This window comes from Chiloscyllium punctatum, chromosome 44 (assembly GCF_047496795.1).
Source record: "Chiloscyllium punctatum isolate Juve2018m chromosome 44, sChiPun1.3, whole genome shotgun sequence".
Taxonomy (NCBI): Eukaryota; Metazoa; Chordata; class Chondrichthyes; order Orectolobiformes; family Hemiscylliidae; genus Chiloscyllium; species Chiloscyllium punctatum.
In genome coordinates, this window is record NC_092782.1 from 42,089,929 (window position 1) to 42,162,017 (window position 72,089).

The following is a 72,089-nucleotide window of genomic DNA, read 5'->3' on the forward strand; positions in this document are numbered from 1 at the left end:
CCTATAATGTGGTGGCCAGAACTGAATGCAATACTCCAAGTGCAGCTGAACCAGAGTTTTGTACAGCTGCAGCATGACCTCATGGCTCCAAAACTCAAACCTCCTACCAATAAAAGCTAACAGGCCGTACATCTTCTTAACAATCCTATCAACCTGGGTGGCAACCTTTACGGATCTATGCACATGGACACCGAGATCTCTCCACTCATCCGCACTATCAAGAGTCTTACCATTAGCTCAGTATCCCTGTATTCCTGTTACTCTTTCCAAAGTGAATCAAACATAGAACATAGAACATAGAAAAGTACAACACAGAACAGGCCCTTCGGCCTACAATGTTGTGCCGAGGATTAATCCTAATGTAAAATAAAATAACCTTACCTACGCACCCCTCAATTCACTGCTGTCCTTGTGCATATCCAGCAGGCACTTAAGTGTCCCTAATGAATCTGCTTCCACCACCACTGCTGGCAGTGCATTTCATGTATTTATAGCTCTCTGTGTAGAGAACCTACCTCTGATGTCGCCTCTGTACCTTCCTCCTAATATTTTACAACTATGACCCGTTGTTTCAGTCAATCCTGCCCTGGGGAAACGTCTCTGGCCATTGACTCTATCCATGCCTCTCATTACCTTGTATACCTGATCAGGTCACCTCTCTTCCTCCTTCTCTCCAGAGAGAAAAGTCCAAGCTTAGTCAACCTCTATTTATAAGACAAACCCTCCAGTCCAGGCAGCATCCTTGAAAACTTTCTTTGCACCCTCTCAAAGAGCTCTGTATCTTTCCTATAGTAGGGCAACCAGAAGTGGACACAAAATTCCACATGTGGTCTCACCAGGGACTTGTAGAGCTGTAGCAAAACCTCACAGCTCTTAAACTCAATCCCCCTGTTAATGAAAGCCAAAACACCATCTGCTTTCTTAACAACCCTATCCACTTGGATGGCAACTTTGAGGGATCTATGTACTTGAACACCAAGATCCCTCTGTTCCTCCACACTGCCAAGAATCCTATCTTTAATCCTATATTCAGCATTCAAGTTCGACCTTCGAAAATGCATCTCTTCACATTTATCCAGGTTGCACTCCATCTGCCATTTCTCAGCCCAGCTCTGCATCCTGTCTTTGTCAAGCTGCAGCCTGCAATAGCCCTCTATATTATCAACGGCACCTTCAACCTTTGTGTCGTCTGCAAACTTACTAACCCACCCCTCAATCTCCTCATCCAAGTCACTTATAAAAACTACAAAGAGCAGAGGCCCAAGAACAGAGCCCTGTGGGACTCCACTCAACACTGACCTCCAGCCAGAATACTTTCCATCTACAACCACTCTCTGCCTTCTGTCAGCCAACCAATTCTGAAACCAGATAGCTAAATCTCCCTGTATCTCATACAGTCTGACTTTATGAATGAGCCTACCATGGGGAACCATATCAACTGCCTTGCTGAAGTCCATATACACCACATCTACTGTTCCACCTTCATCGACCTGTCTTGTCACTTCCTCAAAGAACTCAATAAGATTAGTTAGGCATGACCTACCCCTCACAAAGCCATGCTGACTGCCTTTAATCATACTATGCTTTTCCAAATAGTCATAAATCCTATCCCTCAGAATTCTTTCCAAAACCTTGCTGACCACAGATGGAAGACTGATGGTCTGTAATTGCCAGGGATTTCATTATTACCTTTCTTCCCTACTCACCTCCTTCCAATCCTCCGGTATGACTCCTGTGGAGAGTGAGGAAGCAAAGATCTTCATCAGCGGCTTCGTAACCTCCTTTCTCTCTTCTCGGAGCAACCTAGGATAAATCTGGTCTGGCCTTGGGGACTTATCAAATTTAATGCTTGCCAAAATTTCCAACACATCAACTTCATTAATCTTGATCTGTTCAAGCCCTTTTCCCAGCTCCTTAAAGTCCTCATTCACAACAAAGTTCTCATTTCCTTAGTGAAAATTGAGGCAAAAAAACTCATTTAGGGATTCCCCTATCTGCTCAGACTCCACGCACAAATTCCCTACGCTATCCCTGATTGGCCCTACTTTCTCTCTGATTCTCTTATTCTTCAAGTATGAGTAAAATCCCTAATCCTTCCTGCCAAGCCTTTCTCGTGCCCCTTCCTGGCTCTCCTCAGTCCATTTCCGAGCTCCTTTCTAGCAAGCCTGTAATCCTGTAAAGCTGTGCTAGATCCTTGCTTCCTCCACCTTACATATGCTGCCTTCTTCTTTTTGACAAGAATCTGCTCTGTTCTTGTCATACAAGGCTCCTCAATCTTACCCCTTCTTACCTGTTTCAGAGAAACAAATTTGTGCATCACTCGCAACAACTGCTCCTTAAACAGTCTCCACACATCTGCTATGCCCCTTCTGTGGAACAATTGCTCCCAGTCTGTACTTCCCAACTTCTGTTTGATAGCATCATAACTTCCTTTTCCACAATTAAATATCTTCCCTTGGTGACTGCTCCTTTCCTCTCTAAGGTTATGGTAAATGTGAGACAGTTGTGGTCACTGTCCCCAAAGTGTTCTCCCACCAGGTGATCTGACACCTGTCCTGGCTCATTGCCGAGCACCAAATCCAAAATGGCCTCTCCCCTCATCGGCCTGTATACATACTGAGTGTGGAAACCCTCCTGAACACACCGAACAAAAACAGTTCCCTCCAAACCATCTGCACTAAGGAGGTTCCAGTCGATATTGGGAAGTCACCCATAACAACAACCCTGCTACATCTGCATTTTCCCAAAATCTGCCAGCTTATCAGTTCTTCGATCTCTCTACTGCTATTAGGGGTCTGTAGAAAACCCCCAGTGAGGTTTGACTATCCCAAATCAAATTATTCCTTTCTAGATGATTATAAATCCTATCTCTTATAATCCTTTCTCACACTTTGCCCACAACCAAAGGAAGGCTCACTGGTCTATAATCACCAGGGATGTCTTTACTCCCCTTCTTGAACAAGGGAACAATATTTGCTATCCTCCAGTCCTCTGTTATTATTCCTGTAGACAATTATGGCATAAAGATTATAGGCAAAGGTTCTGCAATCTCCTCCCTAGCTTCCCAGAGAATCCTCGTATAAATCCCATCCAGCCCAGGGGACTTATTTAGTGGCATACTTTCCAGAATTGCTCACACCTCCTCCTTAGGAAACTCTATCCCATCTAGTTCACCAGCCTGTTTCTCAGTATTCTCCTTGACAACATTATCTTCTTCCAATGTGAATACTGATGAAAAATATTCATTTAGAGCCTACCCTATCTCCTCGGACTCCAAGCCCAACGTCCCACTACTGTCCTGGACTGGACCTAACCTTACTCTAGTCATTCTTTTATTCCTGACATTCCTACAGAAAGCTTTAGGGTTTTCCTTCATCCTTTCTGCCAAAGACCTCTCATGTCATCTCATCGCTCTTCTTAGCTCTCTCTTTAGGTCCTTCCTGGCTAACGTGTAATTCTGTAGCACCTTTACTAAGCCTTCACATCTCATCTGTACATAATGCTTCTTCTTTTTCATGACAAAAGATTCAACTTCTTTATTAAATGATGACTCCCTCGCTCGACCATTTCCTCCCTGCCTGACAGGTACTGTTCCGTGAACAAGCTCCATATTTCAGTTATGCCCATCCCCTGCAGTTTCTTTCCCCAACCTATGCATCCTCATTCTTGCCTGATCACATCACAATTGCTTTTCCCCCAGCTCTTTATCTTGCCCTGTGATATATACCGATCTCTTTCCATCGCTAAAGTAAACTTAACTGAATTGTGATCACTATCATCAAAGTGCTCACCTACCTCCAAATCTAACACCCGGCCTGGTTCATGAGCCAATACCAAATCCAATGTGGCCTTGCCTCTTCTTGGCCTAACTACATACAGCATCAGGAAACCCTCCTGCACACATTGGGCAAAAACTGCCGCATCTAAACTACTTGAACAATCATGTTTCCAGTCAATATTTGGAAAGTTAAAGACCCCCACAACAAGTACCCTGCTACTTTCGCTCCTATCCAGAATCACATTTGCAATCCTTTCCTTTGCATCTCTGGAACATTTTGAAAGCCTATAGAAAACTCCCAACATTGTGACTTTTCCTCTCCTGTTTCTAACCTCAGCCCTTACTACCTCAGAAGATGAGTCCTCATCAAACATTCTTTCTGCCACCAAAATACAGTCCATGACTAACAATGCCACACCTCCCCCTCTTTTGGCACCTTCCCTTTTCTTACTGTATTATAAAAACCCCGGAACATGCCACAACCATTCCTGTCCCTGACCTATCCATATCTCCGAAATGGCCACAACATCGAAATGGACGAAAGTGAGAACTGCAGATGCTGGAGATCAGGGTCAAGATTAGAGTTGTGTGGGAAAAGCACAGCAGGTCAGGCAGCATCCGAAGAGCAGGAAAATCGACATTTCAGGCAAAATATCTTCATCAGGGGTGAGGCAGAGACCCTCCAGGGTGGAGAGATAAATGGGTGGGGTTGGGGCAAGGAATTTACCAGCCGAAGGCATGACCTGGGCTCCTGGAGACAAGTGGGAGCTGGGGCACCTTTGATCACCCACACTTTATGTTCCAATGGGTGTAACCCAGTCTTGTCAACTCTGTACCTCAAGTTGGTCACTTGCTGGGCCTGAAACTCACATTTTTCCCTTCTTAGCAATATGCCTGCCCTGGCAAAACACCTTTGGACTACATCCAAGTTCTCCAGGTGTTCCTTATTCATTTTCCCTGTTATGGGATGTCATCTATGGAAATGATGACCCAAGGTAGACCCTGCAAAATGTTCTCCCATGTCCACTGGAAACTTAAACATGCTGACGATAGCCCAAAAGACAGCCCTGTCTGTTTGTACAAGCCCTTGTGGGTGTTAAATGTAGCACATCTCTGGGAATCGTGGTCTAAACATTTAAACGCAAACATGGCTCATATCCAGCTTCGTGAAGACAGTATCCCCCACCAGCTACACATATAAATCCTTATCTAAGGGATTGAGTATTTATCCAGCTGTGAAAACCAGTTTACCATTTGTTGATAATCCTCACAAAGGTGAACTGACTCACCGGCCTTCAAACTCAGGACGATCGGTGCTGCCCATTCCTTCACTTTCCAACCTTCTGATGTCTGCTTTTCTTTTTGCCCGTAAGGTAAATGTCACTGAGTGGGCCTTGCCCAATCACTGAGTTGTTTCTTGATTAACCCGCAAGGTGGTCTTGGCTCCTCTGATAGTCCCTGGAGTTTCCTGGAAGATTTCCGGGTGTTGAATTCGGACTTCACTCAGGCAGCCATTTTCTCAGTGAAAAACCTTGAGCCAGTCTTGGTGAATCTCTCGTAACCAATCCCGTCCAATCAAGCTTCAGCCTGAGCCTTTTACTACAGTCAGTGATAATTGAACAAGCTGCCTTTCAGAAGAGACGGACACAGAGGTTGTCCCCTTATTCAGTAAAGGTCTCCCAGTATCATCTCTCAGTCTTGCTGATGTCTTCTACAAAGTTAAGGGCTGGAGTCCAGATCAAATGTTATGAAGACCTGGCTCTGTGATCACTGAGGTAGCCACGCTGTTATCGACTTCCTTTAGAAGTGGGTGACCATTTAACTGGACATTTATCTTCAAACCTGGCAACCTCCTTGTAAATCTTTTCTGAACCAGTTCAAGATTCACAGCATCTTTCCTATAACAGGGAGACAAGAGCTGAATATAGTATTCCAAAAGTGGCCTAACCAATGTCCTATACAGCTGCAACATGACCTCCATATTCTGATACTCAATGTACTGACCAATAAGGACAAGTTTACCAAACACCTTCATTGCCCTGTTAATCTGCAATTCCACTTTCAAAGAACTATGACCCTGCACCCCAAGGTCTCTCTTTGTTCAGCAACACTCTTCAGGACCTGAACATTAAGTGTATAAGTCATGCCCTGATTTGCCTTTCCAAATTACAACACGTCACATTTATCTAAATGAAACTCCACCTAAAACTCCTCAGCCCATTGCCCATCAGATCAAGGACCCATTGTCCTCTGAGGTAACTTTTATCACTGTCCACTACACTACCAATTTTGTTATCGGCAACGTTATTAATCATGCCTCCTATGTTCACTTTCAAATCATTTATATAAATGGCAAAAGCATTGCACCCCGCACCAATCATTGCTGCACGCTCGTAGTCACCAGAGTTGAAAAATGTGATGCTGGAAAAACACAGCAGGGCAGGCAGCATCCGAGGAGCAGGAGACGTTTCGGGCATAAGCCCTTCTTCAGGAATGAGGCTGGTGTGCCAGGCAGACTGAGATAAAAAGGTAGGGGGGAGGGAATTTGGGGGAGGGGCGATGGGAATACGATAGGTGGAAGGAGGTGAGGGTGAGGGTGATAGGCCGGAGAGGGGGTGGGGGCGGAGAAGTCAGGAAGAAGATTACAGGTCAAGAGGGCGGTGCTGAATCCGGGGGTTGGGACTGAGATAAGGTGGGGGAAGGGGAAATGTGGAAGGTGGAGAAATCTAGCTTCATCCCGTGTGGTTGGAAGGTTCCTAGGTGGAAGATGAGGCACTTTTCCTCCAGGTGTCATGTGGTCAGGGTCTGGCGATAGAGGAGGCCAAGGACCTGCATGTCATTGGCGGAGTGGGAGGGGGAGTTAAAGTGTTCAGCCATGGGACGGTTGGGTTGGTTGGTGCGGGTGTCCCAGAGGTGTTCTCTGAAACATTCCGCAAGTAGGCGGCCTGTCTCCCCAATATAGAGGAGACCACATCAGGTGCAACGGATACAGTAAATGATGTGTGTGGATGTGCAGGTTAATTTGTGATGTATATAGAAGGATCCATTGGGGCCTTGGAGGGAGGTGAGGGGGGAGGTGTGGGCGCAAGTTTTGCACTTCTTGCGGTTGCAGGGGAAGGTGCTGGGAGCGGAGGTTGGGTTGGTGGGGGGTGTGAACCTGACAAGGGAGTCATGGAGGGAGTGGTCTCTCAGGAACGCCGATAGGGGTGGGGAGGGAAATATATCTCTGATGGTGGGGTCTGTCTGGAGGTAGCGGAAATGACGGAGGATGATACAATGTATCCGGATGTTGGTTGGGTGGAAGGTGAGGACCAGTGGGGTTCTGTCCTGGTGGCGATTGGAGGGGCGGGGTTCAAGGGCGGAGGCGCAGGAAGTGGAGGAGATGCAGTGGACAGCATCGTTGACCACGTCGGAGGGGAAATTGCGGTCTTTGAAGAAGGAGGCCATTTGAGTTGTTCAGTAGTGGAATTGATAGACCCCTAATAGTCAGAGGGAAATTGAGAAACAGATTTGTAAGGAGTTCGCAGTTATCTGTAAGAATAATACGGTGGTTATGGTCGGGGATTTTAACTTTCCAAACATAGACTGGGACTGCCATAGTGTTAAGGGTTTAGATGGAGAAGAATTTGTTAAGTGTGTAAAGGAAACTTTTCTAATTTAATTTGTGGATGTACCTACGAGAGAAGGTGCAAAACTTGACTTACTCTTGGGAAATAAGGCAGAGCAGGTGACTGAGGTGTCAGTGGGGGAGCACTTTGGGGCCAGGGACCATAATTCTATTTGTTTTAAAATTGTGATGGAAAAGGATAGACCAGATCTAAAACCTGAAGTTCTAAATTGAAGGAAGGCTAATTTAGACGATATTTGGCAAGAACTTTCATTAGCTGATTGGGCGCAGATGTTCTCAGATGGCTGGAAAATGGGAAGCCTTCAGAAATGTGATGACGCGAGTACAGAGAAAGTACATTCCTGTTAGGGTGAAAGGGAAGGCTGGTAGGTATAGGGAATGTTGGATGATGAAAGAAGTTGAGGGTTTGGTTAAGAAAAAGAAGGAAGCATATGTCAGGTATAGACAAGATAGATCAAATGAATCCTTATAAGTGTCTAAGACATTAGGAGTTAACTAAAGAGGGAAATCAAAAACCAGGAAGGCAGACTTTGTGTGGAACTGCAGGAGATGGGGGAGATACTAAACAAGTATTTTGCATCAGTGTTTACTGTGGAAAACGACATGAAAGGTATAGAATGTAGGGAAATCGGTGGTGATATCTTGAAAAATGTCCATATTACAGAGGAGGTAGTGCTGGATGTCTTGAAACACATAAAAGTGGATAAATCCCAAGGACCTGATCAAGTGTACCCTAGAACTCTATGGGAAGCTAGGGAGGTGATTGCTGGGCCCTTTGCTGAGATAGTTGTATCATCAATAGACACAGGTGAGGTGCTGGAAGACTGGAGGTTGGCTAACATGGTGCCACTGTTTAAGAAAGGTAGTAAGGACAATCCAGGGAACTATAGACCAGTGAGCCTGGCGGCGGTGGTGGGCAAGTTGATGAGGGCAGAGCAGTGGACGTGATCTTTATGGACTTCAATAAGGCGTTCAACAAGGTTCCCATGTAAGACTGGTTAGCAAGGTTAGATCTCATGGAATACAGGGACTATCCATTTGGATACAGAACTGGCTCAAAGGTGGTGGTGGGTTGCTTTTCAATCTGGAGCCCTGTGACCAGTGGAGTACCACAAGGATTGGTGCTGGGTCCACTACTACTTCTACAAAGAATGATAAATTCCCCTTGGTCCTCACTTACCAGCAGCCTGTGAATGGACCCTGTTCTTTATAAATAGATTCAATCTCTCTGCTGTTATTGCATGAAGGAAACCTCCCAACCGGGAGAGAAATGGGGGACAGATGGAGTTCCGATCCGGTGTAACAATCTTGCTTATCGGATCAAATGGCAAAATATCTCACACATTCATGTGAATATTATTCACTTACAGTGTCTGCACTGTAAATATGCTCTCCTGGGGAGGTGATGGTATTATCACTTAACTATTAATCCAGAAACCCAAAATAATGCTCTGGGGACCTGGGTTCAAATCCTGCCATGGCAAATGGTGGAATTTGAATTCAACTTTTAAAAATCTGGGAATAAAGAGTTGACAGATGACCATGAAACCATTGTCAATTATTGGAAAAACCCAGCTGGTTCGTTAATGTCCTTCAGGGAAGAAAATCTGCCATCCTTACCTGGTCTGGCCTACATGTGACTCCAGAGTCACAGCAATGTGGTTGGCTTTCAGTTGCTCTCTGAAATGGCCTCTCAAGACACTGAGTTGTAACAATCACTAGAAAGTCAAGTGGACTGCAGTGATTCAAGAAGGCAGCTCACCACCACCTTCTCAAGGGCAAATAGGAATGGACTATCAATGCTGGCCAGCCAGTGATGCCTAGAGAAATTGAGGTTTTAATTCAGATAAAGAAGGAAACATAAGTCAGATAGAGACAAGAGATATCAAGTGAATCCTTAGAAGAGTATAAAGGCAATAGGAATACATTTAAGAAGGAAATCAAGAAGGCAAAAAGGGGACATGTGATAGCCTTGGCAAATAGGGTTAGGACAGAGTGTTTATAAATCCATTAAGGTCAAAAGAATAATGAGGGAGAGAATAGGGTCCTCAAAGATCAGGAGACAATGAGGATCTGCAGATGCTGGAGATCAGAGTTGAGAATGTGTTGCTGGAAAAGCACAGCAGGACAGGCAGCATCCAAGGAGCAGGAACATCGATATTTTGAGTTGGAGCCCTTCATCAGGAAATAAATTTTAAAATTCTCATTGTGAGCATTCATTAATTCCTGATCTGAGCAAAGCATTCACTTCCACCTAATTATGGAGACCAGGAACGATGAGTACAGTTCCCTTTCTCACTGAGTTGTTCCAGTGCCACGTTGTACAATTTAATCTGTAACTCCTGGAACATTCCCCATGGTTTCCAATCCCTTCTGCGCTGAGCTGCCAGTCTCTGATTGGTCAGCAGGAATTTGGATATCATTGACACTCGAGTCAATTGGATCTGATTTCAACAGTCCCATCCTTCTTCACGGTCTGCTATAATTACTTACAATAAAATGTGACACCTCATCACTTCAGACGACGGGGAGAGAGACAGAGAGACTGAGAGGGAGAGGTAAGGAGAGGAGCAGGAGAGCCCCATCTTAACTGTGAAACCTGGACACTGATGTTGAATCATTTTTGTTGTGTTTCAGGTGAGGGCAAAGGAACTTCACTGCAGACATGATGCTGCTGATGGGATTGGTGCTGAGTACATTGATGGTCAGTGATATTGCAGGTAGGGTCAACCTAACATTGTGTGTGAGGACAGGTTAATGCTGTGAGCTGAGGGGTTAATGGATGTCCTGTTGTGTGAATGAGAGAGAACAGACAGAGACGGTACCTTGAGGAATCTCTGAAAGTGAGCAATGACCTAACCATTGACACGTGTTTCATATTCTACACATTCCACATTCACTGTCTGCCCACTCCCCATATGGGCACAGCATGCTTCACCATCCCACCTGATTTTACTGCCCCTCCCTCTCCTGCCTGTCTGTGCCCAGGGCACATAGCAATGCCCAGCCCAGCTATCTCTCATAGTCTGATCCCACATTCCTGCTCATTCCCACTTTCCTCCCACTCTCCTACTCCCTCTCCATGAATTCATTTTCCGCTCAGTCCAAACCTACCCTCCTGCTCACTGCTCAAATGCTTTAATAGATTCCCACAGACTAATCCCTTTCTATTCTCACCCACAGAGACCCATTACTGACCCACTCAATCTGATCCTATTCTCACATTTCCTCCTCAAACGTATCTCACTCAGTTATCTCCTGCTGTGCTGACTCCCCGAGTCATTTAATATCCAAATCAATCGAATCCTACTATCCTGCTCACTCCCCAAGTCATTAATATTCACCCAGTCCAATCCTATTTTCCCCCTTGTTTCCAATACACTGCCATTTTTAAGAAGCTCCCTCATTCCCTTTTTTAAGAATTAAAGATCTCTTGCGCTCAGTTTATGGCTCAGGATTACAATCAGGGTCTTGCAATGTTGAATGGGGATGGGAATGAATGAAGTGGCAAAAATATGAGGTGATAATGTGAACAATATGGAGGTCTGGGAGGATAAGGGAAAGGCAAACTCTAACATGATTCTTAGAAGGAACAGAAGGAATTCGGGAAGTGTGGGAAATGGGACAGTTGAAGGCACTCACTGGCATTGACCATGGCATCATCAGAACAGGACAGACAGAGAAACCGAATGGAACAGACTCCGTACAGAATGTGCCATGGGAATAAGTGTAATGATGGCATCAGTGGGAGCTGGGGCATTTATCCAGTTCTGCCATTGACAGTGTCACCTCAGAAATAGAAATGTTGAGGAAGGGGGCAGCCTGAGATGAACCATGAGGGCAAATGACGGGTGAACATTTGGAATAAAGTTGATGTTATTTTAAGTGAGTTTATAAAATATAAGCTCGTCACTAACAAATCAATCAAGGAATTCATGAGAATGGCCTCCTCCAGAGTGTTGAGAATGTGAACCTTGCCATTACACGGTGTACCAGAGGCAGACTGTACAGCCCCATTGGGGGGAATGTAGACAAGCCGAAGGGAATGAAGTGATTTGGTGGTAGTGTTGGAGGACGTGATCAGAATGGTAGGAGACCCCTGTAGGAAATAAACACTGTCTTTGACCAACTGGACCGAGCAGCTTGTTTCTGTGCTGCACTTTCTCTGTATTTCCATGTGCGAAGGTTATTGCAGTGAAGTGGAAAGCCTCATTCTGAAGCAGGCCCCATTAACCACATGCTCATCAGTTTCTCGCCTCATGAAGGGGAAATGAACTGTGAATGATGTGATTATTGCACCTTGTTTTAATCTGCAGCTGATCAACAGACTTCAACACACATGGATCAGGACCTTGCGAAATGTAGTCCCCTGGACAAACAGGATTGTTCTGGTGGCTTCGTTTACTTTGGTCATTGCTACAAGTTTGTTCTAGAAAAAAGGACCTGGATTGATGCTGAGGTAAGACCTTGGAATCTCCATCGTACGGTATTGGGTTGTTCCTCAGTGTTTCTGAAATGACTGGACAGAGAATGAAAGAAGCTTCTTGTATATTCGTGGACATTTCGGAAGCCACGTGTTACATTACCTGGGTAACGTGAACTCCACAATCAACTATGACATTGAATCTGCTCAATATGGAGGGTCCCTTAACAAAATAATTTAGCAGTGAATGAAAACTATGAGCCAAGTTTTAAAATTGTCCCATAACAATTTTAATTTAAGAATTGTCTTCTTTGGATACTTAATATCGAAATGATTTTCTGTGTTCCAGTAGAACATTCTGTGACTTACACATGCATTGTTGTAATGATGTTCACTAAAGTTCATTGTTCACAATGTTTGTGATTACTCTGCTCAAGTTTGAAGTAGGTGCCTGACATTGAAGATCATTGCATTGTGAGACAGAAAAGTGGTTCAAGGAACTAAAAGTCTTTCAGTTGTGAAGGTAACTGAGAAAGGAAGTTCTTTTGCTATTAAAATGTTGAGAGGAATAGATATCGTTGGGGAGTATCCAACCTGCTCGACAGGATTTCCTCAAAGCCTGGAGCATCAGAGGCTGAGGGGTGAGCTTTCAGAAGTTTATAAAATCATGAGGGGCACGGATAGAATGAATAACTAAGATCTTTTTGCAGGGTACAGGAACCAAAACTAGGAGGCAAAGGTTGAAGGTGAGTGGAGAAACATCTGGAAGGGACCTAAGGGGTATCTTTTCCACACAGAGGTTACTGTGTGTATGGAGTGAGCTACCAGATTGAATTGGTGGAGGCAGGTGCAATTACAACATTTAAAAGGCATTAGGATGGGTACATGAGCAGGAAGGGTTTAGAGGGATATGGGACTAATACTTCAAATGGGACTAGATCAGTTTGGCTATCTGGTCGGTATGGATGAGTTAGATCAAAAGGTCTGTATAACTCTGACTCTTCATGAATGGACCCCAATGAGAATTTATTTATCCCTCATGGGATTGGAAGCATAGTTTAAAAATTAGGACCAGATTATTCAGGAGAGAGTTTCAGAGCACTTACTCAGTCATAGAGTCTTTAAAAAGACATGAGAGGCAATTTTGATAGACAGAGGTGGTTTGTGTGTGAAATGAACTTCCAGAGGAAGTGATGGATGCGGGTCCAATTAAAACTTTTAAAAGACATTTGGATAGGTACAAAATAGGAAAGGTTTGGAGGGATATGAGCCAGGAACAGGCAGGTAGGAGTAGTTTAGTTTGGGATTATGTTCGGCATGGATTAGAATGTTTGGCATGGATTAGACCAAAGGGTCTGTTTCTGTGTTGTCTGACTCTATGACTCTGTCATATCCCCTCTCTGCCTTCCTGATTTCTTTCTTAAGAATACCCTGACACTCTTTACATTGATTAAGAGATTCAACTGAACCAAGTTGTCCATGTCTAAATGTAAGATTTTCTTTTATCCTTGACTAGAACCTCGCTATCTTTATTCATCCATTGTTCCCTAACCTTAATGTGGATGTGCCGGTGTTGGATTGGGGTGGACATGGTCAGAAGTCACCTGACACCAGGTTATAGTCGTGCGACTTATGACCTTTACCAGTTTTACCCTTTTCTCTAATAGGAGCAAAATGCCTCTGAACTCTCATCATAACACTCTTGAGTGCTTCCCACTTTTCAGACGTACCTGCGAACAGTTTACTCAAATCAACATTTGAAATTTCTTGACTCATACCATGAACATTTGTCTTATTCCAATTTTTAAAAATGTAACTTTTATGGATGACTTATCATAACCGTTTTAAAACTAATAGATTTATGATCATTTGACTCAAAGTGTTCCCTCACTTTTTCTGCAGTCACCTGCCCTGCCTTATTTCCCAAAATAAGGTCTAGTTTTGCTCTGCCTTGAGTCGGAGCATCCACATATTGATAAAGATGATTTTTTGAACACATTTGCCAAATTCTTGATCATCCAAACCATTGACACTGTACAATCCCCAGTTAATGTTTGGAAAATTAAAATTCCCCCATTATTACAACCTTCTTCTGCTTCCATATATCTGAGATCCCTCTTAATAGTTGTTTCTCAATTTCCCTCTTACTATTGTGGGGCATTTAGCACAATCTCATCAAAGTGACCTTTCCTTACTTATTTCTAACTTCTACCCATATATTTTTCTGGCCGATTTTTCAGAAATATCTTCTCTAGTTCCAGCAGTAATTTATTCCATAATCAAAAATACCACTTCCCCTCCTTTCTTGCCTCCTTTCTGATCCTTCCAATAGCATCTAAAACCTGGATCATTGAGCTACCAGTCTTTCCCATCTCTCAGCCAAGTTTCTGTAATAGCCAAGATGTTTCAATCTCATGTTCCTAAACATGCCCTCAGTTCATCAGCCTTACCTGTAAGGCCTCTTGCATTGCAATAAAAGCAGTTTGGTTCTTCAGAGTTACCACAAACTCTGACTCTTTCTTGTCTTTCTTTTCTAATTGATGTTCTCACTTCACATTCTGAACCTTGCCCCTCAATCCTTCTATTTAATTGCTGCTTAAAATTCCTCCACTCCCCCTCTCTTTCGTACAAAGTCTCTCTTAATAGAACGAGCAATTCTCCCTGCTAAGATAGTTGTCCCTTTCCAGTTCAGGTGAGGCCCATCTTTTTTGAACAGGTCTTAGCAATCCCAAAAGACGTTCCAATTGTCCAAAAAGCTGAATCCCTCAACAAAACACCAGCTTGTCAGCCATTGATTTATGACCTTTAACCTTTTGTTTTCTCCCTTTTTTGAGTTTGGCATTGGAAATAAAACAGAGATTACTACTTTTGAGATTTTTGAAAAATCAATTATTTAACCTCTTATATTTACTCTGTACTGCTTTAATCTTTTTTCCTAAAAATGCCATTTGACATTATTACGTTAATGTGAACAAGTAATACAATAATTTCCTGCTTCTCAATCTCACCTTTAACAATATGTTCGAAACAGTTAGAGAAGTCCTTAATCCTTGCACCAGGAAAGCAACAAACCATCCTAAATTTGCACTGACCACCACAAATCTCCAGTCTATGACGGAGACTCCCCGGTAACAATAATTCCCTGAAATGTTGTCAAACGTTGCCTTACATAAGAATTATTCCAAGTGTCCAATAACTGACTGGCCTTCCATTTAGGAATAGCCAGCAGAGGCTTTTGAACTATCTCATTACTTTCCTGACAGTCACCCATCTGTCTGACTGATCCTGTTATGTAATAACTTTTCTCAATCTATTAGCCATCTCATATGTACCAATAACATTACACCTAAACAAAGGAACTTCCAATAACACCTTTTATATCAAATCAGCTACCTCTAATTACCCACAGAAAATAATGTTAAAATAGAAAAGAATTTTAAAATGCATGTAGCAAACATATCAGACTTAAATAAAATCAATCACTTAGCTGATTAACTGAATTTTAAAAATGACTTCTCCTCAATAAATTACTCAAAGAAAGAAATAATCGTTTCCAGAGACGAACATGTGTTGGACACCCGGAAACAAAACCACAGCACTTCATTTTAAAGCAAACTGTTTGGCTTTTCAAACCAAAACCTTTTTTTTAACTTCTGAATTTAGAATAAAAATCTCAGCCATTCACTATCAACCCTGAAAAGCTTGTTTTAAAAAATGCCCATCTGAAAAAAATAATTTTGTTTGGTATTTTTGTTTGTTTTAATTTTATTGAAACAGAATGAATATAAGTCTTATATTAGCAACTATAATAACCCTAATAAAATTATAATAAATCTTTAATTAAGCCTGCAATCCCAGGAGCAGCTGCAAGATCCATGCTCCCTTCGAAAGAGCGAGAGCCCACCTAAAGGGTGCTAGATATGTTCCACACACAGCAGTGGATACAAGATCAATTATTAACGTTACACCTGCAATGGATAGGGTTTTGTTGAGCAAAGAGCAGGATTTAAACAACCAATGGTAGGGCCATGGGGAATGAAGTCAAATAGAGATACATAGGGGTGCAGTTCCATAGTTCCTTGAAAGTGGTGTCTCAGGTGGACAGGGTGGTGAAGGCAACATTGGGCACACTTGTGCTCATCGGTCATTGAGCTTGTGTGATGTCATGTTACACCTGTACAAGATATTGGTACGGCCACATTTGGAGTACTGCGTACAATTCTAGTCAGCCTCCTACAGGTTGGATGTTATTAAATTGGAAAAATCGCAAAAAAATATTACAAGGATGTTAGACCAGATCTAAAAGTTCTAAATTGGAGGAAGGCAAATTTTGATGGTATTAGGCAAGAACTTTCAAAAGCTGATTGGAGGCAGATGTTCTCAGGTAAAGGGACGGCTGGAAAATGGGAAGCTTTCAGAAATGAGGTAACAAGAGTCCAGAGAAAGTATATTCCTGTTAGGGTGAAAAGAAAGACTGGCAGGTATAGGGAATGCTAGATGACTAAAGAAATTGAGAGTTTGGATAAGAAAAAGAAGGAAGCATATGTCAGGTATTGACAGGATAGATCGAATTAATCCTTAGAGTATAAAGGAAGTAGGTGTATACTTAAGAGAGAAATCAGGAGGGCAAAAAGGGGACGTGAGATAGCTTTGGCAAATAGAGTTAAGGAGAATCCAAAGGGTTTTTACAAATGCATCAAGGAGAAAAGGGTAACAGGAAGAGAATAGGGTGTCTCAAAGACCAGCAAGGCAAACTTTATGTGGAGCCGCGGGAGATGGGGCAGATACTAAACAAATATTTTGCATTAGCGTTTACTGTGGAAAAGGACATGAAAGATATAGAATATAGGGAAATAGATGGTGACATCTTGGAAAGGCAAGGACTGATTAGGGATAGTCTATATTACAGAGGAGGAAGTGCTGGGTGGCTTGAAATGCATAAAAGTGAATAAATCTCCAGGACCTGATCAGCTGTACCCTAGAACTCTGTGGGAAGCTAGAGAAGTGATTGCTGGACCTCCTACTGAGATTTTTGTATCATCGATAGTCACAGGTGAGGTACGGAAGACTGGAGGGTTGGCTAACGTGGTGCCACTGTTTGAGAAGGGCAGTAAAGACAAGCCAGGAACTATAGACAAGTGAACCTGACGCCAGTGGTGGGCAAGTTGTTGGAGGGAATCCTGAGGGACAGGATGTACTTGTATTTGGAAAGGCAAGGACTGATTAGGGATAGTCAACATGGCTTTATGCATAGAAATCATGTCTCACAAACTTGATTGAGTTTTTTGAAGAAGTAACAAAGGGGATTGATGAGGGCAGAGCAGGAGATGTGATCTATATGGACTTCAGCAAGGTGTTCGACAAGGTTCCCCATGGCAGATTGGTGAGCAAGGTTAGACCTCATTTTACAGGGAGAACTAGCCATTTGGATACAGAACTGGCTCAAAGGTAGAAGACAGGGTGGTGGTGGAGGGTTGTTTTTCAGACTGGAGGTCTGTGACCAGTGGAGTGCCACAAGGATCAGTGCTGGGTACACTACTTTTCATCATTTATATAAATGATTTGGATGTGAGCACAAGAGGTATAGTTAGTAAGTTTACAGATGACAGTGAAGAAGGTTACCTCAGATTACAGTGGGATCTTGATCAGATGGGCTAATGGGCTGAGAAGTGGCAGATGGAGCTAAATGTAGATAAATGTGGGGCGCTGTATTATGGGTAAGTAAATCTTAGCAGGACTTATACACTTAATGGTAAAGTCCTAGGGAGTGTTGCTGAACAAAGAGACCTTGGAGTGCAGGTTCATAGCTCCTTGAAAGTGGAGTCGCAGGTAAGTAGGATAGTGAAGAAGGCATTTGGTATGCTTTCCTTTATTGGTCAGAGTATTGAGTGCAGGAGTTAGGAGGTCATGTTGCAGTTGTACAGGACATTGGTTAGGCCACTGTTGGAATATTGCATGCAATTCTGGTCTCCTTCCTATTTGAAGGATGCTGTGAAACTTGAAAGGGTTCAGAAAATATTTAAGAGGATGTTGCCAGGTTTGGAGGGTTTGAGCAATAGGGAGAGGTTGAATAGGCTGGGGGTGTTTTCCCTGGAGCGTCAGTGGGTAATGGGTAACCTTACAATGGGTTTATTTATAAGGAGAGGCTGGATAGACTGGGACTTTTGTCCTTGCACCATAGGAGGCTGAGAGGTGACTGTACAGAGCTTTATAAAATCAGGAGGGGTATAGATAAGGTAAATAACTAAGATCTTTTCCCGAGGATATGGGAGTCCAAAACTAGAGGGCATTAGTTTAAGGTGTGAGGAGAAAGATGGAAAAAGGACCTGAAGGATAACCATTACATGCAGAGGGTGATTCGTGTATTGAACAGGCTGCCAGAGAAAGTGGGTGCAATTACAACATTTAAAAGGCATCTGGATGGGTGTATGAATAGTAAGGGTTCAGAGGGATGTGGGCCAAATGCTGGCAAATGGGACAAAGTCAGATTGGGACGTCTGGTTGGCATGGACAAGTTGGACCGAAGGATCTGTTCCCATGCTGTATGACTATGACAAGTGCGTAAGGCAGTAAAGTAGGTGTACAGCATGCTTACCCTCATCAGTGAGGACACGGAGCATAAAAGTTGGCAATTCATGTTGTAACTGAATAAAACTTTAGTTTGGTCACATTTAAAATAGTATGTGCAGCTCTGTTTCTCACAGTATAGGAAGGATGTCGAAGCTCTGGAGAGAGTGCAGAAGATGTTTACCGAGATGCTGCTGCATTGGAGTGTATAGGCTTTCTAGGAGAGATGAGGTAAACTTGGATTGCTTTCACTAGAGCATCAGAGGCTGAGAGGTGACCTGAGGAATATATAAGAGATGCATAGATCGGGTGGATAGTCGGAATCTTTTTCTCAGGGTGAAAATGTCAAATACTAGGTGGCATAGGTTTGAGGTGAAAGGGGAAAGTTGAAAGGATGTGTATGAGGCACATTTTTTATCCAGAGGGCAGTCAGCATCTGGAATATACGGCTGGGGAAAATGGCAGATGCAGATATGTTTGAAGATGTCTTTAGACAGACACATGAACAGACTGGGAATAGAGAGAAGACGGATCACATGCAGGAAGGTCGGATCCATTTAGAATGACATCACGGTCATCACAAATGGTCAGCTGAAGAGCCTGTCTGCCCTGTTCCATGTTGTATTTACATTCAAATGTTGTACCTTCCACTTGGAGCTTCAGCGGGTGGGATATCTTATTTAGAGCCTTTGGTGGATTTCCATAATATTTTGATTTTAGCATGGTTTTTGCAAATGTTGTAAATATGCCATATACAATCATGATCTGAAATACAGTATAGACAGGTGTTAGGTTGAATTTGTCAGATGACTTTTAAGGGTTCAAGTTAGAGGGTTGACGAACACACAGATGCTCATTTTGAGAGGCTGAAATTCATGCTGCAATTTAAAATGCTATATTATTAGCAGAAGTCGATTTGATCGCACAACTAATCCCAGATAAAGAAGAAAAACACAATGAATTACAGTAACGGTAATTACCAGATAAAAGTGAGAGACCATTATGAAAATTTAATATTTTAAAGATTCATAAAATCCTTCAAAATCACACTGTTCAACATCGCCATGGCCTGGTATAATTGCACACTGAAAATGAAACATTTATTAAATTCTGAATGTGTAAGTGTCTTGAACTTTTCCACCAAATGTTTCCATTTTCTTTTGTATGTTCTGAATTTCGACAATATTAACAAATTCGTTGAAGAACTAAAGATAAACCGGTATTTGGCGAATATATCTAACTTTTATTCAGATATAATGGCACAATTAAAATGATTAATTTTTTCATGATATTAACTTTTGGATGTGTCGTGAACAAAGTGCAATAAGTACCGATAGACTTAGCACCGGTCTGAATGAATGAATGAATCAAAACGCGCTGTAATAAACCAAGTGCAGTAAGTAGAATTATGAATGGATGAATTACTGAATTAGTGAATGAATGAATGAAGACACAATATAGTAAACAAAGAGCAATGAGTAGAGTTACCAGTACGAATGAATGAATGTGATTTTGTCTAAGTGGATTAATGGGATCATGCAGTTCACAGCATAATTAACAAATTCCAGTCGAGCAATCCATAGCAATGGTATAGGATATGTTTGGATTCAATTTTAAACTCTCATGCATCATTTTACATTGCAATAGTGGGGAGGGGATGTGGCCTTATTTTCCTCTCTCTCGTCTCAGTCCTGGAATGCAGCCATTCTGGTTGACTCTCCCCTCCTTTCCTGGGGGGATGCTCCCTGAGACTCCCAACCTGCACTCCATTACTCAGTTTCAGTATAACCCCAGCTCTCAGCGATCACCAAGCTCGTCTTACCCTGGGATTCATCACACCCCACCCCCAGAACCAATCTTCCTCAGCTCCACCCAGTAAACATTGCTTGTGAGCTTTTCAATCCCAACACTCTCAGCTGAACTGAAGTATTCATGCTCATGGGCTTGTTCTGAGGCCAGACTCCAGGCCCTATCACAGAATCAGCAACTTTCTCATTCCCCAGGATTTCTCCTGAATTAAACACTGAGCTGCCTGTTAATTCCTGAACTTCTCCCTGAGTTTAGTCGAATAGCACAGAGCGATCCAACTCTTATAGAGTCCCCGACACAGATTCTGTGTATTCAGCTGCCTTCCTGCAGTACACACTGTTACAGCATTGATAAAATAGAGTTGGCTTCAGTTACTGACTGTCTCCCATGTTCCCCATCTTTTCTAACCAACCTTCAAACTCCTTCAGTGGCACTCAAGTTAATGATTGATCGAAAATCTATCAATGTGCCCTTTTCATATTATTGGACAGAATTAAATATTCTGAACATTTTGAAAATGTCAGTTTCTGTTTTCTTAAAACTGAGAGTATCCTGAAACTTTATTCTTCAGATATCTGGGCACTTGGACAAATTAAATGCAAGAATGAGCAAAGGATTCCAGAGCAGAGTCCTCATTCTAGAGAATGAATTTCCTTCTAATTTCCATATTCGATCTCAATCTACAATCTCCCCCTGAGGCTGAATCTAGTGTTTGTTGGCTAAGGGTCAGTTTTATTAAGTCTCATGGAGGGTTTCTCTCATTGAAGCTGAGTGAGATCTCTTGTCCTGGGGCAGGGCAGAAAAGGGAAATCTGGCATCTCCCCTTTACAGACAGGGACCTGGTGGTGGGAAGGTGCAGAGTTAGTTTACCACCCCCAGCACTGGCAGTGGAAACTATGATACCGGACCCTGCCAGCCCACTCCAATGTTGCCAGCCAGGTCAGTGGACTCTCTGACATCTGTTACCCACCCCATCCCCTGACACCACTGACCCTGCAAACCCTCAGTGCTCCCAACTCACTCGCTCAGGGAACCTCTGCACCTGCACCAAAAGTAGCAGCTGTGTCACTCACTTTCATCTCCCACAATTCCTGATGCTCTCTCATTACAGACAGCAACAGCTCACAATAGGGCAGGGAGAGTGAGGACGGGCTGGTGGGATGCTCAATATCCAGCTCCTGAGCATCCTGACTCTGACTGCCCCGAGCAGCTAATTGGCCATGTCCCAGCCCCTGGGCTGGTATTGGAGGCTGCCCTTGCCTTACCGTGCTGGGACCCCCTGAGTGAAAGCTGTCTCCTTTGACCTGACTGAGAACTGATCACAACCAGGACAAACTTGCCAGCTTTGAGTCTGTATTAAACAGCACGGCAATACTGTGGGACTGGGATCTCTGCATATCTCTTGCTCAATGCCAAGGTGCAGCATTGGAAGGCAGAAGCACCATGTTAGGGGATTGGAGATGTACCATGAAGGATTTTAGACACTGGCACATGTCAGATGTCTGTACCTGTGAACATGGGGCACATGTGGTAGTGTCCTTGGAGCATGTCAAGAGATATTTGAGCGTGATGTCCAACGTGAAGGTCCTAATGAAGCCAGCAGTGAGCTAAAGTCACCAGGTACTCACTGTCCGTGTTCCAAATTTTCAGCATTTGCTGCTGGCAGGTAATAGAATGGGAAGCTGCATATTAATGAGGCAAGGTGTGCAGTTAACAAAGATTATTCCACCTCAATAAGCAATTTACCACAACCTAGTGAGAATCTCCCCTTATTGCCCAGAACATAGTTTAAAGTTGCAGAGAGTTGTTCCTGATATCGAGATAGGCCTTGCTGGACCTCCCACATGTTCCTGCCACATTTCTCACCATATCCCATGTGGGTCAGGCCCTGACAAGATTCGGCCCTTCTCCATCATCCATTGTCTGTGCATTTGAGCTTGAACCAGAATCACTCATTGTGTAACTTTACAATCCTGACAGCAACAACCTGTTAAATTCCTGAGAACCCATCACTGAGTCACATGATCTCCTGAGAATGTGATCTAAAGTTGACAAACATCGATGTGGTCTGTCATTGTGAGAAATTTGTTGCTGTCAATGTGGTCACTGCACAGTGACATGGACTGCAGTGACTGTTCACATCTGGATTGACAGCTGTGTGTGGATAAAACTTGGGGAGAACAGGAAACACAACGTCACCCACAGAGCGTTCGAGCACAAGCCCAGCCCAATATCAGCTGTTACACAGAAGCTGCTGACATTTCTATCTGATGGGTTGAAGCCACAATGAGATTGGTCCCAAATCCTCAGCCTCAGTGTGGCACCATTCACTGAAGTTTGGAGTCAGCCCATATCAGGTCCTTGTGGACACACAATCATGGGGTTGTAGTTTTATTGTTCATATTCTCCAACGCAGCAAATTTTCAAAAATAAACCTGGTGGAGAAACGTAATTGAATATGTTTAATATAAAAATGTAACCAGGAATAAATTGTCTTTATTAAATCATTTCAAGTTGCACTGCCGAATGCTGGCTCCTGGTGGTCATCTTGCTTCCATACACTGGGAGGAGCAGAATCAAATTATTATAAAGAATTCATCTCCATCTACAAGTTTTTGGATTGGCTTGAATGATATGTACAAGGTAACATTACTGGCATTGCTACTTTACATTATTTAGGGGAAACAAACTATATATTTTTAAATAGTATGAGTTTATATCTCCATAGGAGGGGACTTTTCTCTGGACTGATGGATCTCCATCAGATTTTATAAATTGGAAGAAGAACCAACCCGATAACCATAATGAAAGAGAACACTGTGTACACTCCGATGGTAAGTCAATGTTGCCGAATGTCTCAGGGAAAGGAAAATAGATCCCTGGGTGAGATTCCAGCTGGACTCTGTGTGGTTGAGTTACTCCGACCGACGCTCCTATCATTCGAGTCTCACTATCCCACCGTCCACAACACAACTGAAAAAAAATTATATAGATTTTATCAAGATAATCAGCTGAAAAGCCTTACATAGAGCAGGTTTTAAACAGCAAGATCTATCCATCAAGTTTCTTCACAATTCATTACTTTATTACCAGTAGAACTTATTGAATGGAGTAAATGATGTTGAAGTACAAAAGCTTATTATGAATCGACAAATCCCCCGAACATAACCACACACAGACACACACACAGACACACACACACACACACACACACACACACACACACACACACAGACACAGACACACACATAGACACACACATAGACACACACACAGGCACACACACAGGCACACACACACACATAGACACACACACAGGCACACACACACATACACACAGACACACACACACACACACCGACACACAGACACACACTTCACTGTAATTCTTGGCTTTCAGAAAATGTTCCTTTCTTCTTCTTGAACTCTGTTGCTCTGATGTTCTGGCACCTGTCAACTCACTAACCACCGATAGTTGTCTCTGAAGTCAAATAATTCTACAGAGGCCGGTATCCCATCACTAAGTCACACTTTCGTTACACATGAACACTCCTTCACTGCAGTACAGCCTCATAAAGAGGCACATGCCAAAGTGACAGCTTCTCTGATACTCCCCTTTAAATCTGTCAGCCAGGGCTCCCTGATTGGAGCAGATTTCCAGCCCCAATCAGGGAACTAATATTCTATGAGGTCTACACAGCTGACCTTGTTACAATCACTGCATCCCTCGCCCACTGAATCTGAGGCCATAGGCTGCACCTTTTCCTTGGAAAGCTTCCTGGGGGTGTTTTAGCACCAGGTCAGGTTCTTCTGACTTGGAATCCAACACGGGAAGTGTGTAAAGCACAGGAGCTCTCCCTTTGCTCCAGGAGCACCTCGGTAGAATTTCACTCCCTGCTTTCAGTGGCAAAGACAGTGAGGCAGTTACTTCAGTTATTTCCATCTCAGATTCAGGGGGCTCGAGAATGCTTGAAGGAGAGGGTGGATCCACAGGTTCCAGCAGCATTTCCCAAAGGTTCCAAGGGGCAGGGCATGTTTTGCTCCTGCACCGTTTGTGAAATTGCAGCTTTCATTCAGGAATGTCACACGTAGATGAATGTTGTACATTACTGACCCTGATTTCACATCGACCATGACTCTTACTGATGTAGGGCCTTGTACATGATTTCGTCAATCCAGTCTTCAAAGTTTGAACAGCCCTTTCTGCCAGGCCATTGAGTGAGGGGTGGTATTGAGCTGTCCTCAAATGTTGAACCACATTCGACTTGAAGAAACAACTAAATTCCCTGCAGGTAAATGATGGCTGTTACCTGTGACCAACACTTCCAGGACTCCGTACATTGTAAACAATGTGCACAATTTTTCTATTGTTGTCCCTATGTTTGATGAGTAGACCCTATGCACGTCCAATCACTTTGAGTGGACATCTGCAATGACTAAGAACATTGAACCCATGAGAGGACCTGTGTAGTCGAGGTGAAACCGAGTCCAAGCTTCGCCTGGCCATTCCCATGGATGTGGGGCAGCTGCTGGCAGTACTTGGCCGCGGGGCACTCTGGGCACTGCCCCATCAATGCAGCTGTGTCTGCACCCAATCCCGGCCACCAGACACAACTTCTCACCAAAATCTTTATTTAGGAGACCTCTGGGTGGTACTGGTGATGTTGAACCAGTATTTGGCAGCGACCTTTGCTCAGGACAATCACTCTTGCTGTATGTAATAATATGCCGTACTCTACCGTGAGCTGGGCTCTCCAGGTCCAAAAAGCTTTCAGCTCCAGTTGTGATGGCCCTTTGGTTTTTCCCATTAATACCAGCAGTTTCAGTTTGGAAAGGACAGGATCTTCCTGTGTCCAAAGTCTGATACAGTCCATTATGTGGAAAAATGGTGGTAATGCAGTTTGGCAGGAAGCCAACAGGAGATGAATATTATTTCAGTGGGTTCAGTCTCAGACCAGTGCAGCACAGTGGAATGATTAGAGTCCTCATGCAAAAATCCCAAAAGGCCAGCATCCAAACTCCACAGATAATCACAAAGGCAAGTGGAATGTTGGGTTTTCCTTTAAGGGGAACGGAGTATTGGACTGAGACAGCTTTTGAATCAGGAAAGGAATCAAGGTTATGGGGAATAGGCAGGAAAGTGAAGTTGTGGATGATCAGGTCAGCTGTGATCTCATTGAATGACAGAGAGGCCTTGATGGGCTGAATGGCCCACTTCTCCTTTGGCAGCTGCCTGTCCATCCCTGAACATGGTTTTCTTTAGAAATTGCAGAGATCAGCTGGACAGCTGGTCCAGAGCAGCCTTCACTCTAACTGAAGCAGAGCAAGAAGGATTCACTGAAGCTCGTCATTGTTTAAACACAGCCCGAGCAGGGGCCGACAGCAAAGTAACATTCATCACCAGTCATGTGACTTACAACAAGCCTTGTTCTTAATAACCTCCAATGCCCACGGTGAGCTTTCACAATCCTCTTTGAAGAAACCACTCCAGATCAGACTGTAACATGTGATCAGCCTGCTCCATCTCAGCCTGCTCCAGCCGGTGATCAGACAACTCCTGTTCCTGAGAGAGCTCGCTATCGCCCTGGGGCTCATTCCCTTATACTCCATTTCCTTGTCAGTAGCCAGTGAGATCAAACCTTGACACTGTCCTGTCTTCAGTGATTGGTCAGTTTGACCATGAGCAACCATCACAACAATGTAATCTGTCACAGTCTGTTCATCTTCCACTCAGTAAGATAATTGCTTGTTTTCTCTGGAAAGAGGCTTATTTCCCAGCTTTAATGAACCTTGACCTCAGGCCTGTCTGTTCAGGTTGTTCATTGAAACTATTTCCTTGCAGCGGAAGTTTGTGTTGTTTAATGAACCATCGGATATTTATACAGCATAACCCTGTGGCTATTGACAAATGATTGTCACACATCTCGTAGACAGTGTCTGTTTTAAATCAGAACTCAGAACTTCAGCCAGATAGTGACAACACTTACATTATTTAATGTAAACACACATTCCTTCAGACAACACTGAAAAGAGTAATGAAGACATTGCCCAACTAATTGATCTTTCAATAGAGAAGCTTCAAATGATTTTCTTTTCCCCATTGTGGCTGACCCAGCAAATTTAGGGTTGTGACCGATGTCCTACATCAAGCAATGGGATAGTGACAAGATGGGACTGAGTTAACTCAGTTGGTTTGTAGAGCAGTGTGATGCCAACAGTGTGGGTTCAATTCCAATCATCAGTTTGAGGTTACTATGAAGGACTCTTCTTCTCAACCTCTTCCCCTGACTGAGGTCTGGTGACCCTCAGGTTAAATCACCACCAGAGAGCAGCCCCTATAGTTTGGTCAGACGATGGCAATGCAACAACAACAAATGATGAGATTATTGATGCTCCCAAAAACAGAGGATGAACCAATCACACACACAGTTGTCTAGTTCACTGACCTCATTCTCTCTTTCCTCCAGGGAAGTTACTTTACTGGAACGATGTATTCTGCAAAGTCGAATTGCCTTCCCTTTGCTCCTACAAAATGCCAGGTCTCTGCTCTACTAAAAGAATCCAACAACGCTCCATGGATCCTGTCTGGAAGAGGATGTAGTGCCTCAATCTGCTTGTAGTTACGATCACAGCCAATGATGACTGTACTGACTTAGTTTCTCAGCCAAGAATAAAAATTACATCATGAGTTGTGTGTTTATTACTGTGTGTCTAGTTTATAGCAGCCTTCCTGTCCCACTGATGCTTTCTACCCATCTGTCCTTTCAATCCTATACTGGGGAGGAGACAGCAGATCAGGGACATGGATAGTTTATAATCCATTTCCACAATGTGAGTATTACTGCAGGGTCTAATTCTATTCCCCTTTGGGAAGGTGTTGGCTGTGAGCTTCCTTCTTGAATTAGTGCAGTGCGACTGGAACAGGTACACCCTGTCTTCAGAGGGAGGGTGTTCTAGGATCTAGATACAGTTGGGATGTGAAGTAGCCACTGCAGAATTCGCAGCCTCTGACCTGTATGTTATACAGATGATTCTGCAAGTATTCTGGTTCATAATAGTCAACTATTTTTATGGGCATTTGAAAAGCAAAGGCAATTGGTTGGATTATCTCTTGCTGACAATAACATTTGTGCATTACAAATGGTAAGTCACAGAGTCAAAGATAAAGCAGCTGAAGGTACTTGGCCAAAGGGATTATCCTGAGGAAGTGGTGACACTATGGCTCAGTTGGTTAAAGGATCTGGCTCATTAAAGACATTTGCACAGTGACACGAACAGGAAAGATTGTGGGGGACATGGGTCATACACAGGCAAGTGGGACTAGATTAGTTTGGGCAACTTGATTACAAGGATGAGTTAGACCAAAGTGCCTGATTCTGTGCTTTTTGACTTAATAACTCCGTGAGTTGGTGATTGTTGTTACTTGCGCAGTCTCTCTGTACACCACCTCAAATCACACATTGTGCAGTTAATGAGTTCCAGGGAGCAGTGAGCACACTGGGCAATGGTTCCAAGGAAGGATGGAGAAGATGGTGGGGGTATCAGAGATGGGAGTGAACTGGAGATGGGAGTGGGGAAGGGAGATAGGATTGTGAGGGATTGTGGGTAGAGAGAGCTGGAGAGCACAGGAGGAGGGACAGAGAGAGTGAGAGAAGGCCCACCAACTGTCAGGCCCTCCTTGCCCAGTTCCATTTAATTTGTAATAATTTCATCGCCCATTTCCCTGTAGTGAAGGTGCTCAGGGTCAGATAATGTTCACGGCCGATTTGCACAATGCCACTGGTCCTTGCAAGTTGAACTTGGACATTTCAATGATTCTGAAGTCAGCAGCAATGATTTTACAAAAGGCCAGCACTGGCTAAAGGTGAAGCATTGTTTGTTCAACATCAGAGGATGATGTGAGAGCCACACACCATCACTTTATCATCAATCATGGAAGGTTGGTGATAGTCTGGACTGAATGCACTGGGACGGTGAAAGATTGATGTTGATCTGGGATGGGAAAGAGTTCAGAGTGCAGTAAGTACTCCATTTTGATGCGACATACTGCTCACTGAGCTGATGTGGTCTATTCACCAAGTTACTGAGGCTGAAGCTGAATGTACGATGGAGACAAGGCCCTCATTACTGGCGGGCATGCAGCATGTCCCACTGTCTGGGGGAGTGTGTTGTGTCCTCACCTGCAGGTGTGTGTCACCAATGACTCTCCTCAGACTGAAGAACCTCCTTCACTCCTTGTGTTTCCCAATTTTCACTGAGATTCCTGCATCCTGCCTCTGGTGGGATATTGGTCACTGGGACTGCCTTCTGAAGAAGGTGAATGATGGTATAGGAGGAGCAGAGCTGACAGCAAGCATAGGAGCAGCAGTGGTCTGGCACAGAGGATTGGGAACACCCAGCCCAGAGAAAGGTTGTAGCTGCAGGTCCCCTCAGGATGCATGGGGTGTGCAGGGGGAGGCCCAGAGTTTTCCAGCTGCCAGTCTGTTTCCTGGGGATTAGCACAGTGCAGTGACCTCACCGGCTCCACGTGTCCCGGGACACAGCAGGAGTATGGCCCTGCTCCTGTTGTTGGAAATGGATTCCATCATCCAGACTGTGCTCAGATACAGCGGAAATCAATGTAAGATAATCAGTTTGGCTCACAGTATAATTCAATTAATGAGCTAGAAGCTCCGTATGTACACAAACAGGACCCTGTTCTGCACAGACACGAGGAACTTGTCTTTAGATTGTATCTTTTACACTGAGGGGAAAGTGAATTAGAATGTCAGACCCTGCTGCATTCCCCATGGCAACACCCTGACCGGTGCCGACTGGCCTGGTGTGAGCTTCATCAGCTAAGATTGATGACAGGTCTCACTGCATCTCCATGCCAACCACAATCCAACCAATCAACACCTTGTTCTCTTACTACCATAGAATCCCTACAATGTGGAAATAGGCCATTTGGCCCAACACGTCCACACTGACCCTCCAAGGGTGAACCCACCCAGACCCATTCCCTATTACTCTCCATTTCCCCTGACTAACGCACAAAAGCTACACACCCCTGAAGACTATGGGCAATTTAGCCTGGCTAGTTCACCTAACCTGCACATCTTTAGATTGTGGGAGGAAACCCACGCAGATACAGGGAGAACTCCACACAGACAGTCACCCGAGGCTGGAATTGAACCTGAGTCCCTGGGGATGCGAGGGAGCAGTGCTAACCACTGAGCCCCCGTGCCGCCCCACTGAGTCACTGTGCTGTCTCTATGTCAGCTGTCATTCTCCTTCGAATGTTGATTTCTTGTATGTTAGTCCTGGTGAAAGCAAGATGATAAACACTGACCTGGTGTCTGTTTTAAGCAATGTTTAACTGATGTATCACCAAACAATGATTTGCTACTGCTTCCTCCATAATGGATCAAGCATTTCCTAATGACAGGTACCAGACTAATTATTCTATAATGCTCTGTCTCCTATCTCCCACATTTCCCAAATGGTGATGTTAGATCTGGGATTTCCAATGTATAATTGAAAGGGGGATTGACTTTGGGGTCACTGCTCAATTGCACCCGTTGACAGTGTGAATGGTTACACTCATGTGGGCAGTTAGTATCCCATAGACCCAGCCAGAGGCCCTACATCAACAGGAAGGGTTACCATCCCATCAATGTCTGATGGGTTTACACCCACCGTAGATGGATCCTTCAGGTGGAAGCGTGGCTCCAGGAAGCAGTATAGAGAGGAACCTTGATAACCAAAGGACACAGATGGGGAGTATTTCATTCGGTAAATCGAATTACAGATAACATAGTTTAGCTAAGCATTGAGACCTTGCGATTTTGTCTGGATTGTTATGAAGCTGTGGGTGTACCTTCAGCAGAGTTAAAAGCAACAGAACTACCAGACACAACACCTAGTGTTCTCTATATGGCTACAATGGATGTAATGCTGGATTGAACAACTCGAGTAGTTCGATGACAGGAGACAAAAACAAATTCGAATTTGGCCAATCTGTTTAAATTATACACCAATAAAAATACCAATTTGCAATTGAGTTTGAATTGAGTATATTGACAATTTTAAAAGCCAATGACAGAATCTGACGCTCTGGGATATAATACCGGGGGAAAAATTGAACAGTTGAGAGGAGAACTGGCAAGCCTAACATGTACCAGACCGTTTGAGAAAACATCTCTCTTAAAAGTACCTTTTCAAACAGTAACCTGTGATAAAGAAATTCCTAACAAGGAGAAAAGACGATACAGGAAGATCCAAAGGCAAAAATTTATTTCTGCCTGGTTTTGAGATAAAAAGTGTTGTTTTGTAATTTTTAATTGGGAGTTTTTTGGACTAGTATTATTAAAGGGAGGGTAAAAGATACGTTAGAGAAAGAACTTGTAAATCATGGTCAGTTAATTATTCTCTGTTATACTTTCAGAAATAAAGTTGTTAATGTTTACCTCACATAGTTCTTGGCCACTTGAAGTTTTACAGATTACTGCACAGGATAAATCTTTCTGTGTTGCTGGTTTTAAATCAGGCTGGAGAGCTTACCCCGTGTTGGAACAGGATAATCCAAAATTCAGATAATTGAATGCCAGATAATTGAGGTTCCTCTGTATATGCTTCAGATGGTTCATAGTATTTCCAGTTCCAGGTACGTTCAGGCTGGATATGAGGAAACCAGAAATATCCACTGAGGAAAAGGCTGCTCACTCTTGTGACACAAATATACAGATGTAGATGTCAGCTCCAAGATATTCCACAGGGCAATCCGAGTGACCATTGAGCAGGTTGTTGTCTCTTGATGATGTGATTCAGGTGCTGAGGGTGATTGGGTATTGCCCCTCAACATCCCCTCACAAGGGTTTGGTGTATTGTAGGGATTGGATGTGCTCTACACTGTCTGGTACCTCAGGCTGGCCGAGGTGGGGGAGGATGGTGAAGCTTTGAACAGTGGGGTTACTGTGCAGCACATGGTCCTGTTCCATGGTGAGGACATGGAGGAAGATGCTGATCCGATGATCCCTGCATGAAGACAGCAGAGTGAGATGCTGCAATCAGAGCTCTGCTGATCTACCGGCTCTTTTACACTCCTTTCTTTCTTCTCTCTCTTTTTGGCAGGACCTGAAGCAGCCTGAGGGGAAATAAGCCCCGGTGCAGTGTGAGGGGAAATACACCCCGGTGCAGTGTGAGGGGAAATAAGCCCCGGTGCAGAGGGAGGGGAAACGAGTCCTGGTGCAGGGTGAGGAAAAACGACTACTGGTGCAGGGTGAGGGGAAATGAGTCCTGATGCAGGGTGAGGGGAAACAAGTCCTGGTGCAGTCTGAGGGGAAATGTGTCCTGGTGCAGGATGAGGGGAAACAATTCCTGGTGCAGTGTGAGGGGAAATGTGTCCTGGTGCAGGATGAGGGGAAACAAGTCCTGGTGCAGGGTGAGGGGAAATATAATACCTTTAATCTTATAAAAGCTTCTCAGTGACCTGACATGAACGTTATTGCTGTGAGGATCCTCTGTCTGGGTCCCTTTATATTCTCACTCTGTTCCCTTGGAGCTGCTCAGTTTGTGGCTCCTTTACTCTGACATTGGAATCATCTGTTTTAATGAAGACAGATACAAAGTCATGTCCTTCAACTCCACAAGAAGTTTCCTTGTTGTTCCTCAATCAGCCTCTTTCTTACTTTGCCTCTCCTTTTAGAAATTAGTTTTCATTTTTTCAAACATTGGTTCCGAAAAACATGATTGGCCATTAATCTATTTTCATTGTTTTCTGTATGACCCTCTATTTTGCGGTTCTCTCCTGTACTCTTTGTATTCATCTTGCCTCTCTATTGAACTATTGATCATGCAGTTCCTTTTAATGTGTGATTTTTATCTGTGTCTTCAATTCCTCCTGGAGGTTCAGTATTAGAGGCTCCTCCCCTCTCCCCTTGTAGCTCTGAGCCTAGTCCGAATTATCTCCACTTTCGAACCCTCACACTTCATTCACTGCTATCCCAGGTAACTGACTGGGTCAGATTTCATTCCAACTCACTGCAATTACAGTCTTCTTGGTGAACATCACTGGACACAGATTGAGGATTATTGATGTGTTGGAGAGGATGAGTCAGGTGGAAAAATAATTCACTGCCAGCCTACCTCATTGGCGGAGGTTAATTCAAACCAGAGGAGAGGACAGTACATGTGCTGAGGGGTTAGCGCGGGGTTGGGGCTTTGTGGATGTTGATGCTGTGGGCAGTGTTAGGACAAGTGGCTGATGAGACTCATTCAAAGCCTCAATAATATCTGCATCGAGTGACACCATGATTCATGGCTGGAATGGAAGATCTCTACATCAATCACAGCTGAAGGCTGCTCTCCTATAGGAGCTGGGGTTTATTTCACACACACCATTCATCTGTAACTATCCTCCACTCCCTCTGTTTAGAGTTTAAACCAGTCTTTATTGGGTCATGGGATTGCAGGCTGACTCAGTTTACCAAGAGGTTTTAAGTTGATTCTGCTGACTGTATTCTGCAGGGCGCTGTTTAAATAGACTCAGTTTTTTCTGAGCAATGTTGTAAAAGACACAGTGTACTGAGGATCCTGCTGTAACTCCCATCCCCAGCACCAATTCATTGGCAGAGACTGTGCTGTCAGGACCATGCTCATCAATAATTGAACAATCGGAGAATTACCAATGTGACCAGTGCCCTGGATGGGTGTCGGGACAGGTCTCTGAAAGTGAGATTGCATTCTGACTTTAAATCGCACTGAAACCCTCTGAAGTGCCTGCTCACTGCAGCATTGAGTAGAAGAGTAGCTCGCAGGTCAGAGAACCTGTTGACAGAGGATAGTCTCCTGGGTGCAGTTGATAGTGTAATGTGGGGCCAACAGGACTCCCAGCCTTCTTTCTGTGGTCATTGCCGCGGATTGTGTGATGCAAATGTCATTTGACACTTGTCAGCCCAAGCCTGGATTTTGTCCAGGTCTTACTGCACCATGGACATGGTCTGTCTCAGTACCTGAGGAGCTGTGAATGGAGCTGAACATTGTGCGATCATCTACAATCATTCCCACCTCTAACCTAATGATGGAAGGCAAGTCATTAATGAAACAAGGTCAAAGTGGAACCTAAGACATGACCTTGGGGATCTCCTGCAGAGATGTCCTGGAAATGAGGTAACTGATCTCTGACAACCACAACCATCTTCCTATGGAGCAGGTATGACTCATAGAGTCCCTACAGCATGGAAGCAGGTCATTCAGCCCATTGAGTCCACACTGTCCCTGCAAAGGACATTCATCCCAGATGCACCCTGTCCCTGTAATCCTGCATTTCCCATGGCTAATACACCAAGCCTGCACATCCTTCGACGTCAGCCAGCAGAGAGTCTTCTCCCTTATTCCCATTGATTCCAATTTTGTCCGGGCTCCTTGATGTCACACTTGGTCAAACATGGCCTTGATATCAAGGGCAGTCACTCTCACCTCACCTCTGGAACCCAGCTGTTTTGTCCATGGTTGACCCAAGGCTGGAATGAAGTCAGGAGCTGTGTGACCCTGGCTGAACCCAAACTGAGTATCAGTGAGCAGAGTATTGCTAACCAAGTGCTGCATTGATTGTAGCATTGATGACACCTTCCATCACCTGACTGAGGATCAGGAGTAGACTGATGGGGTGGGTATTATCAGGTGGGATTTGTTTGAAATTCTCATTTATACCGCTGGAAATAGGAAGAGGAGTAGGCTGTTCAGGCCCTCCAGCATGCTTTGCCATTGAATAGGATCATGGCTGATCCCACATCCCTTACATCCATGTTCCTGCCTTTCTCCATAATCCTTGGTTCCCCGACTGATCAAGAATCTCCCTCAGCCTTATATATACACAAGGCCTCCTCCCCCACAGCTCTTTGGGGCAGGGAGTTCTAAAGAATCACAACCCTTAGAGGAAGAAATACCTCCTCATCTCAGGCTTACAGTGGGGACCTTTTATTCTGAGACTATGCCATCTGGTCCTGGAGTCTCTCATGAAGAGGAACACCATCTCAACATTTACCCTGTCACACCCCTGAACGATCTTTTATGGTTCAACGAGATCATCACTCATTCTTCTAAACCCCATTGAGTAGAATTCCAAACAGTTTCAGTTTTGCTCTTAAGACAATCCCTCCAGGGATCATCAACATGAACGTTTCTCTGAACTGCCTTCACCAAAATGACATCTCTCCTCAAATAAGGTGAGCAAACTGCTCACAGAACTCCAAATATGATCTCACTAGTTGCAGTAAGGCGTCTCTACTCTTATTCTCCCAGCCCCTTGAAATAAGGGACATCATTCCATTAATATTCCTGATTACCTGCTGACCCTGTGGGTGAGCTTTCTGTGTTTCATGCACAAGTATCCCCAAGACCCTTTGTGTTACAGCTTTCTGCAGTTTGGCTCCATTTAAATATTCTGTTCTTTTGTTCTCCCTTCCAAAATGAACAACTTCACATTTTCCCACGTTACTCACCATTTGCCAACCTTTTGCACAGTTACATAACCTATCAATGTCCGTCTGTAAAGTGTTTGTATCCCTCTCACATCCTGCCTTCCCACCTCATGGTAGGAGCGAGTTGATGACGATAAGACATTTTCAGGAGACAGCAGAGTTCAAGGCATGTGGTCATTTCTTCATGCAATGACCAGGACAATGCAGGGAGAGGCCAAAGGCTACCCTGAATCTAAAATTCAAAATGTCTGCACTTAGCCACTAAGCCTACCCACAATGCCTCAAACTGGCCAAATCAGCCGCCCCAGACATCACACATACCTCAGGACATGAATCATCCAGCCCCAGACCAAGACAATGTACTTCTTCAGATTAACTGATCAAGAGCCTCTCATTCCACAATAGCCCAGCACCTCTGATGCCCTGAGGGCACAGCTGCTCCCACTAGGACTCAAGCCTTCACGAAGGGTACCCAGACAAGGTGGCACCAAAGGTACTTCACTTGCCCCCTCAACAATACAAACACATTGATACCAGGATGAAACCCACTCTCACCTACTCCAGCCAAGTATCGGAATCTCCCGAGTCAATTAAGAAACTCATTGTCAGGGCACCAGACACTTGAATCTCTTCAATGAATGAACTCTTTTTCTCTTTGTTGTACAACGCACCCCATTACCTCATAACGCACCCTTCATTGTTGTAGGGGTATAAAACTCCACTGTATTCTCTGTTCGGGAAAGAAGCTGTGGTTCCTCCTGAGCAGCTGTCAGTGACTGTTTCAGTGGGGTCAAGTCTCTTCCATGATCGTGCTGTTTGTTAAATAAATCCTTGTCAGCTCTCAGTCCGATCTGTGTGTTTGTGATCTCTGATTAATTGGGATAAATTCTCCGACACCTTATAAGGGTTAGAGGGGACTCTCTCCAATACCCGTAATAAGTCTTTAAAACTTTCTTTGTACTGCTTTCTTTCATGACTTTTTATATGTATGTGTGATATATCTATAACTTATTTGGAAACTATATCTATGATTATCTTGAAGAATCTTAATCAAAACCTACTTGTATTATGACCAACAGAAAAAAATCTTCAGAGAAGTAACTAATTCGTGTGAAATGTTCTTATCTTCAGGATAGCAAGGAATGTTGCATATCCAGTCTGACAGACAAAACAAGCAGTCATTGTACTCTGTACTGAGACCACATGAAACAAAGGTTTCCCACAATATACAATATCTGTTACTGCAAAGCTTGTTGGAGTTTTCAGCCATTTTATGGTGTTCTGTCATGGGCAGCCCTAACATTAATGTTAACTGTTAATATGGCTACAGTACGTTCCCTTCCTTCCCCCAAGTCATTAATAAAAATAATAAACAGTTGTGTTCCCAGCACTGATCCCTGTGGAACCTCACTGGTCACAGGTTGTCAACCTCAAAAATATCCCTCATCCTCACTTGCTTCTCTGTTGCTAGTGAGCCTTGCGCCAGAGCATCCACAGACAAGACACTGTTCTTCGATAACAAGAAGGTTATTAAATGACAACAATAATTACCTTTGGTCAGGGTTTGCTACTAGAGCCTGAGGGAGCCGTTGCAAGTATATTTGCTCCCTCCATAAGATGGAGCAGAACTCCTTGTCTCCATCCATAGACAGTGTGTGATGTCAGTGGAATGGGTGGAGCCAATGGAACGTGAGTATTAACCCTTTCAGAAACATCACCTTTACAATGCATAAAACACATACAGAAAATGGATAAAGACTGGGACATGATGTCGACTGATGGAATGACCATTAACAACATGTGTAACACTCTTGTGTCATGATGTAATGATGATATCAGTGTCACATGATCACAGAGAGAGAGAACTGGAAAGGAACAGACATCAACAGTGGTTAGCACTGCTGCCTCACAGCGCCAGAGACCCGGGTTCAATTCCTGCCTCAGGCGACTCTCTGTGTGGAGTTTGCACATTCTCCCCGTGTCTGCGTGGGTTTCCTCCGGGTGCTCTGATTTCCTCCCACATTCCAAAGATGCGCAGGTCAGGTGAATTGGCCATGCTAAATTGCCCATAGTGTTAGGTAAGGGGTAAATGTAGGGGTATGGGTGGGTTGCGCTTCGGCGGGACTGTGTGGACTTGTTGGGCCGAAGGGCCTGTTTCCACACTGTAAGTAATCTAATCTAATCTAATCTAACCAGGGTCTTGGGGAAATGTCTGCACAGATCAAGTTGTGGGAAAGTGTTCTTCCAGAAAGTTCCACTGTCACTGGGAGATTAAGATCACTCATTCACAGGTTCCATTGACTCTCTCATCCAATCTACTGTATTCACTGACACCAAACCCCCTTTATGGGGACATATCCAGTGATTAGTCAGAGAGAATACATCACCAGATAGGGTTTTGAGTGAATGTCTGTACAGAAATAGCTGTAAATAAAGAGTTCTTCTAGAAAGTTCTATTGACACTGAGAGGTGAATATGATCCAACATTCACAAGTTTCATTATCTCCCTGTCCCTCAATGTCACTCCTGAACAAACCTCGATTGTGTTCCTTTTTGAAAGCTGCCAGTGATTGTGAATGGACCCTGTTCTTTATAAACAGACTCAATCTCACTGCTGCTATTGCATGAAGGAAGCTTCCCAACAGGGAGAGAAATGGGGGACAGATAGAGTTCAGATCTGACATTACAATCTTGTTCGAATGGTAAAATATTATTCACTTACTTTGGGGGTTGTTTAATGCAGGAGAAAGTGAGGACTGCAGATGCTGGAGATCAGAGTTGAAGAGTGTGATGCTGGAAAAGCACAGCCGGTCAGGCAGCATCCGAGGAACAGGAGAGTCGACATTTCCAGCATAAACTCTTCATCAGGAATGAGGGGATGGCCCAAGGGAGCTGAGAGATAAATGGGAGGGGGGATTGGGCTGAGGAGAAAGTAGTTGGGAATGTGATAGGCAGATGGAGGTGGGAATGATTGTGACAGGTCAGAGAGGAGGGTGGAGCAGATAGGTGGGAAGGAAGATGGACAGAAAGGACAGCTCAAGAGGGCAGTGCCAAGTTGGAACATTGGATCTGGGATAAGGTGGGGGGAGCGGAAATGAGGAAACTGGTGAAATCCACATTGCTCCTGTATAGTTGGAGGGTCTCAAGACAGAAAATGAGGCTTTCTTTCTCCAGGCATTGGGTGGTCAGACTTTGGTGAAGGAGGAGGCCCAGGACTTGCATGTCCTTGGTGGAGTGGGAGGGAGAATTAAAGTGTTTGGCCTTAGGGTGGTGGGGTTACTTCGTGTGCGTGTCCCAGAGATGTTCCCTGAAACATTCCCCAAGTTGGCATCCTGTCTCCCTAGTGTAGAAGAGACCAGATTGAGAGCAACAGACGCAGTAGATGACATGTGTGGAAGTACAGGTAAATCTCTGTCAGATGTGGAGGATCCTTTGGGGTCTTGGAAGGAGGTGGGGGGGGTGGGGTGTGGGTGCAGGATTTACACCTCTTGCAGTGGCAAGGGCAGGTGCTGTGAGTGGAGGGCGGGTTGGTGGAGGGTGTGGACCTAACAAGGAAGTCATGGTGGGAATGGCCTTTCTGGAATGCAGATAGGGATGGGGAGGGAAATAAATTCCTGGTGGAGGGGTCTGTTTGTAGGTGGCAGAAGTGGTGGAGGATGAAGCGATGTATCTAGAGGTTGGTGGGGTGAACGATGAGATCTAGGGGGGTTTCTGTCCTTATTGAGATGGGAGGGGTGTGGTTCAAGGGCAGAGGTATGGGAAGTGGACAAGATGCACTGGAGGGTATTGTCGACCACGTGGGTGGGGAAATAGCGGTCTTTGAAGAAGGAGGCCATCTGGGATGTACTATGGTGGAATTGGTCTTCCTGGGAGTAGATGCAGCGGAGACGCAGGAATTGGGAATGAGGGATAGGACTCTCAGTATCCTTGTGCCACCCCCTCATTTCTGATGAAGAGTTTATGCTCGAAACGTCAACTCTCCTGCTCCTCGGATGCTGCCTGCCCGGCTGTGCTTTTCCAGCAGCACACTCTTTGACTCGGGTGTTTGGTGAAAGCTAAATGTGATGACACTGTAAATATTCTGATTGAAAATATTCATTAATTCCAGAGCTTAGAAATACATTCACTTCCAGCCTGATTGCAGGGGTCAGGAACGATGAGTACAGTTTCCTTTCTCACCGAGCTGTTCCAGTGCCACGTTGTACAATTTAATGTGTAACTCCTGGAACATTCTCATGGTTTCCAATCCCTTCTGTGCTGAGCTGCCAGTCTCTGATTGGTTAGCAAGAATTTGGACATCATTGATTCTCGAGTCAATTGGATCTGATTTCAATGGTTCCTTCCATCTTCACGGTCTACTATATATATTGACATAAGACGTGACAACTCATCACTTCAGATAACGGGGAGAGAGAGCGAGAGAGAGAAAGAGAGAGAGAGAGAGAGAGAGAGACGGAGACGGAGAGGGAGAGGTAAGGAGAGGAGCAGGAGAGCCCCATCTTAACTGTGAAACCTGGACACTGATGTTTAATCATTTTTGTTGTGTTTCAGGTGAGGGGAAAGGAACTTCACTGCAGACATGATGCTGCTGATGGGATTGGTGCTGAGTACATTGATGGTCAGTGATGTTGCAGGTAGGGTCAACCGAACATTGTGTGTGAGGACAGGTTAATGCTGTGAGCTGAGGGGTTAATGGATGTCCTGTTGTGTGAATGAGAGAGAACAGACAGAGACGGTACCTTAAGGAATCTCTGAAAGTGAGCAATGACCGAACCATTGCCATGTGTTTGATATTCTACACATTCCACATTCACTGTCTGCCCATTCCCCATATGGGCACAGCATGCTTCACCATCCCACCTGATTTTACTGCCCCTCCCCCTCCTGCCTGTCTGTGCCCCGGGCAAATGGAAATGCCCAGCCCAGCTATCTCTCTTATTCTGATCCCACATTCCTGCTCATTCCCACTCTCATCCCACTCCCTGCTCTCTCTCCATGAATTCATTTTCCACTCAGTACAAACCTACCCTCCTGCTCACTGCTCAAATGCTTTAATAGATTCCCACAGACTAATCCCTTTCTATTCTCACCCACAGAGACCCATTACTGACCCACTCAATCTGATCCTATTCTCACATTTCCTCCTCAAACGTATCTCACTCAGTTATCTCCTGCTGTGCTGACTCCCCGTGTCATTTAATATCCAAATCAATCGAATCCTACTATCCTGCTCATTCCCCTTAGTCATTAATATTCACCCAGTCTAATCCTATTCTCCCCCTCATTTCCAATACACTGCCAGTTTTAAGAAGCTCCCTCATTCCCTTTTTTAAGAATTGAAGATCCCTGAGCTCAGTTTATGGCTCAGGATTACACCGCCAACCTCCCCCACCACACTGGAGGAAGAGCACTGTCTGTGAGAAGGTGGAGAATGAGACCTCACAAATACTGATGGTGGCCAAGTGACAAGTGTTTGAAGAACTGACCAGGGTCTTGCAATTCTGAATGGGGATGGGAATGAATGAAGTGGCAGAAATGTGAGGTGATAATGTGAACAATATGGAAGTCTGAGAGGATAAGGGAAAGGCAAACTCTAACATGATTCTTGGAAGGAATAGAAGGAATTGAGGAAGTGTGGGAAATGGGACAGTTGAAGGGACTCACTGTGGAGTGAGCTCTCATTTTGGGAAGAAACAGGAGAGATATCAGAAACACTGGTATTGACCGTGGCATCATCAGAACAGGACAGACAGAGAAACCCAATGGAACAGACTCCGTACGGAATGTGCCATGGGAATAAGTGTAATGATGGCATCAGTGGGAGCTGGGGCATTTATCCAGTTCTGCCATTGACAGTGTCACCTCAGAAATAGAAATGTTGAGGAAGGGGGCAGCCTGAGATGAACCATGAGGGCAAATGATGGGTGAACATTTGGAATAAAGTTGATGTTATTTTAAGTGAGTTTATAAAATATAAGCTCGTCACTAACAAATCAATCAAGGAATTCATGAGAATGGCCTCCTTCAGTGTGTTGAGAATGTGAACCTTGCCATTACTTGGTGTACCAGAGGCTGACTGTACAGCCCCATTGGGGGGAATGTCGACAAGCCGAAGGGAATGAAGTGATTTGGTGGTAGTGTTGGAGGAAGTGATCAGAATGGTAGGAGACCCCTGTAGGAAATAAACACTGTCTTTGACTAACTGGACCGAGCAGCTTGTTTCTGTGCTGCACTTTCTCTGTATTTCCACATCAACAAACATAGTGTGTGTGAGGGTTATTGCAGTCAGATGGGAAGTCTCACTCTGAGGCAGGCCCCATTGACCATGTGCTCACCAGTTTCTAGCCTCATTAAGGGGAAATGAACTGTGAATGATGTAATTATTGTGGCTTATTGTAATTTGCAGCTGATGAACTAACTGCGCGGAATTCAAAACTTTTGGATCAGAACTTTGAAAAATGTAGTCTACTGGCCAGACGGTATTGTCCTAGTGGCTTCATTTATTTTGGTTATTGCTACAAGTTTGTTCCTGAGAAAAAGACTTGGATTGATGCTGAGGTAAGTCCTTGGAATCTCCATTGTAAGGTATTCAGTTTGGAGTTGAATCTGCCAGAAATGAATGGTCCCTTAACAACATAATTTTGCCATAAATGAAAAATGCATTGTATGAACCAAGTTTTAAGATTGTCGTGTAAAAATTTTAACTTAATAATTTTTTTCTTTGGATACTTCATGTCAAAATGATTTTCTGTATTTCAATCGAATATACTGTGACTTTACACATGTATTGTTGTAATGATGCTCATTAAAGTTCATTGTTCAGATTGTTTGTGATTACAATCTGTTTTGCTTAAACATGTGTTTCTTCAATATGAATTAGCTTTAATGTGATTGAAGAATTTAGACCGTTATTTGTAGAATGTGAACTTTCCTTCCCTGTATTGGCTATAACACGATCCCAGTCCCATTAGTTTAAATATTGCGGCTGTTGCGCGATTTTCTTACAACGTGAGAATGGAACCACCGTGTTATATCAGAACCAACTTGTATTATGCTCAACTTTGAAGTCAGTCCCATACTTTATAGATCATTGCATTCCAGAGACAGAAAGGTGATTCAAGGAACAAAAGGCCTTTCAGTTATGAAGGTAACTCTGAGAAAGGAAGTTGTTTTGCTATTAAAATGCTGAGAGGAATAGGTATTGCTGGGGAGTATCCAACCTGCTCGACAGGATTTCCACAAACTCCAGAGCATCGGAGGCTGAGGGGTGATATTATAGAGGTTTAAAAAATCATGAGGGACATGGATAGGGTGAATAGACAAGGTCTTTTTCCTTGGGTTGAGAAGTCCAAAAGGAGAGGGCAGAGGATTAATGTGGGAGGGAAAGATTTAATAAGAACCCAAGCGGTAACATTTTTACACAGAGCATTGTGTGTGTATGGAACAAGCTGCCATAGGAAATGGTGGAGGCGTGTACAATTAGAAGATGGTTAAAGTATCTGCACAGGCAGATAAATAGGAAGGGTTCAGAGGGATATGGTCCAATTGCTGACAAATGGGACTTGGTCAGATGGGGATGTCTGATTAGCACAGACGAGTTGAACTGAAGGCTCTGTTCCCATGCTGTATGACTCTATGACAAGTGGATAAGGCAGTAAAGAAGGGTTCCAGTCTGCTTACCTTCATCTGTGGGGGCACTGGGGATAAAACTGGGCAAGTCACGTTGCAGCTGAATAAAACTTCAGTTAGGCCGCATTTGGACTATTGTGTGCAGTTCTGGTTGCCACACGACAGGAAGGATGTGGAGAGTTTGGAAAGAGTGCAGAAGAAGTTTATCAGGATGTTGCTGCATTGGAATGTATTAGCTGTAAGGAGAGATAAGACAAACTTGGATTGTTTTCAGGAGAGCATCAGAGGCTGAGAGGTGACCTGGCAGAAGGATCTAAAATTATGAGTGACATGGATATGGAGGATAGTCAGAAGCCATCTCTCAGTGTGAAAATGTCAAATATTGGGTGCCATAGATTTCAGATGAAGCGGGAAAGTTTAAAGGATATGTGCAAGGCAAGTTTTTTTTATACAGAGGGCAGTCGGCACCTGGAACACACTGTCAAGGGAAGTCATTGATGCTGATAGGTCTTCGAGCTATTTAGATAGACACATGACCAGGCAGAGAATAGAGGAAACCTCCTAAATGCAGGCAGATGGGAGGAGTCTAGAATGACATCATGGTCATCACAGAAATGATGGGCTGAAGGGCCATTTCCTGTGTTATATTGTTCTGTTCTATGTTTGGATTTGTATTTAAATGTTGTACCTTCCACTGGAGCTGTAGCAGGTAAATGAAGTGGGAGAATGTATTTAGAGCTTTTAGTGGTTCAGATTTCCATGCTATTTTACTTTTAGCCTTATTTTGAAATTATTATAATTATGATAGATTGAATAACAATCTCAGATAATAAATCTGTGCAAATGCATTGCATTTCCTGTCCACACTTTGAGTCAAATTTTATAATGGGAAAATACTTCGGCATTGGTAATAGAAAGATTAGTGCCTGCACTTATCTCTCCCAGGATAATTAACAAATTCCAGTAACCCAATCCACAGCAATGGAAAAGGGTATCTCAGGACTCAATTTTAAACTCTCATCCATCATTTTACATTGCATTAATGGGGAGGGGGTGTGGCCTTATTTTCCTCTCTCTCGTCTCAATCCTGGAATGCACCCGTTCTGGTTGATTCCCCCCTCCTTTCCTGGGGGGAGGCTCCCTGAGACTCCCAACCTGCACTCCAATACTCAGTTTCAGTATAACCCCAGCTCTCAGCGATACCCAAGATCACCAAGCGAGTCTTACCCTGGGGTTCCACACACCCCACCCCCAGAACCAATCTTCCTCAGCTCCACCCAGTAAACACTGCTTGTGAGCTTTTCAATCCCAACACTCTCAGCTGAACTGAAGTATTCATGCTCGTGGGCTCGTTCTGAGGCCGGACCCCAGCCCCTAACACAGAATCAGCAACTTTCTCATTCCCCAGGATTTCTCCTGAATTAAACACTGAGCTGCCTGTTAATTCCTGAACTTCTCCCTGAGTTTGGTGGAATAGCACAGAGCGATCCAATTCGTATAGAGTCCCTGACACAGATTCTGTGTATTCAGCTGCCTTCCTGCAGTGCACACAGTTACAGCATTGCTAAAATAGAGTTGGCTTCAGTTACTGACTGTCTCCCATGTTCCCCATCTTTTCTAACCAACCTTCAAACTCCTTCAGTGACTCTCACATTATTCTGAGTGACTGATTGAAAATCTAACAACATGCCCCTCTCCTAATACTGGACAGAATTGAATGTTCTTAACATTTAGAGACTGTCAATTGTAGCATTCTTAAAACTGAGTGTACCCTGAAGGTTACATTCTCCTGAATTCTGGATACGAGTACAAATTAAATGCAATAAATTGTAATGGATTCCAGCGCAGAATCCTCATTCTGAGGGAATAAATTTCCTTCAATTTTCCACATTCATTTTCAATCTGCAGTTACTCCCTCAGGCTGAATCTTATGTTTATTGGCTAAGGGTCAGTTTCATTGAGTCTCATGGAGGGTTTCTCTCATTGAAGCTGAGTGAGATCTCTTGTCCTGGGACATGGCAGAAAAGGGAAATCTGGCACCTCCCCTTTGCAGACAGGGACCTGGAGTTCCTGGTGGTGGGAAGGTGCAGAGTTGGGATGTTAACCACCCCCAGCACTGGCAGTGGAAACTATGATACCGGACCCTGCCAGCCCACTCCAATATTGCCAACCAGGTCAATGGGCTCTCTGCCATCTGGAGGAATGCTCAGCAGTGTAGGAGAGAGGACTATGGTCTCCTCCACCCTGCCAGGGTAAGTGCCACCATCTTCTCTCACACATGTACCTCACACATTCTCAACCCATGCATCCATCTCCCACCAAGGCTCATGCTCTCACTGTAACATCAAAGACCAAAGAACAATACAGCACAGGAACAGGTCCTTTGGCCCTTCAAGCCTATGCTGGCACGTTTTGCCCTTCCGTACCAACACTGCCCTCACTAACAGGATCTGTATCCCTCTATTCCCTTCCCGTTCATGGATCCATCCAGATGTTTCTTGAATACAGCTATTGTGTCTGCTTCCACCACCTCCTCTGGCAATGTAAGCCATGCACTCACTACCCTTGGTGTGAAAAACCTGCCTCACACATCTCTTTTAAACTTCCCTCCCCCCCTGCACCTTGAACCTATGTCATCCAGTAACTGACCCCTTCACCCTGGGAAAAAGCTTCAGACTTTCCACTCTATCCACGTCATTAACAACCTTATAAACTTTTATCAGGTCACCCCTCAACCTCCTCTGTTCGAGTGAAAACAAACCCAGTCTATCCAACTTTGCTTCAAAGCTAAAATCCCCCATACCAGGCAACATCGTGGTAAACCTTTTCTGTACCCTCTCCATAGAATCCACATCCTTCTGGTAGTGTGATGACCAGAACTGTCCGCAATATTCCAAGTGTGGCCGAAGTAAAGTTCTACAAAGCTGCAGCATAACTTCTCTATCCTTATACTCAATGCCCCTTCCAATGAAGGCATGCAGGCCATAAGCCTTTCTTACAACCTTATCTGCCTGCACTGCCACCTTCAGTGATCTGTGGCCCTGCACACCCAGATCCGTCTGCATATTAATATTCCCAAAGGTTCTGCCAGTCACTGTTTAATTTCCACCTGTACTCAGCTTTCCAAAATGCATCATCTCACATTTTTCTGGATTAAACTCCAGCTGCCATTTTTCTGACCCTGCCTCCAACTGATCTATACCCTGCTATATCCTCTCATAATCCTCCTCACTATCCGCAACTCCATCAATCTTTGTATAGCCTGCAAACCTACCCGTTAGACCAGCTATGTTTTCCAACAAATAATTTATGCATATCACAAACAGCAGAGGTCCCAGCAATGATCCCTGTGGAGCACCACTATCACAGCCCTCCATTCTGAAAAAGCATCTTCCCAACCCGACCGTCTGTCTCCTATGATTAAGCTAGTTCTGTACCTATTTTGCCAGGTCACCCCTGATACCATGTGACTTCATCTTTTGTACCAGTCTGCCATGTGGAACCTTGTCAAAGGCTTGACTGAAGTCCAGGTAGACAGCATCAACCACAATTCCATCATCAATCATCTTTGTCACCACCTCAAAAACATGATCAAGTTCGTGAGGCATGATTTCCCACGCACAAAAGATACTCTCATTGAACATTTTTCATACTGAGGTAAACAGGTTTTCCTGTATGAAGTGGATTAAGGGTTACAGGGAGAAAGCAGGAGAATGGGGTTGAGAAACTTATCAGTCACGATTGACTGGCAGAGCAGAGTCGATGGGCTGAATGGTCTAAAATCTGCTCCTTATATTTAATGGTCCTATGGTCTTAAAACCATGCTGTCTACAACTCATAAATCCAATTGCTTCTGCATACATATCAAACTTGTCCCTGAGAAACTCTTCCAATAATTTCCCTACCACAGAGGCGACACTCACAGGACAGTAATTTCCTGGATTTGTTCTCTTGCCTCCCTCAGTATTCTGGGATAGATTCTATCAGGATTCAGGGGCTTATTTACTTAATACTTTTTAAGAAGCATAACACCTCTTCCTTTTTAACAGTAACTTGGCTGAGAAACTCAACACTCCCTTCCTTGAGGTCATCCTCCACCAATTCCATCTTTTTGGGGAATACTGCCACAAAGTATTCATTTCGGACCTGACCTACCACTTCTGACTCCACACGTAGATTCTCTCCTATGTCCGTGAGTGGGCCAACCCTTTCCCTGGCTACTATCCTGTTGCTTTTTATATATGTACAAAAAGCCGTATCTTCTTCTTAATCCTGGTTGTGAATGCCTTTTCATGACTCCCTTTAGCTTTTCTAATTCCTCGCTGAAACTCTTTCCTATTTTCCTTCAATACTTCAAGGACTTCATCAGTTCGCATACGTACACTTCCTTTTACTTTTTGACCAAGGTCATAATGTCTCTGGTCATCCAAGGTTCATGTCATGTGCCGTATTTATCATTTGTTCTGCCAGGAATGTGCTACTCCTGAACTTTTATCAGTTGACATTTAATATACTCCCATGTGTCTGATATACTTTTACCATCAAACAGTTCGATCCATGAGTATCTTTCAACACACAGTATTATGGTCATTACTCCTGATTTGCTCCCCCACTGAAACTTCACTCACCTGGCTGGACTCATTTCCCAAAACCAGGTCCAGTATCATCCCTTTCCTGGTTGGACTGATCACAAATGGTGTCAAGAAACCATCCTGAATGGTCCTGACAAATCCTGCCCCATCCAAGTCTTTAGCATGTAGAAAGCCCCAGTCAGCATCGGAAAAGTTAAATTCACTCACTGCAACGTAACATCTTGCCTCAATCACCGTCACCCACCCCGTCCCCTGACACCACTGGCCCTTCAAACCCTCAGTGCTACCAACTCACTCGCTCAGGGAACCTCTGCACCTGCACCAAAAGTAGCAGCTGTGTCACTCACTTTCATCTCCCACAATTCCTGATACTCTCTCATTACAGACAGTAACAGCTCACAATAGGGCAGGGAGAGTGAGGACGGGCTGGTGGGATGCTCAATATCCACCTCCTGAACATCCTGACTCTGACCGCCCCGAGCAGCTAATTGGCCATGTCCCAGCCCCTGGGCTGGTATTGGAGGCTGCCCTTGCCTTACCGTGCTGGGACCCCCTGAGGGAAGGCTGTCTCCTTTGACCTGACTGAGAACTGATCACAACCAGGACAAGCTTCCCAGCTTTGAGTCTGTATTAAACAGCACGGTTGTACTGCGGGACTTTGAGCTTGGGATCTCTGCCTGAGGGACAAGGCAGGAATGCTGTGCACATTGAGAGAACTGTTCTTAAAGCGAAGGGAATCAAAGGGAAAGTGTGAGAAAGTAGGTGTTGAGTTGGATGATAAGCCATGATTATTTTGAAGGGCAATGTAGACTCAAAGGATCGAATAGCCTATTCCTGCCTCTACCATCTAGGTTTCTATGTTTCCATTCCAGTGAGTGAGCACTCAGACAGAGAGCCAACAGACTGAAGATGCAGCCTGGTGCAGTCCAGCAGCTGGTGTGTGTCCCTGAGCACACAATGTCTTTGCTGCAGCGTTACAATGGTAGGTGTCAGTGTGTTGCTGAGGTGCAGCATTGAAAGGCAGCACAATGTAATGGGATTGGAGATGTACCATGAAGGATTTTAGACACTGGCACATGTGAGATGTCTGTACCTGTGGACATGGGGCACATGTGGTAGTACCCATGGAGTGTGTCAAGAGATATTTGAGCCTGGTGTCCAACATGAAGGCCCTACTGGAGCAAGTATTGGGTTGAAGTTATCAGGTACTCACTCTCCATGTTCTGAATTTTCAGCATCTTGTTTGATCCTGGCAGGTAGTAGGATGGGAAGCTGTATATTAATGATGCAAAATGTGCAGTTAATAAAGCTTATTCCTCCTTAATAAGCAATTTATCACAACCCAGGGAGAATCTCCCCTTATTGCCCAGAACACAGTTTAAATTTGCAGAGAGTTCTTCCTGATTTTGATATAGGCCTTGATGGATGTCCCACATGTTTCTGCCACATTTCTCCACATTCTTAAGAAGCCACAATGAGATTGGTCCCAAATCCTCAGCCTCAGTGTGGCACCACTCACTGAAGGTTGGACTCAGTCCATATTAGGTCCTTGTGGACATGTAACAGGCAGTTCTAGTTTCATTGTCTATATTCTCCAAAATAAGAGTTCCTTCTTTGAACATGGTCAATTGTTTTGTTCCAATATTCATGTAACACTGCAACAAGTGACAATTTGCCTTTGTAATTTACTCCCAAGCTGCATTGCCAACACCTATCTCCAGGCGGCCATCTTGCTTCCCTGCACGGGATGGAGCAGAACAAAGTTCTTACAGAAATGATACGTAACTCCCAAAATAAATGTTCCCCAATTTGGATCGGTTTGAATGACGTTCACAAGGTAATCTTGCTTGTCTTATTACATCACATTATTAGGGTGAGAAAGTTATATATTTTTACATGATCCGATCTTACTTCCACAGGAGGGGACTTTCCTATGGAGTGATGGATCTGCATCAGATTTTATGTTTTGGCTGAAAGATGAACCCAATAATAATAATGGAGGAGAGGACTGTGTGCAGATTTTGTTCAGTAAGTCAATGCATTCCAGTGTGATAGAAATGGTGGCCTTCAGGAAAATATTTCCTGGCAATTAGTTGATTGGATTAGATTTGGACAGGACTCCATTTCCTGCTCCATTGGCAGGAACCTTGCGGGTAAAACTGTTCAAAGGAGGAGAGTAATGGGTCCTGAGATTTGGAGAGTAGAGCATCTTCTGGGAGTAACATTAAAGTTTTCTCCTTCTGGTCGATTGTCTGGAACCCACAGTGACATGGTTATACCAGCACCAGCCTTGGAACTGGTGCACATTTAATGAGCTGATCCTGACACATACCAGGCTGCAGCCATGCTCCCAGTGAGCAGTACACAACATTCGGAGGAACAGTATCAACCGTCCCAGATCCAGCCCTCACTTTACTAATGTACCACATACCCCTCCCCCTCTCCGCAGGATTTGACTCCCTGATTTAAAATATATAATCCAGATAGATTATTCTAACCTGAAATCCCACGGACTGTACCAATTATTTGAAGTCTGTGCCGTGGGGAAGGAGATTGTTTAACCCTGTGGAGAGTCTGTGCTGTCCACATACAAAACAGATTCTAAATCCAGTCCAGAGTAAACTCAGGAAATCAGACAGGTTCTTTCCAAACCACGCACCTTGTTGGATTTTATTGCTACTTATCCAGGTCTGTCTGGTTTACTCTGGATATTAACAATGTGATGGACCCAATTGTCCTTTATTGAAGCAAGGGAGACAAAACATTGCAGCAAAACTATGATTACTTCACAAGCTTATTGTTGCACTGACCTGGATACAAGTGACTCGGATAACATGGACCTGTCCAAGGATCAGACTGTAACATGTGATCAGCCTGCTGCATCTCAGCCTGATCCTGAGAGAGCTCACTATCACCCTGGGGCTCATTCCCTTATACTTCATTTCCTTGTCAGCAGCCAGTGTGATCATTGATGGTCTCACAACAGAGAATGAACCTATCACACAAATATTTGTCTGGTTTACTGAACTTGTCTTCCTTCCATCCAGAGAATTCAGTTCAGTGGAACGATGCAAGTTGCTCTTTGTCCTTCTGTTTCCTTTGCTCCTACAAACTGCCGCCTCCCTGCTGCGAGTGAAAGAATCTATCGCTGCTCCCTGGATCCTGTTTGGGAATGGATGTAGTGCCTCCATCTGCTTGTAGTTGGGATCACAGCCAATGATGACTGTACTGACTTAGTTTCTCAGCCAAGAATAAAAATTGCATCATGAGTTGTGTGTTTGTTACTGTGAGTCTAGTTTATAGCAGCCTTCCTGTCCCACTGATGCTTTCTACCCATCTGTCCTTTCAATCCTATACTGGGGAGGAGACAGCAGATCAGGGACATGGATAGTTTATAATTCATTTCCACAATGTGAGTATTGCTGCAGGGTCCAGTTCTATTCCCCTTTGGGAAGGTGTTGGCTGTGAGCTTCCTTCTTGAATTAGTGCAGTGCGACTGGAACAGGTACACCCCATCTTGACAGGGAGGGTGTTCTAGGATTTAGACACAGTGACAGTGAAGGAATAACATTCATTCCAGGTCAGGATGGAGTGTGCCTTGGAGGGGGACCTGCAGTTTGTGGTGTTCTAATGGCCTTGAAGGTCTGGTTCATACAGCTCACTGATTAGGAAAGTGTAGTCAAAGGAGCTGTGGCCAGTAGCTGAAGGCCATCTTGGAGATGGTACACACTGTTACCAGGGGGTGCTGTTGGTGGAGAGAGTGCCAAGCAAGCAGCGTGTCTTGTCCTGGGTGGTGTTGAGATGTTTGCCTTCACTAACCACAACCATTTCCCTTGGTGTCAGGGAGAGCAGTGGAGAGCGTTCCCATTGACTTCAGTGTAGCTGCAGCAATATGGACCCACACTGAATCTTGAATCCCTACAGTACGAAAGCAGGCCTTTCAGCCTATCGGGTCCACACTGACCCTCTGAATAACAGACCACTACCCTGCCACATTATAACCCTCTATTCTTCAAGGCTGATCCACATAGCCTGCACATCCCTGGAAATTATGAGACAATTTATCATGTCCAATCCACCTAACCTGCACATCTTTCAACTGTGGGAGGAAACTGGAGCACCCATGGGAAACCAATGTAGACCCAGGCAGAACATACAAACTCCACACAGAGAGTCACCTGAGACAGGAATGGAACCCGAGTCCCTGGCGCTGTGAGGTAGCTATGCTAATCACTGAGCCACTGTGCCATCCCTTGTTAAAGTACTGCCTTGTGGTCAGGGGCAGTTACAGTCACCTCATTCCTGGAATTCAGCCTTTTATCCAGGTTTGGAACAGGGCTGGAATGAGGGGCTGGTGCTTCTGCCATTATCAGGTGGAAATATAATTGGCATTATTTTTAATAATTTAAAAGAACACCACTTTAACATCAAGCATATGATGCATGTTGCTCATCTAACATACTAACCAAAAAGCTTTTGATTTTCAAAATTCAACTTTAACAACATGTAGAATGTGCACCATCATCTCTCCAGGTCTGGCATTAACCCTGACACTGAGTGTGAGTCAGTGAGCTTTAAGAATTCCAGACTTAAATACTCAGGTCCGATCACAGTTAGACTTTAACATTGTGAGTTTTAATGGAACTTTATTTCATTACATTAGTTCAATTTGTTAAGCTTGACTAATTGTTTCAAATTAATCCCTTCAAACAACACAATTTATATATTCTAAATTTGTCAGCAAGACAGACATTGAGGAAATGATTAAAATCAGATTTTGTTAAATATAGTGAAATAAGACACTCATCCAAAAGCCAAAAACAATTTCACTCCCAACTCCAAGACCTAGACGTTATAATTGTATGAAACTCAAGATCGGCCTCAACCTGGGCCCAGACCCAGGCTCATCGACAGCTTCCTTCCTCAAACTGAAACATCTCTGTGTAGGGTCAGGGTCAGAGATCACAGATACCAGCTCTGGCACACTGCCACCAGACCCCACACCCTGCCCCAACCTCGACACCCTGCCCCCGTCCCCCACACCCTGCCCCTTACCCCCACACCCTGCCCCTGACCCCCACACCCTTCACCCGACCCTCACACCCTGCCCCCGAACCCCACACACTGCCCCTGACCCCCACACCTTGCCCTGACCCCCATACCCTGCCCCCGACCCCCACACCCTGCCCTGACCCCCATACCCTGCCCCCACCCCCACAGCCTGCCCCCAACCCCCACACCCTGCCCCATCCCCAAACCCTGCACCAACACCCACACTCTGCTCCCGACCCCCACACCCTGCCCCCGACCCCCACACCCTGCCCCCGACCCCCACACCCTACCCTCGACACCGACACCCTGCCCCGACCCCCACACCCTGCCCCTGACCTCCACACCCTGCCCCTGACCCCAAACCCTGCCCTCGGCCCCCACACACTGCCCCAACCCCACATCCTGCCCTGACACCCACACCCTGCCCTGACCCCCACACACCAAGCCCAATACCCACACCCTACCCTCAACCCCCACACCCTGCCCCGATCCCCACACCCTGCCCTGACCCTCACACCCTGCCCCAACCCCCACACCCTGCTCCTGAACCCTGCTCCTGACCTCCACACCCTACCCCGACCCCCACACCCTGCCCCTCACCCACACACCCTGCCCCTCACCCACACACACTGCCCCGAACCCCACTCCCTGCCCCAGCCCCACACCCTGCCCTGAGCCTCACACCCTGCCCCTAACCCCCACACCCTGCCACAACCCCCACACCCTGCCCCGACCCACACACCCTGCCCCGACGCCCATACCCTGCCCCTGACCCCCACACTCTGCTCCCGACCCCCACACCCTGCCCCCGACCCCCACACCCTGCCCCCGACCCCCACACCCTACCCTCGACACCGACACCCTGCCCCGACCCCCATACCCTGCCCCTGACCCCCACACTCTGCTCCTGACCCCCACACCCTGCCCCTGACCCCAACACCCTGCACCAACCCCCACACCCTTCCCCTGACCCCAACACCCTGCCCCCGAACCCCACACCCTGCTCCTGACCCCCACACCCTGCCCCCGACTTCCACACCCTGCCCCTGACCCCCACTCCCTTCCCCTGACCCACAGACCCTGCCCCCGAATCCCACATCCTGCTCCTGACCCCCACACCCTGCCCCTGACTTCCACACCCTGCCCCTGACCCCCACTCCCTTCCCCTGACCCACACACCCTTCCCCTGAACCCCACACCCTGCTCCTGCCCCCACACCCTGCCCCTGACTACCACACCCTGCCCCTGATTCCAACACCCTGCCCCGACCTCCAAACCCTGCCCCAGACCCCCACCCCCTTCACCCGACCCCCACACCCTGTTCCCGGACCCCACACCCTGCTCCTGACCCCCTCACCCATCCCCGACTACCACGCCCTGCTCCGAGCCCAACACCCTGCCCCTGACCCCCACACCCTGCCCCGACCTCCACATCCTGCCCCTGACCCCCACACCCTTCCCTGACACCCACACCATGCCCCTGACCCCCACACCCTACCCCTGAACCCCACACACTGACCAGACACCCACTTCCTGCCCCGAACCCCACACCCTTCCCCCGAACCCAACACCCTGCCCCTGAGCCCCAAACACTGCCCCTGACCCCCACACCATGCCTCAACCCCCACACCCTGCCCTGACCCCTTCACCCTGCCCTTGAAACTCACACCCTGCCCCCTACACCCACGCCCTGCCCCTGACCCCCACACCCTGCTCTTGAACCCCACACCCTGCCCCGAACCCCACACCCTGCCCCCAACCCCCACACCCTGCCCCGAGCCCCACACCATGCCCTGACCCCCACACACTGCCCTGACACCCACACCCTGACGCGGCCCCACACCCTGCCCTGAGCCTCACACCCTCCCCCCATCCCCCACACACTGCCCCCAACCCCCGCCCCCTGCCCAAACCCCCACACCCTGCCCTCTACCCCCACACCCTGCCCCTGACCCCCACACCCTGCCCCAACCCCCCAAACCCTGCCTCCGACACCCACACCCTGCCCCCGAAATCCGCACCCTGTCCCTGACCCCCACACTCTGTCCCCGATCCCACACCCTGTCCCTGACCCCCACACCATGCCCTGACCTCCACACACTGCCCCTGACCCCCATACCTTTCATCCGACTCTCACACCCAGCCCCCAAACCCCACACCCTACCCTCGACCCCCACACCCTGCCCCCGACCCCCACACCCTGCCCCCGAACCCCACACCCTGCCCCTGACCCTCACACCCTGCCCCGACCCCCACACCCTGCCCCCGAACCCCACACCCTGCCCCTGACCCTCACACCCTGCCCCCGACCCCCACACCCTGCCCCTGAACCCCACACCCTGCCCCTGAACCCCTCACCCTGCCGCTGATCCCCACACCCTGCTCCCGACCCCCACACCCTGCCCCCGACCCCCACACACTGCCCCGACCCCCACTCCCTGCCCCAGTCCAACACCCTGCCCTGACCCTCACACCTGGCCCCCAATCCCCCACACCCTGCCCCTGACCTCCACACCCTGTACCAACCCCACACCCTTCCCCCGACCCGCACACCATGCCACTGACACCCACACCCTGCCCCTGACCCCCATACCCTGCCACAACCCCTACAAACTGCCCCCGTCCACCAAACCCTGTGCCAATACTCACACACCCTGCCCCGGTCCCCCACACCCTGCCCCCGACCCCCACACTCTGCTCCTGACCACCACACCCTGCCCCTGACCCCAACACCCTGCACCAACCCCCACACCCTTCCCCTGACCCCAACACCCTGCCCCCGAACCCCACACCCTGCTCCTGACCCCCACACCCTGCCCCCGACTTCCACACCCTGCCCCTGACTCCCACTCCCTTCCCCTGACCCCCACAGCATGCCCCAACCCCCACACCCTACACTCGACCCCCACACCCTGCCCCTGACCCCCACACCCTGCCCCACCCCCACACCCTGCCCCCCAACCCCCACACCCTGCCCCATCCCCACACCCTGCACCAATACCCACACCCTGACCCAACCCCACATCCTGCCCCAACACCCACACCCTGCCCCTGACCCCCACACCGTGCCTCTCACGCCGCACAACCTGCACCCGACTCCACACCCTGCTCCTCACCCCCTCACCCTGCCCCCAACCCCCACACCCTGCCCTGAATACCACACCCTACCCCACACCCACACCCTGCCACCGACCCCCACACACAGCCCCGATACCCACATCCTGCTCCTGACACCCACACCCTGTTCCTGACCTCCACACACTGCACCCGACCCCTACACCCTGCCCCTGACCCCCACACCCTGCCTCGACCCGCACACCATGCCACTGACACCCACACCCTGCCCCTGAACCCCATACCCTGCCACAACCCCTACAAACTGCCCCCGTCCACCAAACCCTGTGCCAATACCCACACACCCTGCCCCGGTCCCACACCCTGCCCCTGACCCCCACACACTGCCCCTGACCCCCACACCCTGCACCAACTCCCACACCCTTCCCCTGAGCCCCACACCCTGCCTCTGACCCCCACACCCTTCCCCTGAGCCCCACACCCTGCCCCTGACCCCCACACACTGCCCCTGGCCCCCACACCCTGCCCCCGACTCCCACACCCTGCCCCTGACCCCACACCCTTCCCCTGAGCCCCACACCCTGCCCCGACCCCCACACACTGCCCCTGGCCCCCACACCCTGCCCCCGACTCCCACACCCTGCCCCTGACCCCACACCCTGCCCCTGACCCCACACCCTGCCCCTGACACCCACACACTGCCGCTGACCCCCACTCCCTGCCCCCGACCTCCAAACTCTGCCCCTGACCCCCACAGACTGCCCCGACTCCCACATCCTGCCCCTGACCCCCACACCCTGCTCTGACCCCCACACCCTGTCCCTGACCCCCACACCCTGCCCCGACCCCCACACCCTGCACCCGATCCCCACACCCTGCACCGCCCCCCACACCCTGTCCCCGACCCCCACACCCTGCCCTGACCCCCACACTTTGTCCCTGACCCCGACGCTGCCCCCGACCCCCTTACACTGCCCCCAACCCCCACACCCTGCCCCCGAAATCCACACCCTGTCCCTGACCCCCACACTCTGTCCCCAATCCCACACCCTGTCCCTGACCCCCACACCCTGCCCCCCGTCTCCCACACCCAGCCCCCGACCCCCACACCCTGCCCCGACTCCCACACCCTGCCCCTGACCCCCACACCCAGCCCCTGACCCCCACACCCTGCCCCCACCTCCAGACCCTGTCCCTGACCCACACACCCTGCACCAACCCCCACATCCTTCCGCTGACCCCAACACCCTGCCCCCGACTACCACACCCTGCCCCTGACCCCCACACCCTGCTCCGACCTCCACACGCTGCTCCTGACACCCACACCCTTCCCCCGACACCCACACCCTGCCCCCGACACCCACACCCTGCCCCCGATCCCCACACCCTGCCCCTGACCCCCACACACTGACCCGACCCCACTTCCTGCCCCGAACCCCACACCCTGCCCTGGCCCTCACCTCTGCCCCCGACCCCCACACCCTGTCCCTGACCCCCACACCCTGCGCCAACCCCCACACCCTTCCCCCGACCCCAACACCTTGCCCCTGACCCCCACACCCTGCCCCTGACACCCACACCCTGCCCCTTACCCCCACACCCTGCCCCCGACCCCCAAACCCTGCCCCTGAACCCTGCACATTGCCCCTGACCCCCACACCCTGCCCCTGACCCTCACACCCTGCCCCCGACCCCCACACCCTGCCCCTGACACCCACACCCTGCCCCTGAACCCCACACCCTGCCGCTGACCCCGACACCCTGCCCCTGACACACACACCCTGCCCCTGACCCCCACACACTGCCCCGACCCCTTACACCCTGCCCCTGATTCCCACACACTGCCCCCTGACCCCCAAACCCTGCCCCTGAACCCTGCACATTGCCCCTGACCCCCACACCCTGCCCCTGACCCTCACACCCTGCCCCCGACCCCCACACCCTGCCCCTGACACCCACACCCTGCCCCTGAACCCCACACCCTGCCGCTGACCCCGACACCCTGCCCCTGACACACACACCCTGCCCCTGACCCCCACACCCTGCCCCACCCCCACACCCTGCCCCCCAACCCCCACACCCTGCCCCATCCCCACACCCTGCACCAATACCCACACCCTGACCCAACCCCACATCCTGCCCCAACACCCACACCCTGCCCCTGACCCCCACACCGTGCCTCTCACGCCGCACAACCTGCACCCGACTCCACACCCTGCTCCTCACCCCCTCACCCTGCCCCCAACCCCCACACCCTGCCCTGAATACCACACCCTACCCCACACCCACACCCTGCCACCGACCCCCACACACAGCCCCGATACCCACATCCTGCTCCTGACACCCACACCCTGTTCCTGACCTCCACACACTGCACCCGACCCCTACACCCTGCCCCTGACCCCCACACCCTGCCTCGACCCGCACACCATGCCACTGACACCCACACCCTGCCCCTGAACCCCATACCCTGCCACAACCCCTACAAACTGCCCCCGTCCACCAAACCCTGTGCCAATACCCACACACCCTGCCCCGGTCCCACACCCTGCCCCTGACCCCCACACACTGCCCCTGACCCCCACACCCTGCACCAACTCCCACACCCTTCCCCTGAGCCCCACACCCTGCCTCTGACCCCCACACCCTTCCCCTGAGCCCCACACCCTGCCCCTGACCCCCACACACTGCCCCTGGCCCCCACACCCTGCCCCCGACTCCCACACCCTGCCCCTGACCCCACACCCTTCCCCTGAGCCCCACACCCTGCCCCGACCCCCACACACTGCCCCTGGCCCCCACACCCTGCCCCCGACTCCCACACCCTGCCCCTGACCCCACACCCTGCCCCTGACCCCACACCCTGCCCCTGACACCCACACACTGCCGCTGACCCCCACTCCCTGCCCCCGACCTCCAAACTCTGCCCCTGACCCCCACAGACTGCCCCGACTCCCACATCCTGCCCCTGACCCCCACACCCTGCTCTGACCCCCACACCCTGTCCCTGACCCCCACACCCTGCCCCGACCCCCACACCCTGCACCCGATCCCCACACCCTGCACCGCCCCCCACACCCTGTCCCCGACCCCCACACCCTGCCCTGACCCCCACACTTTGTCCCTGACCCCGACGCTGCCCCCGACCCCCTTACACTGCCCCCAACCCCCACACCCTGCCCCCGAAATCCACACCCTGTCCCTGACCCCCACACTCTGTCCCCAATCCCACACCCTGTCCCTGACCCCCACACCCTGCCCCCCGTCTCCCACACCCAGCCCCCGACCCCCACACCCTGCCCCGACTCCCACACCCTGCCCCTGACCCCCACACCCAGCCCCTGACCCCCACACCCTGCCCCCACCTCCAGACCCTGTCCCTGACCCACACACCCTGCACCAACCCCCACATCCTTCCGCTGACCCCAACACCCTGCCCCCGACTACCACACCCTGCCCCTGACCCCCACACCCTGCTCCGACCTCCACACGCTGCTCCTGACACCCACACCCTTCCCCCGACACCCACACCCTGCCCCCGACACCCACACCCTGCCCCCGATCCCCACACCCTGCCCCTGACCCCCACACACTGACCCGACCCCACTTCCTGCCCCGAACCCCACACCCTGCCCTGGCCCTCACCTCTGCCCCCGACCCCCACACCCTGTCCCTGACCCCCACACCCTGCGCCAACCCCCACACCCTTCCCCCGACCCCAACACCTTGCCCCTGACCCCCACACCCTGCCCCTGACACCCACACCCTGCCCCTTACCCCCACACCCTGCCCCCGACCCCCAAACCCTGCCCCTGAACCCTGCACATTGCCCCTGACCCCCACACCCTGCCCCTGACCCTCACACCCTGCCCCCGACCCCCACACCCTGCCCCTGACACCCACACCCTGCCCCTGAACCCCACACCCTGCCGCTGACCCCGACACCCTGCCCCTGACACACACACCCTGCCCCTGACCCCCACACACTGCCCCGACCCCTTACACCCTGCCCCTGATTCCCACACACTGCCCCCTGACCCCCACGCCCAGCCCCTGACCCCCACACCCTGCCCCTGACCCCCACACCCAGCCTGACCCCCACACTCTGCCCCTGACCCCCACACTCTGCCCCTGACCCGACACCCTGCCCCCTGAACCTCATACACTGCCCCCTGATCCCCACACCCTGCCCCAACCCCCCAAACCCTGCCTCCGACCCCCACACCCTGCCCCCGAAATCCACACCCTGTCCCTGACCCCCACACTCTGTCCCCGATCCCACACCCTGTCCCTGACCCCCACACCCTGCCCCCGTCCCCCACACCCTGCCTCAACCCCCACACCCTGCCCCCGTCGCCCACACCCTGCCCCTGACCCCCACACCCAGCCCCTGACCCCCACACCCTGCCCCCACCTCCAGACCCTGTCCCTGACCCACACACCCTGCACCAACACCCACATCCTTCCGCTGACCCCAACACCCTGCCCCCGACTACCACACCCTGCCCCTGACCCCCACACCCTGCTCCGACCTCCACAAGCTGCTCCTGACACCCACACCCTTCCCCCGACACCCACACCCTGCCCCCGACACCCACACCCTGCCCCCGATCCCCACACCCTGCCCCTGACCCCCACACACTGACCGGACCCCATTTCCTGCCCCGAACCCCACACCCTGCCCTGGCCCTCACCCCTGCCCCCGACCCCCACACCCTGTCCCTGACCCCCACACCCTGCGCCAACCCCCACACCCTTCCCCCGACCCCAACACCTTGCCCCTGACCCCCACACCCTGCCCCTGACACCCACACCCTGCCCCTTACCCCCACACCCTGCCCCCAACCCCCAAACCCTGCCCCTGAACCCTGCACATTGCCCCTGACCCCCACACCCTGCCCCTGACCCTCACACCCTGCCACCGACCCCCACACCCTGCCCCTGACACCCACACCGTGCCCCTGAACCCCACACCCTGCCGCTGACCCCGACACCCTGCCCCCGACACACACACCCTGCCCCTGACCCCCACACACTGCCCCGACCCCGTACACCCTGCCCCTGATTCCCACACACTGCCCCCTCACCCCCACGCCCAGCCCCTGACCCCCACACCCTGCCCCTGACCCCCACACCCTGCCCCTGACCCCCACACCCAGCCTGACCCCCACACTCTGCCCCTGACCCCCACACCATGCCCCTGACCCGACACTCTGCCCCCTGAACCTCATACACTGCCCCCTGACCCCCACACCCTGCCCCAACCCCCCAAACCCTGCCTCCGACCCCCACACCCTGCCCCCGAAATCCACACCCTGTCCCTGACCCCCACACTCTGTCCCCGATCCCACACCCTGTCCCCGATCCCACACCCTGTCCCTGACCCCCACACCCTGCCCCCGTCCCCCACACCCTGCCTCAACCCCCATACCCTGCCCCCGTCGCCCACATCCTCCTCCAACCTCTACATCCTGCCCCCGTCTCCTGCACCCTGCCCCAACCCCCACACACTGCCGCCGACCCCCACACCCTGCCCCCAACACCTACACCCTGCCCCAACACACACACCCTGCCCCAACACACACACCCTGCCCTGACCCCCTAACCCTACCCCTGACCACCACACCCTGCACCAACTCCCACACCCTTCCCCCGACCCCCACAGCCTGCCCCCGAAATCCACACCCTGTCCCTGACCCCTACACCCTGCCCCAGGCCCCCACACCCTGCCCCCGAGTCCCGCACCATTCCTGGCCCCCACTCGCTGCCCCAGACTACCACACCCTGCCCCTGACCCCCACAACCTGCCCCCGACTCCCACACCCAGCCCTCGACCCCCACACCCTGCCCCTGGCCCCCACACCCTGCCCCCGACACCCACACCCTGCCCCTGACCCCACACCCTGCAACAACACCCACACACTTCCCCCAACCCCCACACCCTGCCCCTGACCCCCACACCCTGCCGCTGACTCCCACTCCCTGCCCCCGACCTCCAAACTCTGCCCCGACTCCCACATCCTGCCCCTGACCCCCACACCCTGTTCCTGACCCCCACACCCTGCCCCTGACCCCCACACCCTGCTCTGACCCCCACACCCTGTCCCTGACCCCCACACCCTGCCCCGACCCCCACACCCTGCCCCCGACCCCCACACACTGCCCTGACACCCACACTTTGTCCCTGACCCCGACGCTGCCCCCGACCCCCTTACACTGCCCCCAACCCCCACACCCTGCCCCCGAAATCCACACCCTGTCCCTGACCCCCACACTCTGTCCCCCATCCCACACCCTGTCCCTGACCCCCACACCCTGCCCCCCGTCTCCCACACCCAGCCCCCGACCCCCACACCCTGCACTGACCCCCACACCCTGCCCCTGACCCCCACACCCTGCCCCCACCTCCAGACCCTGCTCCTGACCCATACACCCTGCACCAACCCCCACATCCTTCCACTGACCCCAACACCCTGCCCCCGACTACCACACGCTGCCCCTGATCCCCACACCCTGCTCCGACCTCCACACGCTGCTCCTGACACCCACACCCTTCCCCCGACACCCACACCCTGCTCCCGACCCCCACACCCTGCCCCTGACCCCCACACACTGACCCGACCCCACTTCCTGCCCCGAACCCCACACCCTGCCCTGGCCCTCACCCCTGCCCCCGACCCCCACACCCTGTCCCTGACCCCTACACCCTGCACCAACCCCCACACCCTTCCCCCGACCCCAACACCTTGCCCCTGACCCCCACACCCTGCCCATGACACCCACACCCTGCCCCTTACCCCCACACCCTGCCCCCGACCCCCAAACCCTGCCCCTGAACCCCACACATTGCCCCTGACCCCCACACCCTGCCCCTGACCCCCACACCCTCCCCCCACCTCCAGACCCTGCCCCTGACCCACACACCCTGCACCAACCCCCACATCCTTCCGCTGACCCCAACACCCTGCCCCCGACTACCACACCCTGCCCGTGATCCCCACACCCTGCTCCGACCTCCACACGCTGCTCCTGACACCCACACCCTTCCCCCGACACCCACACCCTGCCCCCGACCCCCACACCCTGCCCCTGACCCCCACACACTGACCCGACCCCACTTCCTGCCCCGAACCCCACACCCTGCCCTGGCCCTCACTCCTGCCCCCGACCCCCACACCCTGTCCCTGACCCCCACACCCTGCACCAACCCCCACACCCTTCCCCCGACCCCAACACCTTGCCCCTGACCCCCACACCCTGCCCCTGACACCCACACCCAGCCTGACCCCCACACTCTGCCCCTGGCCCCCACACCATGCCCCTGACCCGACACCCTGCCCCCTGAACCTCATACACTGCCCCCTGACCCCCACACCCTGCCCCCGAAATCCACACCCTGTCCCTGACCCCCACACTCTGTCCCCGATCCCACACCCTGTCCCTGACCCCCACACCCTGCCCCCGTCCCCCACACCCTGCCTCAACCCCCACACCCTGCCCCCGTCGCCCACATCCTCCTCCAACCTCTACACCCTGCACCCGTCTCCTACACCCTGCCCCAACCCCCACACACTGCCGCCGACCCCCACACCCTGCCCCCAACACCTACACCCTGCCCCAACACATACACCCTGCCCCAACACACACACCCTGCCCCGACCCCCTAACCCTACCCCTGACCACCACACCCTGCACCAACTCCCACACCCTTCCCCCGACCCCCACAGCCTGCTCCCGAAATCCACACCCTGTCCCTGACTCCGACGCTGCCCCCGACCCCCTTACACTGCCCCCAACCCCCACACCCTGCCCCCGATCCCACACCCTGTCCCTGACCCCCACACCCTGCCCCCCGTCTCCCACACCCAGCCCCCGACCCCCACACCCTGCCCCGACTCCCACACCCTGCCCCTGACCACCACACCCTGCCCCTGACACCGACACACTGCCCCAACTCCCTCACCCTGCTCTCTGATCCCCAAACCCTGTCCCCTGACCCGCACACTCTGCCCCGACCCCCACACCCTGCCCGTGACCCCATACACTGCACCAACTCCCACACTCTGCTCCCTGACCCCCGCACCCTGCTCCCTGCCCCCCACACCCTGCGCTGACCCCCACTCCCTGCCCCCGACCTCCAAACTCTGCCCCTGACCCCCATACACTGCCCCTGACCCCCATACCCTGCACCCGATCCCCACACCCTGCACCGACCCCCACACCCTGCCCCCGACTCCCACACCCTGCCCCTGACCCCACACCCTGCCCCTGACCCCACACCCTGCCCCTGACCCCCACACACTGCCGCTGACCCCCACTCCCTGCCCCCGACCTCCAAACTCTGCCCCTGACCCCCACACACTGCTCCGACTCCCACATCCTGCCCCTGACCCCCACACCCTGCTCTGACCCCCACACCCTGTCCCTGACCCCCACACCCTGCCCCGAGCCCCACACCCTGCATCCGATCCCCACACCCTGCACCGCCCCCCACACCCTGCCCCCGACCCCCACACCCTGCCCTGACCCCCACACTTTGTCCCTGACCCCGACGCTGCCCCCGACCCCCTTACACTGCCCCCGACTCCCACACCCTGCCCCCGAAATCCACACCCTGTCCCTGACCCCCACACTCTGTCCCCGATCCCACACCCTGTCCCTGACCCCCACACCCTGCCCCCCGTCTCCCACACCCAGCCCCCGACCCCCACACCCTGCCCCGACTCCCACACCCTGCCCCTGACCCCCACACCCTGCCCCTGACCCCCACACCCTGCCCCCACATCCAGACCCTGCCCCTGACCCACACACCCTGCACCAACCCCCACATCCTTCCGCTGACCCCCACACTTTGTCCCTGACCCCGACGCTGCCCCCGACCCCCTTACACTGCCCCCAACCCCCACACCCTGCCCCCGAAATCCACACCCTGTCCCTGACCCCCACACTCTGTCCCCGATCCCACACCCTGTCCCTGACCCCCACACCCTGCCCCCCGTCTCCCACACCCAGCCCCCGACCCCCACACCCTGCCCCGACTCCCACACCCTGCCCCTGACCCCCACACCCTGCCCCTGACCCCCACACCCTGCCCCCGACTACCACACTCTGCCCCTGACCCCCACACCCTGCTCCGACCTCCACAAGCTGCTCCTGACACCCACACCCTTCCCCCGACACCCACACCCTTCCCCCGACACCCACACCCTGCCCCCGACCCCCACACCCTGCCCCTGACCCCCACACACTGACCCGACCCCGCTTCCTGCCCCGAACCCCACATCCTGCCCTGGCCCTCACCCCTGCCCCCGACCCCCACACCCTGTCCCTGACCCCCACACCCTGCACCAACCCCCACACCCTTCCCCCGACCCCAACACCTTGCCCCTGACCCCCACACCCTGCCCCCCGTCTCCCACACCCAGCCCCCGACCCCCACACCCTGCCCCGACTCCCACACCCTGCCCCTGACCCCCACACCCTGCCCCTGACACCGACACACTGCCCCAACTCCCTCACCCTGCTCTCTGATCCCCAAACCCTGTCCCCTGACCCCCACACCCTGCCCCTGACCCGCACACTCTGCCCCGACCCCCACACCCTGCCCGTGACCCCACACACTGCACCAACTCCCACACTCTGCTCCCTGACCCCCGCACCCTGCTCCCTGCCCCCCACACCCTGCGCTGACCCCCACTCCCTGCCCCCGACCTCCAAACTCTGCCCCTGACCCCCATACACTGCCCCTGACCCCCATACCCTGCACCCGATCCCCACACCCTGCACCGACCCCCACACCCTGCCCCCGACCCCCACATCCTGCCCTGACCCTAACACCCTGCACCCGATCCCCACACCCTGCACCGACCCCCACACCCTGCCCCCGACCCCCACACCCTGCCCTGACCCTAACACCCTGCACCCGATCCCCACACCCTGCACCGACCCCCACACCCTGCCCCCGACCCCCACATCCTGCCCCCGACCCCCACATCCTGCCCTGACCCCCACACTTTGTCCCTGATCCCACACCCTGTCCCTGCCCCCCACACCCTGCCCTTGACCCCCATCCCCTGCACCCGTTCTCCACACCCTGCACCGCCCCCCACACCCTGCCCCCGACCCCCACACCCTGCCCTGACCCCCACACCCTGTCCCTGACCCCTACCCTTCCCCTGACCCCACACACTGCCCCCGACCCCCACACCCTGCACCGACCCCCACACCCTGTCCCCGACCCCCACACCCTGCCCCGACCCCCACACCTGCCCCGACCCCCACACCCTGCCCCGACCCCCACACACTGCCCCCGACCCCCACACCCTGCACCGACCCCCACACCCTGTCCCCGACCCCCACACCCTGTCCCCGACCCCCACACCCTGCCCCGACCCCCACACCTGCCCCGACCCCCACACCCTGCCCCTGACCCCCATACCCTGCACCCGTTCTCCACACCCTGCACCGACCCCCACACCCTGCCCCCGACCCCCACACCCTGCCCTGACCCCCACACCCTGTCCCTGACCCCTACCCTTCCCCTGACCCCACACACTGCCCCCGACCCCCACACCCTGCACCGACCCCCACACCCTGCTCCACCCCCAAACCCTGTCTCCTGACCCCCACACCCTGCCCCTGACCCGCACACTCTGCCTGCCCTGACCCAGACATCCTGCACCTGACCCGGACACCCTGCTCCCTGACCCCTGCACCCTGCTCCCTGACCCCTGCACCCTTCTCCCTGACCATCACACCCTGCCCCTTGACCCCCATACCGTCCCCCAACCCCCACACCTTGCCCTCGGCCCCCACACCGTCCCCCAACCCCCACACCCTGCCCCAACCTACACATACTGCCCCCTGACCCCCACACTCTGCCCCTGACCCCCACACCCTGCCCTGACCCTCACACCCTGCCTCTGACCCCCACACCCTGCCCCTGACCCCCACACCCTGCCCCTGACCCCCATACCCTGCCCCCTGACCCCCACTGCCTGCCGCGACCCCCCACACCCTGGCCCCACACCCTGCCCCGAACCCACACCCTGCCCACCCCCACACCTTGCCCCACCCCCATTCCCTGACCTGACCCCCACACCTTGCCCCACCCCCACATCCTGACCTGACCCCCACACCTTGCCCCTGACCCCGACACACTGCCCCAACCCCACACCCTGTCCCTGACCCCCGCACCCTGCTCCCTGACCCCCACCCCTTGTTCCTCACCCCCACATCCTCTCCTGACCCCCACACACTGCCCCTGACCTGGACACCCTGCTCCCTGACCCCTGCACCCTGCTCCCTGACCCCTGCACCCTTCTCCCTGACCCCCATACCCTGCTCCTTGACCCTCACATGCTGCCACAGCCCCTAGACCCTCAGACTCTGCCTTGACCCCCAGACTCTAACCCTCACAGCCTGCCCCAGCCCCCAGACCCTCAGACTCTGCCTTGACCCCCAGACTCTAACCCTCACAGCCTGCCCCAGCCCCCAGACCCTCAGACTCTGCCTTGACCCCCAGACTATAACCCACACAGCCTGCCCCAACCCCCCAGACCTTTCTCTGCCCCCCTGCTCCGTGCCTTGTCCCAGAATACCTGATCCCATCTACAGCAGCGTTGTCTTGGCCGTGTTCCTGCCTTGACTAGAACTACCACAGCCTGGCCTGAGGAAAATGGTCCCCACCCCCTCCTCCCAACTGTAGCCCCACATCCAAGTTGTGCACAATTGCCCCACTGGAACCCAGGACCCAACTATTGGGCTCGGATATAACCCCTGACCTGGGTGCTACCTCAGACAGATATCCCTGATAAAGTGGCCTGACCTTTACATTGACCTTATCTCTGACTTTGTGCCTTCATTAATCTGGAGCACCTCTACAGATGAGCAGCAATCAGGACGCCCAAAACCCTTCTCATTCCTTTGGGATTTCACCCATTTCATTCACCATTTTCATTCCAATCCAATTTGCTTATCGAGTGGTCATCTCTATCGAGTGGTTCCTTGTGTATTTACATGATTTCTCCCTTTAAGACAATGGAATGTCTCCTAATGTTCACCGAATGTTAAAATGTACAGTCTCCCATTCATTCCTTTGGCCCCTTGCAAGAATAGTCCTGGCTGATGTTATTTAATTGGAGACATCTTCCCTGTCACATTCCACAGGCAGGTTATTGTTGTGTTAACAAAACTGCAGGTATTGGGATTATTAACAAATAATAATAATGAGAGAACACACAGCCTTATTCAATTCTGATTATGACTCACTGTTTTACAATTGGTGTAATTAAGGTGTTTCTACGACTGTTACTGGCTCTTACTCATAATCGGAATTGTCAGTGTTCTGGCAGGAAGGATGATTCCATCTGAAATTAGTGATCCCTTATTCTGGAACTAGGTCCCCTGCTTCAAGGTACAGTGCTCCCAGTAAAAACAAAGGAGACTTCCAAGTCAAACTGTACTGGGCTTTGGTAGACTGGTAAAGTACATAGTCACTAAAAACATCAGGTTACCCAAATTTTAAACTTAAATTTAAATTTAAAATCCAAAATGTTTACAAAATGTATTCGCGGACAATATCATGATCTGGTTGCAGGCTATTAATATTTAAAAACCAATCCAAATTTGTTATTTTAACCAATAGAGCTACACGACAAAATTTCACTTGTCTTCACCAGACAAATATAATTCTATGCAAGTAAATTAAATTGTGAAAATGTGAAAGAAATAGAAACAGGAGCAGGCCATTCAGCCTCTCAAGACTTTCCCACCATTCAGCAACACCATGACCGATCTGCCCCAGGCCCTAACTCCTCACTTGTGACAGCTCATAAGACCATCAGACCATAAGACCGAGGAGTGGAAGCAAGTCCATTCAGCCCATCGAGTCCACTCCACCATTTAATTATGTCTGATGAATGTTTCAATTCCACTTATCCGCGCTCTCCCTGTAATTCCTTGCGAGATTAAAAACTTATCAATCTCTGCCTTGAAGACACCCAACGTCCCGGCCTCCACTGCGCTCCGTGGCAATGAATTCCACAGGCCCACCACTCCCTGGCTGAAGAAATGTCTCCTCATTTCCGTTCTAAATTGACCCCCTCTCATTTTAAGGCTATGCCCATGGGTCCTAGTGTCCCCACCTGATGGAAACAACTTCCCAGCGCCCACCATTTCCAAGGCACGCATTATCTTATAGATCCAGTTCATGATTGTCCCCAACTCCCCGTCACTGCAAACATCTATCTCCATCGTCTTGGAAAGCTTTCAGTGATGTCGCTTCTAAACGTCTGTGGGTAGAGATCCCCAGACACTCACTGCCCTCTGGGAGAAGACATTCCTTCACATTTCAGTTGTAAATGAATGTCCCTTTTGTAACTGAGCTCCGATTGCTGATACCAGCACAGTCTCTGTACGTACCACTTCACATCACACACTGTGCACTTCATACAGCTCAGAGAACACGGAGAACGGCTGGGAGATGGTGCTGGGGGAGGCAACGGGGTGGTGGAGACGGAGACAATGGTGGTGGAGACAGAGAGGGAGGGAAGTGAAAATGAGGGGAGGAATGGGGGACAGGATGGGGTCAGGGATAGAGAGTGTGGGTAGAGAGAGCTGGAGAGCACAGGAGGAGGGACAGAGAGAGTGAGAGAAGGCCCACCAACTGTCAGGCCCTCCTTGCCCAGTTCCATTTAATTTGTAATAATTTCATCGCCCATTTCCCTGTAGTGAAGGTGTTCAGGGTCAGATAATGTTCACGGCCGATTTGCACAATGTCACTGGTCCTTGCAAGTTGAACTTGGACATTTCAATGATTCTGAAGTCAGCAGCAATGATTTTACAAAAGGCCAGCACTGGCTAAAGGTGAAGCATTGTTTGTTCAACATCAGAGGATGATGCGAGAGCCACACACCATCACTTTATCATCGATCATGGAAGGGTGGTGATAGTCTGGACTGAATGCACTGGGACGTTATAGACAATAGACAATAGGTGCAGGAGTAGGCCATTCTGCCCTTCGAGCCAGCACCACCATTCATTATGATCATGGCTGATGATCCTCAATCAGTATCCTATTCCTCCCTTATCCCCATAACCCTCGATTCCACTATCCTTAAGAGCTCTATCCAACTCTTTCTTGAAAGTATCCAGAGACTTGGCCTCCACAGCCTTCTGGGGCAGAGCATTCCATACACCCACCACTCTCTGGGTGAAGAAGTTTCTCCTCAACTCAACCTCTGTCCTAAGTGGCCTACCCCTTATTTTTAAGCTGTGTCCTCTGGTTCAGGACTCACCCATCAGCGGAAACATGCTTCCTGCGTCTAGAGTGTCCAATTCTTTAATAATCTTATATGTCTCAATCAGATCTCCTCTCAGTCTTCTAAACTCAAGAGTATACAAGCCCAGTCGCTCCAATCTTTCAGCGTAAGATAGTCCCGCCATTATGGGAATTGAATTTGTGAACCTACACTGCACTCCCTCAATAGCCAGAATGTCTTTCCTCAAATTCGGAGACCAAAACTGCACACAATATTCCAGGTGTGGTCTCACCAAGGCCCTGTACAGCTGTAGAAGGACCTTTTTGCTTCTGTACTCAATTCCACTTGTTATGCAGGCCAGCATGCTATTAGAGCTGAAAATGTGTTGCTGGAAAAGCGCAGCAGGTCAGGCAGCATCCAAGGAACAGGAGAATCAACGTTTCGGGCATGAGCCCTTCTTCAGGAATGAGGAAAGTGTGTCCATCAGGCTAAGATAAAAGGTAGGGAGGAGGGACTTGGTGAAGGGGCGTTGGAAATGCGATAGGTGGCAGGAGGTCAAGGTGAGGGTGATAGGCCAGAGTGGGGTGAGGGCAGAGAGGTCAGGAAGAAGATTGCAGGTTAGGAAGGTGGTGCTGAGTTCAAGGTTTGGGACTGAGACAAGGTGGGGGAAGGGGAAATGAGGAAACTGGAGAAATCTGAGTTCATCCCTTGTGGTTGGAGGGTTCCTAGGTGGAAGATGAGGTGCTCTTCCTCCAACCGTCGTGTTGCAATGATCTGGCGATGGAGGGGTCCAAGGATCTGCATGTCCTAGGTGGAGCGGGAGGGCATGTTGAAGTGTTGAGCCACGGGGTGGTTGGGTTGGTTGGTCCGGGTGTCCCAGAGGTGTTCTCTGAAATGTTTCACAAGTAGGTGGCCTGTCTCCCCAATATAGAGGAGGCCACATCGGGTGCAGCGGATGCAATAGATGATGTGTGTGGAGGTGCAGGTGAATTTGTGGTGGATATGGAAGTATCCCTTGGGGCCTTGGAGGGAAGTAAGGGGGGAGGTGTGGGCGCAAGTTTTGCATTTCTTGCGGTTGCAGGGGAATGTGCCGGGAGTGGAGGTTGGGTTGGTGGGCGGTGTGGACCTGACGAGTGAGTCACGGGGGGAGTGGTCTTTTCGGAACGCTGATAGGGGAGGGGAGGGAAATATATCCCTGGTGGTGGGGTCCGTTTGGAGGTGGCGGAAATGATGGCGGATGATACGCTGTATATGGAGGTTGGTGCAGTGGTAGGTGAGGACCGGTGGGGTTCTGTCCTGGTGGTGATTGGAGGGGCGGGGCTCAAGGGCGGAGGAGCGGGAAGTGGAGGAAATGTGGTGGAGAGCATCGTCGACCACGTCTGGGGGGCAATTACGGTCTTTGAAGAAGGAGGCCATCTGGGTTGTTCGGTATTGGAACTGGTCCTCCTGGGAGCAGATGCGGCGGGGACGAAGGAATTGGGAATATGGGATGACGTTTTTACAGGGAGCAGGGTGGGAGGAGGTGTAGTCTAGGTAGCTGTGGGAGTCGGTCGGTTTATCGTAAATGTCCGTGTTGATTTGGTCGCCCGAGATAGAAATGGAAAGGTCTAGGAAGGGGAGGGAGGAGTCTGAGATGGTCCAGGTGAATTTGAGGTTGGGATGGAAGGTGTTGGTAAAGTGGATGAACTGTTCAACCTCCTCGTGGGAGCACGAGGCAGCGCCGATACAGTCATCGATGTAGCGGAGGAAAAGGTGGGGTGTGGTGCCAGTGTAGCTGCGGAAGATGGACTGTTCCACATATCCTACGAAGAGGCAGGCATAGCTGGGACCCATGCAGGTGCCCATGGCTACTCCTTTGGTTTGGAGGAAGTGGGAGGATTGGAAGGCGAAGTTGTTCAGGGTGAGGACCAGTTCAGTCAGTCAAAGGAGGGTGTCAGTGGAAGGGTACTGGTTGGTACAGCGGGAAAGGAAGAAGCGGAGGGCTTTGAGTCCTTCGTGATGGGGGATGGAGGTGTACAGGGACTGGATGTCCATGGTGAAGATAAGGCGTTGGGGACCGGGGAAGCGAAAATCATGGAGGAGGTGGAGGGCGTGGGTGGTGTCCCGAACATAGGTGGGGAGTTCTTGGACTAAGGGGGACAGGACCGTGTCGAGGTATGCAGAGATGAGTTCGGTGGGGCAGGAGCAGGCTGCGACAATGGCTCGGCTGGGGCAGTCGGGTTTGTGGATTTTGGGCAGGAGGTAGAAACGGGCGGTGCGGGGCTGTGGGACTATGAGGTTGGAGGCGGTGGATGGGAGATCCCCTGAGGTGATGAGGTTATGGATGGTCTGGGAGATGATGGTTTGGTGTTGGGAGGTGGGGTCATGGTCAAGGGGGCAGTAGGAGGAGGTGTCCGCGAGCTGGCGTTTAGCCTCAGCCGTGTAAAGGTCGGTGCGCCAAACTGCTACCGCGCCTCCCTTGTCTGCCAGTTTGATAGTGAGGTTGGGGTTGGAGCGGAGGGAGTGTAGGGCTGCACATTCCGAGGGTGAGAGGTTGGAGTGGGTGAGAGGGGTGGAGAAGTTGAGGCAGTTAATGTCGCGGCGGCAGTTGGCTATGAAGAGATCGAGGGCAGGTAAGAGGCCAGCACGGGGTGTCCAGGTGGATGGGATGTGTTGGAGGCGGGAGAAAGGGTCATCAGAGGGTGGGCGGGAGTCCTGGTTGAAGAAGTAGGCGCGGAGGCGAAGGCGGCGGAAGAATTGTTCGATGTCACGCCGCATGTTGAACTCGTTAATCCGAGAGCGTAGGGGAATGAAGGTGAGGCCTCTGCTGAGGA

General features: G+C 50.0%; 2 protein-coding genes across 2 annotated transcripts; both read left to right on the top strand.

Moving 5' to 3' along the window:
• Positions 1-10,071: 10,071 nt before the first annotated feature.
• LOC140466647 (C-type lectin BpLec-like) lies at positions 10,072-26,839 on the top strand. The gene is made up of 5 exons (XM_072562087.1): positions 10,072-10,126; positions 11,723-11,865; positions 22,720-22,848; positions 22,934-23,039; positions 26,673-26,839. The coding sequence occupies exons 1-5, from the start codon at positions 10,072-10,074 to the stop codon at positions 26,804-26,806; spliced, it is 567 nt and encodes a 188-aa protein (XP_072418188.1). The 3' UTR covers positions 26,807-26,839.
• A 9,148-nt stretch (positions 26,840-35,987) lies between these two features.
• Positions 35,988-50,145, top strand: LOC140466615 (C-type lectin-like). Its single transcript, XM_072562064.1, has 6 exons — positions 35,988-35,996; positions 39,219-39,285; positions 41,074-41,225; positions 48,585-48,725; positions 48,808-48,916; positions 49,936-50,145. Exons 1-6 carry the CDS (start codon positions 35,988-35,990, stop codon positions 50,022-50,024), a joined length of 567 nt encoding a protein of 188 aa, XP_072418165.1. The 3' UTR covers positions 50,025-50,145.
• Positions 50,146-72,089: the final 21,944 nt, after the last annotated feature.

Bases quoted from the DNA above. Each gene is read 5' to 3' on its own strand.
- LOC140466647 (XM_072562087.1), top strand. From the start codon at position 10,072: ATGATGCTGCTGATGGGATTGGTGCTGAGTACATTGATGGTCAGTGAT. The intron at 11,866-22,719 runs GTAAGACCTTGG...AATCATTTCAAG, and splicing joins GGACCTGGATTGATGCTGAG to TTGCACTGCCGAATGCTGGC. The intron at 22,849-22,933 runs GTAACATTACTG...ATATCTCCATAG, and splicing joins GCTTGAATGATATGTACAAG to GAGGGGACTTTTCTCTGGAC.
- LOC140466615 (XM_072562064.1), top strand. The intron at 41,226-48,584 runs GTAAGTCCTTGG...TTTACTCCCAAG, and splicing joins AGACTTGGATTGATGCTGAG to CTGCATTGCCAACACCTATC. The intron at 48,917-49,935 runs GTAAGTCAATGC...CCTTCCATCCAG, and splicing joins CTGTGTGCAGATTTTGTTCA to AGAATTCAGTTCAGTGGAAC.